We start from the raw sequence: 72089 nt of genomic DNA on the forward strand, positions 1-72089 counted from the left end.
ATATGATTTTAGAATTCTCATTTGAGAATTGATGAATTGATTTAGATTCTGATTGAAAGATGATGATTTCTTAATTCTGGTTGAAAGTAGATAAGTTGAATAAAGTCATGAGGAGGATGAATGGAGAGAATCCCAGTGGTGATGTTAGTAACCTGGAAGACGATTAATGCTTTCAGTAGATCACTATGAGATTAGTGGATCGTGCTTGACAAATTGTTTGCAGTTGACCTTTGACCTAGTGGACCCAATTGAGGAATGACAAATTGAGAACCTATATAACTAAAATTTCCGTGTGGGAAATGTTCAGATGGAATTACTGGTTTGATGAACCATTATTATGTTAAGGATATGAATGGACTATTTTCTGATAATGAGTTTTATATGTTCTTCTTATAGAAGGGATCTTTATCCCAGGATTCTGTGAAGATTGACCAAACTTTAAGGAACCCCAAAATTAGTTAGATCTAAAGTTGGATTCAAATTATAAAGTGGTCTTTTCACTAGAGTATCTTGGTTAAGATGAAAAAAGGGACTTAACAAGAGTTTTCGTATTGATAGGATCATGGATCGAGGTTGTCGTTGTGGTAAGAATATTAATCCCCAACTCGATGCGACCCAGATGTTCGCAAAGCTCTTCATAGATCTCAGCCTAGATCTTTCAAAGTGAAGGGGAGCACTTGGGAGAAACAGTAGAGAAGTGGATCAAAGCTATGGAGGAGTACTTCGATGTCACAGGGTACAACGAAAAGAGTAAGGTGGCTCTTGCCAGGCTGAAGATCATAGAAATAACCAGAGTAGCATGGAGAAACCACTGTGAGACAAACCGTTTGGATCGAAACACCCAAACATGGAATGATCTCAAAGCTTACCTAAGGAAGAGATTCTGTCCTCTTGGATTCCTGGAAACTAAGATGAATGAATTCCTCGAGCTAACCCAGGGAAGCTGAACCACAGAGGAATACCACTAGGCATTTGCTCTCCTCCTCAAATACTGGCCACCACTGGGAACAGTTGATGGCTAGGTTCATTCGGGGAATGAACGAACCCTTGGATACCCTCGTTAAGAATGCCAAGCCAATTTCTAAAGCAGTGCGGATGGCAAAGGATTTCGCCAAGGCCTTTGCTGTCAAGGTCCCGTCGAAGCTAACACCATCATCTTTCAAAAGATTCCTAGCTTCGGAAGGTGGTTCCAACTTTCCACCTCGGGTAAACTCGGGATACGGGAGGTTCTAGAATGGAAATGCTTTAACTGCCAAGGATACGGTCATCGTAGTATGGATTGCCCAACTCCTTTTTTGGATCAAGGTTTTCGAGACAAGGAAATCAGGGACCAAGATTCCAGATTCCATCTCCTTCCTTCCAGAGTAATTAAGGTCCTTCCCGTCAAAATCAGGGAAACCCCAGAGGAAGATTCCCTAACCAACCCTCAGCTTCAATCCAAAGTAATGCAAGACCTCAGTCTCAGAATAGGGAAAGTCAAAGGTAGATATTCCCAAATCGGCCATCTACTTCCAAGGCAGTAATGCAAGACCTCAGTCTCAGAATAGGAAAAGTCAAAGGTAGATATTCCCAAATCGGCCATCTACTTCTAAGGCAATAACGCTGAAAGTAATAGAAGAAGAAAGAGAACCAAGAGATTATCCTCCAGCTGTGAGATGAGGACATCTCGCGTTTTTAAAGTGGGGTAGGATGTAAGATTCCTCCCTCCAGCTTTGGAGATGTAAAGGTGTAAGAACCTCCCCTTTAGTTTCTGTAATCATCCCCTATTTTTGAATACAAGAAAATATTGTTTTCCCTTGTTTTTGGCCTAGAGAGAGATAATACAAAACTGAGATATTTTTGGATACAAAGTTCTTCTAATATCTAAGATGAATTCTCCTGAAACATAAGTTCAAAAAGAATTTTCCAATGTGCATTAGAAATTAATTGAATATGTGTACATGAGACCTTAGCCTAAGGGTCCACATTTTCAAAAAAATTTGATTAAGGTCCAAATAAGGTTCCAAAGTGCCAATAGAATTAATCCAAGTGTTGGGATGACAAAAATACAAAGAATAAAAGAAAATCTCCCAAAAATGAGTAAATTCTCACATAAGATGAAGAGTTGGCCAAGTACTGGGTTTATTAGTTAAAAATTAAGGTTTATTAGTAAAAAAATCAAATTTTGACACCTCAGTAAGGAGGGAAAGGACTCATGAAGGAGGCACCTTTTTTTCATCATTACCTTGTATTTTTAATTCAAAAAAATGAGATATTTTTATCTCTTCTCTTGCAAAATTGGATCAAAAAGGGAGCCAAACTAGTCCAAAACTTATCCAAATTGGGTCAAACTGAAGCTGGAAGACTCTAGAACCCAGTTGGACTTGGTTAGTGGCCTCCCTCACCTTAAATAGACCCTCATTCCTTTGTATGTTCATCTTTTAGTAATTACATGCTAGTATTATCTTCATTTTAGTGTACTTCTATTATCCCTCTATTTTGCCTCTACTTTTGGAAGCTTCACAATTCTCCATCCTGTCTTGGAGATTACTCTCCCCAACTTGGTGGCCAAGTATTGCTTTGTGGGCTTCACTTCTTTCTTTAAAGAATCAAGCCAAAATCAAAGGTAAGCCTTAATCCAATTGTTTTCTATCTTTTCTCAATGGTTATCTCCTTTCCAACCCCTCTAAGGCTTGGGAAGCTTTCAATTAAATGGTTTTTTCTTGAAATCAAGCTTTCTAATGATTCATAATGTTTAAATGGTTTAGTACTAATCTTTATGCTTGATTATAGTATTTTTATTAGTAAATCTCTTTTTGGAAAATTAATCATAGATCATTGTTAGAAGGATGGTTCTTAATGATAAACTCATTATCTTAAACAAAACTCTAGGCTTGACAAGCTAGAGAAAAAGATAAGGTATTTTTATAATTTTAATCTAGTTAAAAATGATGATTAATTTCTTTGATCTTGTTTATGATTAAGAAAAATCATATTAATTCATTTTAAGTTGAAAGAGGGTTATGCTAACATTTTTAGAAATGAGGAATGGATATTTAAGAATAATCAAGAGATTTAATCATAATTATGCTTATAATTATGTTATGTATACATAAATAAATTTTAGTCTAAAAGAGGAGTTTTTATCATATTTCAATTATGAATATTCATTTAAAGTTAGAGAATTGAACATTCTCAGAAGTTGCAAAGCTATAGCAAAAGTTTCTAGAAAAAAGATAAATCTTATTTTTAGGTATAAATTCAATAAAGCAAAAAGAGAAATTTCCATCATATTCTAGGCATAGATATTTTTATGAAGAGAGAGAGAAGCTCCAATCTCTCCAAAATGTAGAGGATTTTTAGGGGATAATAGAAAATATACTTATTTTAATGTAATACTGGCATGGTCCAGTTCACAGATGAGACTACAAAAGAATGAGGGTCTATTTATAGGTGAGGGAGGCCCACTAACTAAGTCCAACTAAGTTCTAGAAATTTCCAGCTTCAGTTTGATATTTGGACAAGATTTGGACAAGTTTGGCTCCCTTTTTTATTTGGTTTGATCAAGGAGAGAGGAGAGATAAAAATATCTCAATATTTTGGAATTTAAAACTCATTCACATGTGTGAAATAGGTGCCTCCTTGAAGTCTCCCCCCCTCCTTACCAAGGTGTCAAAAATGTATCATTATACCAAAATATCTCTTTTTTTTAGTAATATCTCATAATTTTTAACTAATATACCTTGTACTCAGTCAACTCTTCATCTTATGTGAGCATTTACTCAATTTTGTGTATTTTCTTCTATTCATTGGATTTATCTCATCCCAACACTTGGATTAATCTTATTGGCCATAGGAACCTTAATTGGACCAAAATCTAAAAATTTTAGAAAATCTTGACCCTTAGGCTAAGGTCTTTTAAATAATTTTTAATTGATTCCTAATGCACCTTGGAAATTTTATTTTGATTTTTTGTTTTAGGAAAATATATTTTTGATATTTGTAGAATTTTTATATCAAAAAATATCTCAATATTGAATTACCACTCTCTAGAATTTTTCTTCTCTCTAGACAAAAACAAAGAAAATAATATTTTCTTGTATTCAAAAACAGGGAATGATTACAGTGTATTGAGGTAAATGCTTATTTATTATTCAGCCTGCTGAGGAGGAATCTTACAAAGATTATGTATAAGGAGGGTGGAATAAGGAGAGAGAGGGAGGGAGAGGGATCGAGGGTGAGAAAAGGAGAGAGAGGGAGCGTGGAAGATTGAAAGGGAGGGAAGAGGATGGGAGAAGGAGAGAGAGGGTAGCGTGAGACAAGGAGAGAGAGGGAGAGAAAAGGGTGGGAGAAGGAGAGAAGGGAGGGTGGGAGAGAAAAAGGGAGGGTGGGAGAGATGAGAGATAGGGAGGGTGGGAGAGAGAAAGAAAGGGAGAGAGGAGAGAGAGGAAGGGTGGGAGAGAGAAAGGGAGAGATGGAGAGGAGAGGGAGGGAGGAGGGTGGGAGAGTGAAAGGGAGGGAAGAGGATGGGAGAAGGAGAGAGAGAGAGAGAGTAGTGTGGGACAAGGAGAGAGAGAGGGAAGAGGGTGGGAGAAGGAGACAAGGGAGGGTGGAAGAGCAAAAGGGAGGGTGGGAGAGATGAGAGAGAGGGAGGTGGGAGAGAGAAAGGGAGGGAAGAGGATGGGAGAAGGAGAGAGAGGGTAGTGTGGGACAAGGTGAGAGAGGGAGAGAAAAGGGTGGGAGAAGGAGAGAAGGGAGGGTGGGAGAGATAAAGGAAGCGAGAGAGAAGAGAGAGGAAGAGTGGGAGAGATGGAGAGGAGAGGGAGGGAGGGTGGGAGAGATGAGAGAGAGGGAGGGTGGGAGAGATAAAGGAAGCGAGAGAGAAGAGAGAGGAAGGGTGGGAGAGAGAAAGGGAGAGATGGAGAGGAGAGGGAGGGAGGTAGGGTGGGAGAGTGAAAGGGAGGGAAGAGGATGGGAGAAGGAGAGAGAGGGTAGTGTGGGACAAGGAGAGAGAGAGAGAGAGAGAGAGAGAGAGAGGGAAGAGGGTGGGAGAAGGACAGAAGGGAGGGTGGAAGAGCAAAAGGGAGGGTGGGAGAGATGAGAGAGAGGGAGGGTGGGAGAAGGAGAGAGAGGGAGGGTGGGAGAGAGAAAGGGAGGGAAGAGGATGGGAGAAGGAGAGAGAGGTTAGAGTGGGACAAGGAGAGAAAGGGAGGGAAAAGGGTGGGAGAAGGAGAGAAATGAGGGTGGGAAAGCAAAATGGAGGGTGGGAGAAGGAGAGAGAGAGAGAAGGGGGGTGGGAGAAGGAGAGAGGGAGGGTGGGAGAGAGAAAGGAAGAGAGAGAGGGAGGGTGGCAGAGCTGAGAGAGGAGGGTGGGAGAAGGAGAAGAGGGGGGTGGGAGAAGGAGAAGAGGTAGGGTGGGAGAGAGGGAGAGGAGAGAGAGGTGAAAAGATGCAGGGGAGAAGAGAGCTTGAGCTCTTGCAAGCACACACACACTCACAAAACCCTAAAAGAGAGCACACAAGGTGAGAGGCTGAAAATCTTCTTCTTCTTCACACAACACTCAACACACCATATACAAAGATAAGAGTACACACAATATGAAAGGTACTCAACCAAATACATAGTAGGGTTCTCTATAGTGTGAACCCAACTAAATGAGCTGGCGCTATAACTATGCCAGTCTCTAGAATGGCTGTCACATAGCCTATCATCACAATATGAAAGGTACTCAACCAAATACATAGTAGGGTTCTCTATAGTGTGAACCCAACTAAATGAGCTGGCACTATAACTATGCCAGTCTCTAGAATGGCTGTCACATAGCCTATCATCACAATATGAAAGGTACTCAACCAAATACATAGTAGGGTTCTCTATAGTGTGAACCCAACTAAATGAACTGACACTATAACTATGCCAGTCTCTAGAATGGCTATCACATAGCCTATCATCCCACTGGCCATGTTGAGATATCGAGCTCATCTAGTGAGGCGGTGGACACTGGCCTAGGGGATAGGCCCCACACAGTGGCATGGTTGGTGAGATCATGGGTGATATGCGGCCAGTGGGATGATAGGCTGTGTGACAGCCATTCTAGAGAATGGCATAGTTATAGCACCAGCTCATTTAGTTGGGTTCACACTATAGAGAACCCTAGTATGTATTTAGTTACCTTTCATATGGTGTGTACTCTTATCTTTGTATATGGTGTGTTGAGTGTTGTGTGAAGAAGAAGAAGATTTTCAGCCTCTCACCTTGTGTGTTCTCTCCGATAATGAAAGTTTGTTTGTTATGCAGCATGTTGTTAATGCCATGTTTGAAAATGTTGAAGCAGCACATAAAGATGATGTATGGTACGTTGATTCAAGTGCTTCGAACCACATGACAAGTCATGGGGAGTGGTTCAAGGAGATGAAAAACCTTGAAAGACCAGGTTTTGTGGAAACAAGAGATGACACTGCTCATCCAATTGCCCATGTTGGAGATGTGCCATTGTCTATGCAGAATGGCAAAGTGAAGTACCTTGCAGATGTACTTCATGTTCCGAACATAACAAAGAATCTGGTTTCAGTTGGCCAGATGATTGAGTAGGGTTTGTAAGTTTGTTTTAATCCTGATGGTTGTTACGTTGAAGACTTTAAAGACAAGTGTAGGTTGGTTGCAAAAGGCAACAGAGTGGGTAGAATGTTTACATTGAATGTAAACATGCTTGAAGGGAGTGCAGTGATGTTTGCAAATGGTTCAGGAATTGTTACAGACACAGACATTTGGCATAAAAGAATTGGACATGTGAATATGCAGAGAAAGAAGTCTATGCAGACTAAAGGAATTGTGACAGGGCTGCCAAAGTTTAAAGTTGAAGGTATGCAAAAAATATATGAAGCATGCCAATTTGAAAAGCAAACAAAGCATGTATTTCCACGTAGCAGATATGTGAGCAGAAATGCACTAGATGTTGTGCATTTAGATGTATGGGGTCCTACGAAAACCATGTCTATGGGAGGGTGCAAGTATTATGTGACATTTATTGATGACCACATAAGGAAAGTGTGGGTATACTTCATGAAGGAGAAGAGTGAGGTGTTCACTTATTTTCAGAATTTCAGAGTTATGGTTGAAAAGCAAACACGGAAATATGTAAAGTGCCTAAGGTCAGATGGAGGGGGAGAGTACTTCTCCAATGAGTTCTCTGAATTTTTAAAGAAGAATAGTATTCGGAGACAGTTTACATGCAGATACGCTCCGCAGCAAAATGGAGTTGCTGAGTGAAAAAACAGGCACATTGCTAAGATTACGCAAGCATTGATGGAAGAGAAGAATATGCCGCATAGCTATTGGGCTGAGGCTGTTTCTACAGTAGTTTACATCATGAACAGGACTCCAACTGCAGCCATACATGATGTAACTCCAAAGGAGAGGTTTACTGGTAGAAAACCTGATTTGTCTCATCTGAAAGTCTTTGGATGCATTGCATATGTGCATGTGCCAGATGAGCTGAGAACTAAGCTAGATCCAAAAGCTGAAAAATGTGTGTTTATTGGGTATTCCCTTGAGCAAAAGGGATACAAATGTTATAACCCTACTACATGTGAGTTGAGGGTAAGCAGGGATGTTGTTTTTGATGAGATGAGCAGCTGGTATGCTGCTGAAAAAGAAGCTGTTGGGGCTGATGTGAGTGGAAATGTGGTTGCCTAGAATACAAGTCAACAATCACACTCTTTGAGTAGTGGACCAAGAGAGTCCTCATCTAGTGGTTTAGTTGATAGACCATGGAGTGGCAGGTTGCGTCGTAATACCAGTCCTGCAAATATGATTAGTACATCACATAAAGGTAAAGAGAAAGTGGTTGAGCCCCTTAGTATGCCTGACATTTCTGCAGGGCATTCTCATGTTGATGGAGAGTCTAGTGGCTCAGAGATGAGCCTTGATGAGGAGCTTGGGATACCAGCTATGAAAACACCTGGTGTAAAGAAGGCTATAGAAGCCATGAATGCAAAGCTACGAAGATATGGGAGAGTGAAGAATCTTGTGCAGAGGTTTACCTATGATGGTTATGTGGCACATCACTATGCAAACATGGCAAAATTTGTGCAGGTTGTAGAGCCCACATGCATTGATGAGGCTGTTGTTGGAAATGTGTGTTGGGAGAAAGCTATGGATGAGGAGATGGATGCAATATATGGAAATGAGATTTGGGATTTAGTGCAATTGCCTGAAGGCAAGAAAGCCATTGGATGCAAGTGGGTGTACAAAGTAAAACATAGCAGTGATGATGAAGGCATAAGCAGGTACAAGGCTAGATTGGTAGCCAAAGGATATGCGCAGACATATGGCATTGATTATGAGGAAACTTTCAGCCCAGTTGCCAAGATGGCAATAGTGAGAGTTGTGATAGCAGTGGGGCTGTGTCAAAGCAATGGTCTTTACATCAGATGGATGTAAAGAATGCATTCTTAAATGGGGATTTGCAGGAAGAGGTGTATATGTTGCAGCCATCTGGTTATGAGGATGTGAGTCACCCCGAGCATGTTTGCAGGTTGAAGAAAGCCTTGTATGGCTTAAAACAAGCACCAAGAGCATGGTCTGACAAGATTTCTGAATATCTTGTCACTATTGGCTTTCATGTAGCCAATGCAGATTTCTCGTTGTATGTGAGACATGGTGATAGAGGGGTTGTGCTTGTTGTCATCTATGTAGATGACTTGATCATTATGAGGGACCATGATGCAGAGATCTTTGATGTAAAGATCTTGCTTAGACAGAAGTTTGAGATGAAGGATCTGGGGGAGCTCAGATATTTCTTGGGCATTGAGGTGATTAGGTCACCACATGGTATTGGATTACTGCAGAGACAATATGGCTTGGACATGTTGTCCAAGTATGGTATGATAGGCTGTAAGCCTATCTCAGTGCCACTGGATCAGAATGGCAAGTTGAGTGCAGATTCAGGAGAGATTTTGGAAGATCCTACTATGTATAGGCGCATAGTAGGAAGCTTCATCTACATGATAATCACCAGGCTAGATTTGAGCTATGCTATTGGGTTGGTGAGTCAGTTTATGTAGGTTCATCGGAAGCCACATTTGGATGCATTGAGATGCATACTGAGGTATGTGAGGTCTACTTTGCATTGTGGACTATTTTATGAAACTGGGACAGAGATATGTGTACATGGGTACACAGATGCTGATTGGGCTGGTAGCATCTCAAATAGAAGATCTACTAGTGGCTTCATGTTTTCTTTGGGGAGTGCTGCTATGACTTGGGGCACCAAGAAGCAGCCTACGGTTGCTCTATACAGAGGGCGAGTATAGAGGTGCTGCTATGGCAGCATGTGAGGTAGCTTGGTTAAGAAAGCTACTTGCATATTTGGGTCTATCAGTGGATAGACAAGTTGTCATTTTCTGTGACAACATTAGCAGTATAGAGTTGGCTAGGAACCCAACTTTTCATGCTTGCACGAAGCATATAGAGGTCCACCAGAGAGAAGGTCTTGGCAGGAGACGTTAACCTTGTTTATGTCAGCACACAGGATCAAGTAGCTGACATCTTCACCAAAGCATTGGGTACAAAGAAGCTTGGCAGATTCAGGGCTTCGCTTAGTGTACCTAAGATGGAGTTGAGCTCGAGGGGGAGTGTTGAGATATCGAGCTCATCTAGTGAGGCGGTGGACACTGATGACCCACCTAGGGGATAGACCCCACACTTACACCACTGGCATGGTTGGTGAGATCATGGGTGATATGCGGCCAGTGGGATGACAAGCTGTGTGATAGCCATTCTAGAGACTGGCATAGTTATCGTGCCAGCTCATTTAGTTGGGTTCACACTATAGAGAACCCTAGTATGTATTTGGTTGAGTACCTTTCATATGGTGTGTACTCTTATCTTTGTATATAGTGTGTTGAGTGTTGTATGAAGAAGAAGAAGATTTTCAGCCCCTCACCTTGTGTGTTCTCTCTTTTAGGGTTTTGTGAGTGTGTGTGTGCTTGCAATGAGCTCAAGCTCTCTTCTCCCCTGCATCTTTTCAGGCCGCATATCACCCATGATCTCACCAACCATGCCAGTGGTGTAAGTATGGGGCCTATCCCCTAGGCGGGTCATCAGTGTCCACCACCTCACTAGATGAGCTCAATATCTCAACACTCCCCCTCGAGCTCAACTCCATCTCATGTACACCAAAAGCGAAGCCCTGAATCTGTGAAGCTTCTCTGTACCCAATGCTTTGGTGAAGATGTCAGCGACCTGATCCTGTGTGGTGCTGACATAAACAAGGTCAATGTCTCCTGCCAAAACCTTCTCTCTGACAAAATGATAGTGGACCTCTATATGCTTTGTGCAAGCATGAAAAACTGGGTTCCTGGCCAACTGTATACTGCTAATGTTGTCACAGAAAATGACAACTTGTCTATCCACCACTAATAGACCCAAATCTGCAAGTAGCTTTCTCAACCAAGCTACCTCACATGCTGCCATAGCAGCACCTCTATACTCGGCCTCTGTACTGGATAGAGCAACCGTAGGCTTCTTCTTGCTGCTCCAAGTCATAGCAACACTCCCCAAAGAAAGCATGAAGCAACTAGTAGATCTTCTATCTGAGATACTACCAGCCCAATCAGCATCTGTGTACCCATGTACACATATCTCTGCCCCAGTTTCATAAAATAGTCCACAATGCAAAGTAGACCTCACATACCTCAGTATGCATCTCAATGCATCCAAATGCGGCTTCCGGAGGAACCTGCATAAACTAACTCACCAACCCAACAGAGTATAGCTCAAATCTGGCCTAGTGATCGTCATGTAGATCAAGCTTCCTTCTATGCGCCTATACATAGTAGGATCCTCCAAAATCTCTCCTGAACCTGCACTCAACTTGCCATTGTGATCCAATGACACTGAGATAGGCTTACAGCCTGTCATACCATACTTGGACATGTCCAAGCCATACTGTCTCTGCAATAATCCAATACTATGTGGTGACCTAATAACCTCAATGCCCAAGAAATATCTGAGCTCCCCCAGACCCTTCTGACTCAAGAGGTCTCAACCGAGATGATGCACGCTTGGTCATGTTCCTGACCACACTGGTGGAAGAAAGTGCCAACCGGTGGTACAGTCAATTTCCCATCAATCACTGCCCGGATTGGGCCACCCTCAGGCTATAGTTCTTGGCTACCTTTCGGCTAGGGAACTACTTCAACCTCATCAGTCAAGAGCTCAACCAACTCTCCATGAAGGCGGGGAGCTAAAGTTTTGGTCGCTCGGCTATCCCAAGATCCTGGAAACTACATGCTACAACAGTGGGTGCTTCGAGCACTCCCTACTAAAATGGCGATGAAGATGAGCGAGATGTTTCCACCCCAAGGCACCCAAGATAGAGCTACACAACTGGAGAATGCTTGCCTCATGGCAGAGCGTAGTACCTCTTGGCCCCCAATTATCCCCGGCATGTCTTCGGCTCCTCCAATCATTCCTCTAGCCCCGACAGTAGCTTCTACATCTGCTTCCATGGACAAGCTAGCCAAGCTCAAGAAGGAGCTTGAAGATTTCAAAAGGTCACAACAAGAGGACGCGGCTGTGGCAGCACTCCGTAAGGAGATTGAGCAGCTCAAGGTCAAAGATCCCAAGACGAGTCCATGGTGCCCAGTATGTAGCTCGCAAGGCCATCTTCCAAATGATTATCCCTCCAAGAAATATTGCTCATTTTGCTCAAAGGCGGGCCATGAGGACAAGGAGTGTTACTACCTAAGGGACTTTGCCTTATGCAACAACAACTTAAGCAAGGTGCCTCCCCGCTTAATCCCTTTGCCGAAGACTACATGGTGACCCCTACCAGTAGTGCTTCAACTTCTTCCCAGGCTCCTAACCACCAACCAAACCCAACACCCTTCTTGGACCCTCAATCAGCCCCCCAATCCCAAGCTTATATTAACCCTGCCCCCGCTAGTCCCTCCTACTTAGCTACCCCACATACCCTTTCCCCCCCCATGGCTACTTTTGTACAAACCCCTCCACCGCCCCAGACCACTTCATCTCAATAGGGAGCTCAAGTAGCCACAGTAGCATACACCAATACACCCCTCATCCCCGAGCAACCCTAACATACAATCCCCTACCTATGCAAATTCCATATGAAGCAAGCACTCTCCCAACCTATCAGCAGTACCTCCCACCAGTGCCTGTCCCACAAACACCTCAAGTCTATCAAAACCCACCTTCGATGGTCTATGCAGCAGCCCCTCCAGTACCTCCGGTCGTTAACATGTATGGGGCTCGGCCTAACCAAAGGTATCCCAATTGCCGTCCTCCCAACAACCCCACCCGCCCTCTTATATGCTACCGTTGTGGGGGGAGAGGCCACATGCAAGCTCAATGCACTGTAAGGAGGGCTCGCCCCCATGCAAGCTCAATGCACTGTACCAGAGGGCTCGCCCCCATGCCTCTATTGCCTGGAGAGCCGAGACCACTACACCCGGGATTGTCCTAGAACCCCATTGGTTAACATGGTGGAAGATGTGGTGCTATCTCCCAAGGTTGACACTCCAATAGTGGCAATGGTGCCACCTCCCACTGCTGGCACTCCAATAGTGGCGGTCGTCACCTAAGGATCCCCAAAGACACCAACTCCTCTCCCTGATGGTGCAATCTACCCATCCATTGTGGACCAAGCTTATAAGGAGGCCGTGGAGGAATTCATTCAAACACCACCCATGGAGAAGCAAGCAGCACCTAACTTGGCCATTCCCCCAACCACCACACCTTCAAAGGCAGATGAGGAGTCTACCCAACCCAAGGTTATTAATTTAAGTTGGGAGAAAAAGTTGGCAGGAGTAAAGGTGGGAATTACCCTTCCTCAGTTATGTGGTTTGAGCCAGGAAATAGGAGAGCAACTGCTAGGCTTGGTCCAGCATTGGATGGATCCGAAGGTAACTAGGGGTGAAGCCACATCTAGTAGTAGTGGGCGACGGCCCAGGAGGCAGCAAGCAAGGGTATGCCTCACTGTCCCAAGAGTGGCCGATCACCGAAGCCCAAGGATGACAGCCTCCGTGGGAGGAACTCAAATTACAAGAGCCATTGTGGATGGTGGTTCTGGTGTTAACATCATGCGCGAAGCTACTAGGAAAGTCTTGGGTCTTTGAATTACTGAGCCACCTCCCTTCACCATCCGAGTGGTAGACTAGAGAGAAGTGATGCCCGTGGGACTAATCAGGCAAGTTCCGATCAGTTCTGAAGGATTAGTATGTGAAATGACTTTTGTGGTGTTAGACCTCCCACCAGCTCGAGGGCCTACAGTTTACTCATTGGAAGGCCTTGGTTGAGGGCAGCTCAAGTGATCCATAATTGGGGTCGAGACAACTTGCATATCCCTAACCCAGAGGGGACAATGACCTTGCCCTTAGAAAAAGGCCCCAATGAGAGTGCTTAGGATACTGCCCTACATGACATGATTCCTATTCGGGAGGAAGGACCCAATGACGAGGAAGAACAAGAGGAATGGCAAGGCTTACCAGTGGATGAGGCCTGCTGGGATCCATTCGGTTCAGAGGGAGAGGTGGTAGAAGCTCTATGGAATTGGTTAAATTCCTATGAGGGGTTCCAGTGCAACATGGTGGACATAGGTGAGTTGGACCCCGACCCTATTCAAGAGCTATCCCAAGAAGAAGAGCTCTCAAAAGAAGCAGGAGTACGGGATTGGACAGAATCTTTGCTCACTCTGGCCTCCTCCTCTGCAGCAATAATGTCTCAACAAGTGTCTCAACAAGAAGAGATAGAGGTCATAGGTCTAGGGGAACCTAAGTTTTCTCGACAACCTCGCAAGAAGCTCTCTCAAGAGGAGTCATCAGAAGCACCTATAACCCCCACAAGGAGAGGCGGGCAAAGCACCTCAAGGCTTGGAAAGAAGCCTTGCCACCCAGTAGAGCAAAGATACCCGCTGGCTGGACGGAGGAACGCATTGGTGATTTCCCTCTAGACAACACCCCAGCCTATGACCCCGTAGCTCTCCATCAAGTAGCACTCGGCACCGCTCCTCTTCCACTAACCACTTACCACGAGGAGGTGAGAGAGCTGAACTTGGGCACAACAGAGAGGGCACGGCCCATCTTGGTGGTGGTAGCTTGGGTCTGGGAGGACCCTTCCACTCTGCAGAGAATCACCAAATTTTTCAAAGAGCACCAAATGTGTTTGCATGGACATCTCCCAAGGATAGACCCAACCATTTGCACTCACAGAATTCCACTCAAAGAAGGTAGTCGGCCAGTCAGGAAGGGCATTTACTGCATGAACCCAAAATATTCTGAGGTAGTGAAGAAAGAGCTCGACAAGATGGAAGAGGCAGGTATCATTGAGCACTCTGAGTGTTGTCACCTATAGTGGTGATTCCAAAAAAGAAGACCAACAAGATCAGAATATGTGTCGACTTAAGACCCCTCAATCAATGCAAAGATGGGTTTCCTTTGCCTTTCATAGAGCGGGTTCTAGAAGATGTGGTGGGCCATGTGCTTTATTCTTTCATGGATGGGTTCAACGGCTACAACTAGGTAGTAATTGACGAGAAAGATCAGCTCAAGACAGCATTTGTCACACAGTGGGGAACATATGCCTACAAGATGATACCCTTTGGTCTTTCAATGCCCCAGCCTCATTCTAGAGGACTGCCACCAAGATTTTCCAGGATTATTTGAATGTTTTTTTACGCATATTTTTGGATGACTTCTCTAACTTCAGTGGGAAAAAAGGCATGCTTAGGGTGGTGGTTCTAGAGGAACACCTACCTCAACTCACTTTGGTGTTCTTGAAGTGCAAGGTATCCGGTCTCCGCCTTAACCCCTTCGAGTGCCACTTCCTTGTGGGTTATGGTGCCCTTCTGGGTCACATCATCTTGGCCGATGGTCTTTCCCCTGATCCAGACAAGATCATCGTTATTCGAGGTTAGGCCCGCCATCCAATCCTAAAGGTGTGCAGGAGTTGCTCCGACATACAAGCTACCAACGTTGGTTTGTCCGCATGTATGCAGATATTTGTTTTCCACTCAACCGTTTTCTCCACTTGGATGTTCCCTTCCATTGGGGCCTAGATCAAGAGAGAGCCTTCACTTTTCTCAAGTACATGCTGGTGCATGCTCCCGTCCTCATCACTCCGAATTGGGAGTTGATCTTCCATGTGCACACGGATGCCAGTGCAATAGCAGTAGGAGCAGTACTAGCGCAGCACAGCCAGATGTGATTTAAAGATGGATAGGCCTATTCACTATGCAAGCAAGCAGCTCAATTGAGCCGAGAGAAACTACTCCACCACAGAGCGGGAGGGTTTGGCCTCATTTCAAAAATTTAGGCATCACTTTGTGGTGATCACTGACCATCAAGCACTGAAGTATTTGTTGAATAAAGCCCAGGTCGCCGACAGGATCTGGAGATGGCTCCTTCTCTTTCAAGAATTTGACTTTGAGATTTTGGTCCGTGACCCAGGGAAGGACCATGTCATGGCTGATCATCTGTCCAGAATCCCGAGTGGGGAGCCAGCCTCCAATGAGGGGATTTGTGATGATCTCCCGGACAGCATGTTGTTTGTTGTGGATGCCACCCCTACTTGGTATGAGGACATAGTGATGCTGCTGAGTACATCGAGGTTTCCCCAGAATGTTGATGCCAAGGCAAAAAGGAGGCTTTTACTTAAGAGTAGGCCTTATTTGCTCATTGCCGGACAATTATTGTACAAGAGGGGCAAGGATGAAGTGTTGAGGAGATGTGTCAACCCTCATGAGGTTCCCCTCATCATGGAAGATGCGCATTCTGGACCAGGTGGTGGTCACTCGTTTGGCCTTGTCACTGCCCGAAAGATCATGCAGTCTGGTCTATGGTGGCCCTCCCTATTCTTTGACTGCAAAAAGTGGGTGCAACAATGCGACATATGTCAAAGATCTGGACCCAAACCAGATAGTAGGCACTACTTGCCTCTCTATGCTACACCACCCTGGGAGCCTTTCGAGAAGTGGGGCATTGATTTTGTGGGCCCCATCACCCCAAAGTCTCACCCCACGGGCTGTGTGAGTACATTTTGGTGGCCACCACTGACTATGCGACCAAATGGGCTGAGGCCAAAGCCACTCGAGACAACACCGCTCTTATAGTGGCCAAGTTCCTGTATATGAGAGCATCTTCACCAAGTTTGGGTGTCCCATAGAAATTATCAGTGTAGGGGGAAACATTTTGTGAATGAAGTCATAGATACCCTGCTGGCATGTTACCAAATCTTCCATCGGAGGTCCTGTGCATACTACCCCAGAGCTAACGAGCAAGTAGAGAGCACCAACAAGGTCTTGTGCAAATCCTTGTTTGCAAATCCTTGTTACGGGTAGCCAAGGAGCACTCTCACCAATGGGACCAAGCCCTTTTGGGGGTATTGTGGGCCTATCGCACATCCTACAAGGCAACCACCTTACACACTCCTTTCCAACTTGCTTTTGGGCTTGAGGCAGTGTTCCCCTTTGAATTTAATGCAGGCTCATCCAGAGTGGGGTAGCATAGGGTTGCCACCTATCACCCTGCATACTTCGCTCGGCAGGAGCAGGTCAAAATCTTGGAAGAGGCCCGTCAACTCGCTCGGATGGCCACAGAGGTGGGGCAACTTTGACGTAAAGCATGGCATGATCGACACTTAAGACTTCCTCAATTCTCCAAAGGTGACTTGGCTTTGGTTTACAACTCTAAATATCTAAAAAAGGCTAGGAAGTTGGTGTATGCTTGGCAGGGTCCTTTCCGAGTGTGGTGGAGATCTTGCCCATGGGTGTGGTACAGATAGAAACTCTCCAGGGTGCCACTCTTCCATTGGTGAATGGATCTAGGGTCAAGAAGTATTGGCTTCCTCGAGGGTGACAAGCGAGCTAGTGGGCATAAGAAGGCAAGGGATTATACATATTTTTTCTACATTTTTTGTATCATTTTTTTTTCTCCTTCTTTTTTAGAGGGTTAGAGGGTAGTGTTCTCTCTCTCTTCTCCTTCGCCCCCTCTGCACCATCAAAAAAAAAAACTACCCGCGCCGTCACCACACCAACCCCCTCTCTCCCCACCGACACCCTCTCTCCCCTCTCTCCCCACTGACACCCTCTCCCACTCTATCTCTCCCCACCGACCACCTGTCCCCTTCACCAACCAAGCCCTCACCAGTCTCACCCCCTCTCTCCCTCACCTCACCGACCACCTAGCCCCTCTTTCACTCTCTCTCTCTCGGCTCCATCTCACCCGACCCACCTCCCTCGTGCCCAACCCGCCGACCCCCCCTTTCCTCACCCCACCTAGCCCCTCTTTCTCTCTCTCTCTCTCTCTCGGCTCCATCTCACCCGACCCACCTCCCCCGTGCCCAACCCGCCGACCCCCCCTTTCCTCACCCCGGCGACCTTCACCACCTTCCCTCCCCTTTGTTGGTCACTCATTTGTGCTCCCCCTCTCGTCGACCCTTTCAAATATATATATATATATATATATATATATATAACAATCTCCCCATCTCACCCATCGACCATCCCCCTCTCTCTTTCTCTCCCTCTCGCTCACCCCACCGACACTCCCTCCACACCGACCAACCTCATCTCCCTCTCCCTTCGCACCCACCGACCATCCCCCTCTCTCTTTCTCTCCTTCTCTCTCACCCCACCAACACTCCCTCAACCCACCGACCATCCCCTCTCGGTCTCCCCTCTCGCTCACCCCACTGACCACCATCCCTCTCCTCTCCCTCTTCCCTCTGGCGACCCCACCACCCTCTCTTCCTCACCGTCACCTGACCGACCAACCGCATCTCCCTCTCCCTTCACTCCCCACACTGACCAACCTCACTCCCCACCTTCTCGTCTCGTTCTCTCCCTCACTCTCACCCCACCGACCACCATCCCTCTCCTCTCCCCCTTCTCTCTGGGGCGACCCCACCACCCTTCTCTTCCTCACCGTCACCCTACTGTCCCCAACGCCCCCCTTCTTCGCTCACCCGGCCCCACCCTCTCGCCCGACCCCCCTCGTCTTCCCCTTCCTCTGTTGTGTACTCACCACCGACCCTCCTCTCCTCTCTCCCTTCCTTCTGCTGACCCTCCTCTCCTCTCTCCCTTCCTTCTGCTGACCCCACTCTCCTCTCCTCTCTCCCTTCCTTCTGCTGACCCCACTCTCCTCTCCTCTCTTCCCCACTTTCCCACCGCCCCCCTTCTTCGCTCACCCGGCCCCACCCTCTCGCCCTTCCTTCTGCTGACCCCACTCTCCTCTCTTCCCCACTTTCCCACCGCCCCCCTTCTTCGCTCACCCGGCCCCACCCTCTCGCCCGACCCCCCTCGTCTTCCCCTTCCTCTGTTGTGTACTCACCACCGACCCTCCTCTCCTCTCTCCCTTCCTTCTGCTGACCCTCCTCTCCTCTCTCCCTTCCTTCTGCTGACCCCACTCTCCTCTCTTCCCCACTTTCCCACCGCCCCCCAGCCCCCTCAACCTTGTGCGCAACACCCGTCACCCCCCCCACTTTCTTCACTGACACCCCCACCTCCTCTTCCTCACGAACCCCCTCTCACCGACCAGTTTCCCCCCTTCGCTTACCCATTGTGTGTCTAAGCCTTCCCCCTCTCTCACCTCACGACCAGCCACCCCCTCGCCTGCTCTTGGGTGCGTAGCAGCCCCCCCTTCGCTTTCCCCCCTCTCTCACCTCACCACCACCAACCCCCCCTTCGTTTTCCCTTGTGCGCCCTTCTCTCCCCTCACGAGACCAGCCCCCCTCGTCTCGCTGGCCCACATTGTGCACCCAGGCCTTCCCCTTCTTTCACCTCACGACCGCCAGCCCCCCGTCGGGTATGCTTGTGCGCCCCTCTCCCACCTCACCACCAGCCCCCTCGCTTGCCCATTGTGCACCCATGCCTTCCCCTTCTCTCACCTCACAACCACCAGCCCCCTCGCTTGCCCATTGTGTGCCCAAGCCTTCCCATTCTCTCACTTCACGACCGCCAGCCCCCCTAGCCTTCTCTTGTGTGCACCCTCCACCGGCATTCAGAAGCAACACACACAGCTCAGCTCCCGGCTCTCAAGTACAAACCACACCTAGCCTAGAGTTCCTTTCCCACTATTCACCATCATTTCTTTCCACCAGCCAATTTCTCAAGGCCAAATAGGTAAGGGGCACCTAAACTTCAACCAGTCTGTCTATCCCCTCCCCTTCTTCTTAGTGTTTATACCAACCTTAAAAACAAACCACAAAAAAAAAAACCCCGCCTTCCCAACTCTTTTCTCTCTCACCCTCTTGGTTATTTTTTTAAATTTTTTCTTTTATTTTATTCTTATTATTAATTGTTTTTCTCTCATATTCATTGATCCTCTCTCTTCTTTTTCTATCACCAAGAAACCACCACTCTCTCTCTCTTTCCTAGCCCACCCTTCTCCCATGCTCTCATTTGCCTCCCGCACCCCACCCTTGCAGCAAAGTTAGTGTCTCCGCCCTAGCCTTTGTCATGGAGGAGCACCTAGCAAGCTCTGCACCCAGGGTTTGACTTCATCCTCGGGAGTGTCCCTCTTCTCCGGCCCGCCACCATCGCTCTTCTACGGCCCACCTCTCCGACAGTCTCTTCTTCTCGGATCCCCCTCGTGCCCGCCTCTCTCGTGGCTGTCATCGACATCCATCCCATGACCACCCTCGTCATCTCGTCATCATCATCGACATCCATCCCACGACCACCCTCGTCATCTCGTCATCGTCATCGACATCCATCCCACGACCACCCTCATCATCGACACCTTGCCCAGACACCTTGCCCACCATCGACATCCATCCCATGGCCACACGTCATCGCCATCCACTCCACCCCCACCCTCGTCATCCAATCGACACCTTGCCCATCATCGACATCCACTCCACCCCCACCCTCGTCATCCATCGACACCTTGCCCATCATCAACATCCCCCCACTACCACCTTCATCATCAATGGCTCTATCATCAACTACTCCTTTGTCACTCTCACACCCTATTCTCCCTCCACGCATCATCGTCCCCCTCCCGTCACTCCCCATCGGCACCCTCTCTAATAACTGCCACCTCTCGCCTTTGCATTATGCTGCCTCACATGGCCAATCTGAGGTACTTTTATTGCTATTGGAGAAGGGTGTGTCGTTGAATGCAATGAATCGTCATAGACAAATGCCTTTCATGCTTGCTTACAAAAATGGAAGGGTATTTTGAGTGGCTTGTGGCGGCCTAGGGAGCTATATCCTTATGTTTGATGCTCCCAATGGGAGGACATGCCTCGATTATGCAGTAAAGAGTGGCCACTTTGATGATGTTATCTAGGTGCCGATAGCAGCACAAACATGTAGAGCTACACCTCTACACTTGGTAGCCCAGTCCAACCATTCTAGAGCATTTTGCAGCAATAGAGGATCATCTAAATGTGTTAAAGAGCTCTTGGCATGGGGTGCAGCTAGGTTGTAGAGAAACTCTGAAGGGCACGTGCCTTCTTCATCGCTCTGCAATACCATAACACAACAGGTGCATGTGCAGCTCTTCTCAACCACCCTTGGACTGCAAAGCCCTTGGTATGGGCATCTCCGCGGCGGCAGTTTATGAGCAGTCTTGACACTGAAGCAAAAGTTATGTGGGAGGCTGCCTTGGCACATGCTACTGATGCTTGGGAGAAGTGAATATTTTTCTGTTAATAATGAGGGTACTAGCCATGGCCAGATTTCATTCTGTATCTTGTATGCCTGGACTTCGTGCCGAAAGTTTTGCCCAGACGAAGTGGCCAGTGATGATAATTATTTAGATTGGTTTTTGTGCTTTTGTTGAGGTAACCTTCTGTCGGATGCTTTGCCCAAGGGATGACAGTGGTAATACACTTAGTGATATCTTGCTGGATAAAGTGCCCATGAGCTCTCAGAAATAGCTTTCTTTATGAAGTGCCCAGGAGCTCCCTGTTCAATCATTTTTTTCTACAGCTCGGTGGATGAAGTTGCCCAAGAGCCTAGTTGATTCATTTTTTATTTATTTTGTATCTCTCCAGAAGGTTTGCCTTCCTGGAAGGATCATTGTATGAGGTATGCCTGGCAGTCTGCTTGCCGAATGTTTTTCCCAGAGGCTCACCTATGTTTTCTTGGCATTCACCGGGACAGTGAATTGAGTACTAGTGGGCGACTTGTGGTGGACGGGAAGCCAGTTCCTCCACACTCCACCAACCGCTCTGACCGCCGTTCACTCTACCGCCAGTGCCCTCCGATGACTTTGATGCCATCACTGCCGGTGTGCTCTGACCACCCCAACTGCCGGTGCCCTCCGACTGCTCCGACCACTCTGACCCCCGCCGGTGCCCTCTTTGATGGCTCCGACCGCAGGTGCCCTCCGATGACTCCAATCGCCGTCACTGCCGGTGCCCTCCGCGATGACTCCAATCGCCATCACTGCCGGTGCTCTCGGATCGCCAGTGCTCTACGACCCCTCTGATCGTTGGTCCCCTTCGACATCTCATACGTGCATGGCCAACTCCAATGGCACTCATGGAGGCAACACCCCTCTCCCTTTCCCAAGGCAGGGAGAGATCCTCTTCGAGGTCCTCTTGAGCGCACCACCCTGTTGAGATATCGAGCTCGTCTAGTGAGGCGGTGGCCACTGATGACCCGCCTGGGGGATAGGCCCCACATTTACACCACTGGCATGGTTGGTGAGATCATGGGAGATATGCGGCCAGTGGGATGACAGGCTGTGTGACAGCCATTCTAGAGACGGCATAGTTATAGCGCCAGCTCATTTAGTCGGGTTCACACTATAGAGAACCCATGTATGTATTGGTTGAGTACCTTTCATATTGTGTGTACTCTTATTCTTGTATATGGTGTGTTGAGTGTTGAGTAGAGAGCCTCTCACCTTGTGTGTTCTCTATTAGGGTTTTGTGAGTGTGTGTGTGTGCTTGCAAGAGCTCAAGCTCTCTTCCCCCCTGCATCTTTTCATGGTATCAGAGCCTGGTTCATGCTAAGGGCTAAGCTGCAAGCAAGAGAACCACAGGAAGCGGTACGAGGGTAAGAGCTTCAACTACTCTTCCCTATTGTGTTGGTGACTACACCCTTGTCGGGAGCTCTACGTGAGGCACCGGCAAACGGTCTCTGATTGAGGAGCTTTCTTCGCGGGAGTAAAGCTATAGGGCAACTTTACAGTCCTATTGGACTACAATTTTCGGGCCGAAAACGCGTTTCGGGCGCGTCTGGACCTCCGTTTTTCAGAAAGCAGGCGATTTCGAGCACTGCGACGGGTAAGTCATCGATTCTCTGCAGAACTCTGTTTTAAGAACTGCAGAAAGACAGATTGACTGTGTAGACACTGTGGGTGCTGCAAAGAGGTCTACAGTTGCCATTGGGTGTATGTATGCACATTGAAGTCACTGTTGGTGACATTTGAGAGTACTACAGTACCGCTGTGCAGAAAATACTACATTTGAGAGTACTACAGTACCGCTGTGCAGAAAATACAGCAGTTTGTGCAGAAAAACCAGAGTGCAGTTTCTGGTAAAATTGTGTGTTTGGCAAGATGTCAAATGATGGGATAACTCAGATTGTGGCTGAGAAGCTTGACAAGAATAACTTCCATGCTTGGAGGTCCAGGTTGATGAATTTCCTGATGGGAAAAGGCTATTGGGACTACATAGAAGGTGAGCATGAAGAGGCACCGGAGATACCGGATATAAATCCGATTGCTGCAGATGTGAAAGAGTTTAAAGACTGGAACTAAGGAGCCAGGAAGGTTATGTACTGGCTATCCATTAGTATACAGGACACCATGATTGGACACATTCAGGATGCCAAGTCCCCCAAGGAGGCGTGGGACACCTTGGTAAAGCTTTATGAAACAAATACCAAGGCACGCAAGATACAGTTGAAGAATGAACTTCATACTGTGGAGAAAAAGCGCATGTCTGTGAATGACTATGCGCTGAAGATAAAGGGTATTGTGGAATCCCTTGCATCTATTGGTGTGTCAGTAGATGATGATGACAAGGTGGAAGTCTGTCTACGTGGTCTCGGGCCACAATACAAGGCGTTTAAGACGTCTATTCAGACTCGGGAAAACATTCCCAACTTTACAGATTTGGTGTCTATGCTGATTATCGAAGAAAAGAACTTGGGTGAAGACCAACAGTCTTCACAAAGCAAAAATAGTTCAGAGCAACAGGCCTTCTATACGAGTTCAGGAAGAGGACAAGGTAGAGGAGGCCGTGGACGCGGTCAAGGAGGTGGCCGAACAGGTAATCAGAATTATGGCCAGCAGCACAGCAGCAACAACAACAGTCCCAGAATCAACAACAACAACAACACGTAGGTGGAAGAGGCAAATTCAGAGGCAGGTGGAGTCAAAGAGGCTGTGGAAATTGGCAAAGGCAATATAATGATGCACGTGAATGCTATTATTGTGGTAAGCCTGGACATGTGCAGTCAGAATATTATAAGAAGCAGGCTGACATGCAAAATGGGAAAGTGCAGCAAAACAACTATGCATCCTCAAGCAAAAATAATGAGGATAATGAAAGGTTGTTTGTTATGCAGCATGTTGTGAATGCCATGTCTGAAAATGTTGATGCAGCACAAAAAGATAATGTATGGTATGTGGATTCAGGCGCTTCGAACCACATGACGAGTCATGGGGAGTGGTTCAAGGAGATAAAAAACCCGAAAAGACCAGGTTTTGTGGAAACAGGGGATGACACTGCTCATCCAATTGCCCACGTTGGAGATGTGCCATTGTCTATGCAGGATGACAAAGTAAAGTACCTTGCAGATGTACTTCATGTACCGAACATAACAAAGAATCTGGTTTCAGTTGGCCAGATGATTGAGCAGGGGTTGCAGGTTCGATTTAACCCCGATGGTTGTTATGTCGAAGACTTCAAAGACAAGTGCAGGTTGGTTGCAAAAGGCAACAGAGTGGGCAGAATGTTTACGTTGAATGTAGACATGCCTGAAATGAGTGCTGCGATGTTTGCAAATGGTTCAGGAATAGTTACAGACACAGACATTTGGCATAAAAGAATTGGACATGTAAATGTGCAGAGATTAAAGTCTATGCAGACAAAAGGAATTGTGACAGGGCTGCCAAAATTTAAAGTGGAAGGTATGCAGAAAATATGTGAAGCATGTCAATTTGGGAAGCAAACAAAGCATGTGTTTCCACGTAATAGATATGTGAGCAGAAATGCACTAGATGTTGTGCATTCAGATGTATGGGGTCCTACGAAGACCATATCTATGGGAGGCTGCAGGTACTATGTGAGCAGAAATGCACTAGATGTTGTGCATTCAGATGTATGGGGTCCTACGAAGACCATATCTATGGGAGGCTGCAGGTACTATGTGACTTTCATTGATGACCACACAAGGAAAGTGTGGGTATATTTCATGAAGGAAAAGAGAGGTGTTCACTCACTTTCAGAATTTCAGAGTTTTGGTTGAAAAGCAAACAGGGAAATATGTAAAGTGCCTAAGGTCAGATGGAGGGGGAGAGTACTTCTCCAATGAGTTCTCTGAATTTTTGAAGAAGAATGGTATTCGGAGACAGTTTACATGCAGATACACTCCGCAGCAAAATGGAGTTGCTGAGCGGAAAAACAGGCACATTGCTGAGATTGCGCGAGCATTAATGGAAGAGAAGAATATGCCGCATTGCTATTGGGCTGAGGCTGTTTCTATAGCAGTATACATCATGAACAGGACTCCAACTGCAGCCATACATGATGTAACTCCAGAGGAGAGGTTTACTGGCAGAAAACCAGATTTGTCTCATCTGAAAGTTTTTGGATGCATTGCATATGTGCATGTGCCAGATGAGCTGAGAACTATGCTGGATCCGAAAGCTGAAAAATGTGTGTTTATTGGATATTCCCTTGAGCAAAAGGGATACAGGTGTTATAACCCTGCTCTACACGTGAGTTGAGGGTAAGCAGGGATGTTGTCTTTGATGAGATGAGCAGCTGGTATGCTCCGAAAAAAGAAGCTGTTGGGGCTGATGTAAGTGGAAGTGTGGTTGCACAGAATGCAGGTCAGCAATCACAGTCTTTGAGTGGACCAGGAGAGTCCTCATGTAGTGGGTCTGTTGATAGACCATGGAGTGGCAGGCTGCGTCATAAAACCAGTCCTGCAAATGTGATTACTACATCACGTAAAGGAAAAGAGAAAGTGGTTGAGCCCCTTGGTATGCCTGACATTTCTGCAGGGCATTCTCATGTTGATGGAGAGTCTAGTGGCTCAGATATGAGCCTTGATGAGGAGCTTGGGATCCCAGCTATGAGAACACCTGGTGTAAAGAAGGCTATGGAAGCCATGAATGAAAAGCTGCGAAGATCTGGGAGAGTGAAGAACCCTGTGCAGAGGTTTACTTATGCTGGTTATGTGGCACATCACTATGCATATATGGCAAAGGTTGTGCAGGTTGTTGAGCCCACATGCATTGATGAGGCTGTTGGAAATGTGTGTTGGGAGAAAGCTATGGATGAGGAGATGGATGCACTATATGGAAATGAGACTTGGGATTTAGTGCAATTGCCTGAAGGCAAGAAAGCCATTGGATGCAAGTGGGTGTACAAAGTTAAACATAACAGTGATGGAAGCATAAACAGGTACAAGGCTAGATTGGTAGCCAAAGGATATGCGCAGACATATGGGATTGATTATGAGGAAACTTTCAGCCCAGTTGCCAAGATGGCAAGGTGAGAGTTGTGATAGCAGTGGCTGCGTCAAAGCAATGGTCTTTACATCAGATGGATGTAAAGAATGCATTCTTGCATGGGGATTTACAAGAAGAGGTGTATATGTTGCAGCCACCTGGTTATGAGGATGTGGGTCACCCCGAGCATGTTTGCAGGTTGAAGAAAGCCTTGTATGGCTTAAAGCAAGCACCAAGAGCATGGTCTGACAAGATTTCTGAATATCTTGTCACTATTGGCTTTCATGTAGCCAATGCAGATTTCTCGCTGTATGTGAGACATGGTGATAGAGGAGTTGTGCTTGTTGTCATCTATGTAGATGACTTGATCATTACGGGGGACCATGATGCAGAGATCTTTGATGTAAAGATCTTTCTTAGACAGAAGTTTGAGATGAAGGATCTGGGGGAGCTCAGATATTTCTTGGGCATTGAGGTGATTAGGTCACCACATGGTATTGGATTACTGCAGAGACAGTATGGCTTGGACATGTTGTCCAAGTATGGTATGACAGGCTGTAAGCCTATTTCTGTGCCATTAGATCAGAATGGCAAGTTGAGTGCAGATTCAAGAAAGATCTTGGAGGATCCTACTATGTACAGACGCATAGTAGGAAGTTTGATCTACATGACAATCACCAGACCAGATTTGAGCTATGTTGTTGGGTTGGTGAGTCAGTTTATGCAGGTTCCACGGAAATCGCATTTGGATGCAGTGAGACGTATACTGAGGTATGTGAAGTCTACTTTGCATTGTGGACTATTCTATGAGACTGGGACAGAGATATGTGTACATGGGTACACAAATGCTGATTGGGCTGGTAGTATCTCAGACAGAAGATCTACCAGTGGATTCATGTTTTCTTTGGGGAGTGCTGCTGTGACTTGGAGCAGCAAGAAGCAGCCTACGGTTGCTCTATCGAGTACGGAGGCCGAGTACAGAGGAGCTGCTATGGCAGCATGTGAGGTAGCTTGGTTAAGAAAGCTACTTGCAGATTTGGGTCTATCAGTGGATAGACAAGTTGTCATTTTCTGTGACAACATTAGCAGTATACAGTTGGCCAAGAACCCAGTCTTTCATGCTTGTATGAAGCACATAGAGGTTCACTACCACTTCGTAAGAGAGAAGGTCTTGGCAGGAGACCTTGATCTTGTTTATGTCAGCACAGAGGATCAGGTAGCTGACATCTTCACAAAAGCATTGGGTACAGAGAAGCTCCGCAGATTCAGGGCTTCACTTGGTGTACATGAGATGGAGTTGAGCTCGAGGGGGAGTGTTGAGATATCGAGCTCGTCTAGTGAGGCGGTGGCCAACCACTGATGACCCGCCTGGGGGATAGGCCCCACATTTACACCACTGGCATGGTTGGTGAGATCATGGGAGATATGCGGCCAGTGGGATGACAGGCTGTGTGACAGCCATTCTAGAGACTGGCATAGTTATAGCGCCAGCTCATTTAGTCGGGTTCACACTATAGAGAACCCGTGTATGTATTGGTTGAGTACCTTTCATATTGTGTGTACTCTTATTCTTGTATATGGTGTGTTGAGTGTTGAGTAGAGAAGAAGAAGATTTTCAGCCTCTCACCTTGTGTGTTCTCTATTAGGGTTTTGTGAGTGTGTGTGTGTGCTTGCAAGAGCTCAAGCTCTCTTCCCCCCTGCATCTTTTCACACCCGAGGAGGAGGACACCCAAGGAGGAGTTAAGGGAAGCACTCTCTCAGTAGCATAAAATAGTCGGGGACATACTCTCACAGAAGAGGACACTCTCTGGGGTATCACTGGGAGTTCTAGCACAGTCCTTCTATCAGAGCGAAGTCTCCCTTGTATTACTCCTTTTTGGTATTGTGATGGTAGTGTTGTGCTCTGTTTGGGATTTTATCTATCTCTTTGTGTGAGCGAGGTGAGTGAGGGTGAGTGGTGTGTGTGGTGTGAGTGAGAGACTTGTAGAGGTACTACGGTGCTAGGTGGTGTCGGAGAGCACGACAGATAGTGTAGAGCCTAGGTCTTGCATGTCTAGCCAGTGAGGTCGACTCATCCTTGGCGGGTATACTTCCTTGAGAGGATCCACGCTCCCTTCTCCCCCAACCATAGTGTTTGTGGCGGTTGTCTTCGAGTTCCCTAGCAAGGACCGGCGGAGTCATCCACAACAACCTTACTCCAGGAACTTCTTATGTGGCCTTATCATTGGGCCGATAGAGGAAAATTTTATTATCAAGATTAGCTTGGATTTTCTTCCTTTCTATTCTTTGAATCTACATTTAGTGCACAAGACTCTTTGATTTTGTTCGTTGGAGGAAATGTTGCTAATCTCATCTCAATTAATCATGCATTTGCTTGGGCTAACCCTAGTATTTAAACTAGAGATAGTACTATGATTGTGTGGTTCTATTAAATATTCTATTGAATCATTTGAATAGTGTCAAATTTGTCTATGCAAGTTGTTTTGGTTGTTATTCATACACAACTTTGTTTAATAAATGTTTTTAAGGTTGATGGAAGATGTGGAAGAAAATAAGAGATACGTAGGCAGTTTTATGCCTTACGTAGGTAGCCGCATACTGTCATCGTTCAATCATCATGGTGCTTTCTTCCACCTTCCTATTCGGCAATCTTGCGGTGACAAGAGTGTGCAATGCTTGCCCTTCAAGCTCATGCTCTAGACAAGGATGATGGTTGCCATGGACATCAAAGATCATGACTCAACTTGCGATGCCTAGTTCTACCAAAGCTGTGTAAGGTGTTCACTCCAATCAGACAAGCGACTAACTTGTGGGGTTTGTCCCCCGCAGCTTGTCCACTGCCTACAAAGTAGCCAATATTTGGAAGGGTGGTACCCCCTTGTGGTACTCGAGTGTGTGTGTGTGGTTAGTATGGTGTGTATGAAGCTAGGTGAAATTCGAGTGTGTGACTAGGAATGGAATAAGACCTGTAAAAAAACAATAAAAAATTTGAGATTTAGCTAGATATAATATCTGATAAATAATTTGGTACATGTGAAAATAAAATTGAATGATATTGTGAGAGCACATTAGGAGATGTTAGAACAGATTTCGGTTGTTAAAATTTTTATAGTGATGACCTTGGGGATCGTGTTGGTGACTTGAAGGACAATGTTGGATGCTTTTTTGTTGGACAAAGTTTCTTTTTTGATGCGGCTTTGCCTATCACAAATATATACACTCTAGCAAAGCACGAGCACATGCAAACATAGATTCTTTTATGAATCAAAACTGCAAAAAGAGGGTGTTACATCTTTTTTCATTTAACCTTAGAGGTGAGGGTTAGGGCTTAGGTCCAATGATGAAATGTTAACAATAAAGTATACATGTGTGACAGGGAACACTCAATCTCAACTTACATTTTGATAAAGAATGTAACCTACTGTGGTGATTAACAATCCCATACTATTAGAGTTACTATGTAGGAGAACAAAGTTACATTTTTTTCTTTTAGGCAACATGCTGAAATAAACTTTAAGTTGGATCTTCTTACAAGCCCCTTTTGGATTAGAGCATTGGTAATTAAACCACGAGTGTCGTAGTGCAGTGGATAGGACTCTCAAATTTTCCAACCACCATAGGCGGGTGTCACTACACTCGTGAGTTGCTATAAAAACATAAGGGTAGGGGTAGGACCTGCCTAGGGTGTGTGCATATCAAATCTCCTTTGCCAAAAAGCGAACTGCTAATTTCAACATGGCACATAGGTATTTGATCACCTATCCTTACAAAGGAAATAGAAACATCTTGGGCACTAAAGATATTTTTAATGGTCGAAATCCCAATTGTTGTTGGCACATGTCCAAACAAGTATGTATATGGAGGGTAGGTATTAAGGTGGTATACACACGTTGAGAGCATATTTCCAAAGTATATTATTCCCCAAAGGTGTGTGGAGTGCCAGGTGAAGATAAGGTTATACCAACCACGATGAAAAATTAACCGATAAGGATTGTGGTGCAACGGTGGATAGCGCGTGAAGCCCTAGCCAATCGCGTGCAACTCGGGACATGCTGGACAAGTCTAGGGAGAACACGTGTGAAAAGGACCACGTCGGATGCGGGAAGCCTTCCGTTATTCGCATCGACTGTGCCATGTTTTAATGCAAATCAGAGACAGCAGCATCGAAGCTGGTCGTACTGCCATAGCCAAGAGCTTCTCTGCGTCTTGTGCAGAGTTGAAGATCTTGCAGTAGCAGCCGAGACAGCAGAGTCTCTTGTATTTGGCTCGTCTGCTTGCATGGCTTCGATAGGAGCTTCTCCCATGGTCTCCCCGGCCACTGAAGAGTGTAAGCTGAGCCCCCGCGCTTGTCCGTTCTTCAAGGCCTGTAATCTGCTCAATGCAGGCACTCTGCCCGTCACCAGCAAGCGTCGCGATCGCATCAGCTTTAGAGCTACCTCGGATGGCCCTCAATTGCCCCCTAGTCACAAGGGAAAGCTCTCCAGCTTTGCAGCCTTGGAGCAGCTAAAGAATGCTGCCGCAAACAGTAAGCGCCCCGCCTCCCCCGCCCCCCCAACCCACACACACACTCAAACACGGACACTCCCTCCGTTACTTTACCTTCCCCCCCTGTTTTTCTCATTTTTGGCATTGAAATTGCAGGGTACACCAAGGAAAGGAGCAGCATTCTTGTTTTAGGGCTCAGTGTCCACAATGCTCCTGTCGAAATGCGTGAGAAGCTGGCCATCCCCGAGGCAGAGTGGCCACGCGCCATTGCTGAATTGTGTGAGCTTCCTCATATTGAAGAGGCTGGAGTACTTAGCACTTGCAACCGGATGGAAATTTATGTGGTTGCACTTTCTTGGCACAGGGGTGCAAGGGAGGTCACCGAATGGATGACTAAGGTATGCCTTTCCTTTTCCTTATAGAGGGTGCCGCTCCCGTTGGTGCTTGCCTCTTTTGTCGTGCTCATACCATCACATACACATAATCACACATGGCTCATGCACAGCATGCTCATTGTTGGTGTGACAAGCTCCCTCCCTTCTTATTTGCTGTATTATTTGACACCCCATCATGTATGTTCACATTAGTTGTCTTCCACCTGTAGTCATGGTCCATTGGTTTTTGATTTCATCCATGTATGACACGATGTTGCAGACCAGCGGGATCCCCATGGGAGAGCTTAGAGAGCATCTGTTCATACTGCGGGACCAGGATGCAACACAGCATTTGTTCAGAGTCTCCTCGGGTCTCGACTCTCTTGTGCTTGGAGAGGGTCAGATTCTGGCACAGGTCAAACAAGTTTATAAAGTTGGACAAACAGCAGTTGGTTTTGGGAGAAATCTCACTGGGCTCATGAAGCAAGCCATCACTGCAGGAAAGCGGGTGCGTAGTGAAACCAGCATAGCAGCAGGGGCTGTGTCAGTCAGCTCTGCAGCTGTCGAATTAGCAGTGATGAAGCTGAATGAGTCAGGCTTCTCTCAGGTCCGAGTATTGATCATCGGGGCTGGGAAGATGTCCAAGTTGTTGGTGAAGCATTTACTGTCCAAGGGTTGTAATAGAATGGTGGTTGTTAACAGGACAGAGCAAAGGGTAATTGATTTGCAGGCAGAGTTCCCTGAGGCAGAGTTGGTCTTTCAGCCCCTTCCAGAAATGTTCAAATGCACTGGAGAAGCAGACGTTGTCTTTACCAGCACAGCCTCTGAAGCTCCATTGTTCTACAGAGAGACGGTGGAAAATCTACCTCTTGCAGCAGGTGGTGTGGGTGGTATCAGGCTCTTTATTGACATCTCTGTCCCTAGGAATGTAGCTGCTTGTGTTGGAGAGGTGCCCTCTGCCAGGTTATACAATGTGGATGACTTGAAGGAAGTTGTGGCTGCCAACAAAGAAGAGCGGCGGAGGAAGGCTATGGAAGCTCAGGTTATAATTGAAGAAGAATTGAGAAGCTTTGAGGCTTGGAGAGATTCCTTGGAGACGGTTCCAACCATTAAGAAGTTGAGAGCTTATGCTGAAAACGTCCGTATGGGTGAGCTAGAGAAATGCCTAGGCAAAATGGGAGATGATTTGCCCAAGAAGAACAAAAAGCTTGTAGAGGATCTGAGTAGGGGCATTGTGAACAAGCTTCTACATGGACCCATGACACATCTTAGGTGTGATGGCACTGACAGCAGAACTGTAAGTGAGACCCTTGAGAACATGCAAGCATTAGAAAGAATGTTTAGTCTAAAGTCAGACATCCCTTCTTTAGAGCAGCAGTTCAGGGCCAAGGCTGAACAGATGCAGCAGTAATCTTTACCTACATAGACTGCTCTCTCTGGAGTCGTGATTTCCTCCCTTTTGCTCTTGAGGGGCTTTGTGTCCACCGCGGAAGCTGTAGCTGAGACTTTCTTTCTCCTTGCAAATCACTCTTCTTTTCTCAGGACATTTCCTCAGGAGGTGGGAACATTCGGTTTCCTTGTGTTGTATCCCTATTTACCAAATAAAGCAGCTATGAATTACTCCCAAGAAATTCAGTCTTTCCTAAGGGTCCCTTATTTATTTGCAATGTATCATACAAATTTATTTAGAGTGTCTTCAGTATTTGATTAAATGTGCTGTGTTTTTTTTTCCATTCTTCATGATGATGCCTTCAGCAGGCACACTACATGTAGTTGAGAAGTCAAAAGTGACAAAGTCACCCTCTGGTAGAATGGGCACTGTCAAGAATTGTCTCAATATGAGCTTGTGCTTAATCAAAGCTCTGCACGTTAAGGTAGTCTCTGATGAGGCAGGTTGGCATTGCAGGTGTGTTCATTGCGTCCAACTGTAAATAACAAGAAAAATGGAGTACAGAGCAAGACATGCTTTCGTTTGAAAGCATTATCATCTAAAGTTAGGGAAGACTTACATTTCTGGGTAGTGCAGTGTGTGTGCTAGTTTGGTTCTTGCTCTATGCCAAACCATCTCCTATGATGTATGTGAATTCCACGAAGAGAGAGCCTCTCTTCAATGGGTCAATGACGTCAATTGGAATGAAGTAAGGTAATGGTTACTGGGTTATCTCAGTGGAGTGTGAATGAGTATATATTTGAACAGAAAGGCGCTCATGTATTCTAGTACACACCATTAGAGGGTAAAGGAAGCAAACAAGTTATGAGAGAATCATGCATCTTGTCAGAGGTATATCACTGTGTGGGCTGCAAGCCATTGCTACATCAACTGAACAATTGTTGGCCCATTGCAACATACCTTAACACATTTGCCAGGCCTAGTGCACCTAAAAATAAAAGAGTTGTCCAGACCCTTAAATGTGATTAATGAAAAATAGCCATAAACTTGCTTGTGATTCAAATTACCAGAACTGAGCGGGTGTGATGTCTGATGTGTAAACCCCCTTACCTTTGAAATGCACCTGCCATCATCTCATGCCCAAGAAGAACAAAGAGCTTATAGAGGATCTTCACAGGACCATTGTGAACAGGCTTCCAAATGGATCCATGACACAGCTTAGTTAGATATGACTCGGGTGTTCTATGCATTCCAACTTCCAAGAATTAGTTCCTGGGCTATTGGTTGTACACAAACATCAATATTGACATGTGACATGCTTGCTAACAATGGAAGACTACATTGATGATTTACGCTAAACAAAGACATGCATTAATGCTAATCAAGAGGGTAGAGAAGATCATAGACCTATGCTATTGTACATTCTGCAATGAATATAGAAACACTACTGGAGTGACAACCAGGAGAACTGTTGTATCACTCCTCCTCCTCAGAGGATTTGGGGAGACTCTTCGAAATCTCCTTGGGAACTCACAAGCTGAGTTCCTCCTCGAAAAGGGATTCGGAGAGATCCTCGTCCTTGAAACCTGCCGGGCTCATCTCATCTTTCTCCGAACGAGGTTTGCAGAGATCCACCTGCTTGGGAATGTACTTTTGACTATTGCAACATTAGCACTGAGGCAAGACTTACTAATACAGCATGCAACATGCAAGACTCACTTAAAGAACCCTAATGGACATGCGACATGCATGCTAGCAGTGGATGATTAATCGATGAAGACTTAATCGATTATTATTGCTAAACAAAAATACGGATTAATGCTAATCAAGATGATAAACACACAATAGAGAAGATCATAGACCTAAACCATTGTATACAACACAATGAATATATAATGCAATGATGTTCACAGATATGAGACAGATCTCTGCTCCTAGATAATCAATGCATAACTACTAATGCACTTACAAATGGTCTAATGCACTTACAAATGGTTTACCGGATGCTCTCCATGTGAAAACACACATGAGAACTACTATCTCTTGATGTTCAGTACGACATGCACCTGAGAACAATGCCTTGAATGCCAATGAGAGATGCAACTTTTAATATAGTGATATGATGGCAATTGGTCTCTATGTTGTGCATCCAATCTTAGGTCATAAAAACATGAATAAAAATACCATAAAACATCTTAACACATGTATGTATGTATGTATGTACATAATGTGTGTGAGTGTGAGCGAGTGTGAAAAAATAAATATATTTTACAGGTTATATAACAAGGAGCCATGAAGCATTTGAAAAAATGTGTCAAGTGGGTTTTTAAAAAGCCAGTTTCTCCTCAAATCGATTTGCTTTTCATTTATTGACTCTATGAAGAGGGTCCCACACTAAGAGTTATAACATTGAATTAGTGTGGTCATTACTTTCCAGCTTTGCTTCAATGTATGTTTGATCATATTTTTTTAAAAGCTCACAAAAGCTAATTTTACAAAGCAACATCGTATGCAACATATTGCAAAGTTTTTGAAAGATCACAGAAAGTCATGTGGTGTTGGCAGGCTTTTAATGACTCTTCTCACGACTAGGTTGATGTGGCTCAATCAATTTTTAGAGCATGGCTCACAATAGGAGAGAGCATGTTGACTAGTGACGCACAAGAGAAAGCTCGGTGATGAAGCTTGGTGGAGTAGGTTGGAGGAGCGCTGTTGAGAAGGTGTAAAGGGGAATAGAAATCAGTCGTGGAGGGTGGGGCCTGCTGGCAGCAATGAAGCTCAGAGAACGAAGATTAGAAATGAGTCAAGCAAAGGGCTACTGGGCAATGGTGGGGGAGGAGTCGAGCTGCCACATCAAGGTATTGAGGAAGACAATGTAGGAAATTGTTGTCAAGGTGGCCTTGAAGTGTATGATGTAAGGTGGCGACCAAGCCAAAGGGTGGAGGCACACGAAAGAGTGGCGTGGAGCTCACGGGTGGAGAGTGAAGGTGAGACCCTACTCCTGGTTGCAAGCACACAGAGCAGAGTCATTTTGAGCTGCAGTGGTGGGCAGAGTGAGTTTGTGGAGATGGAACTGAGGGGTCAGATGGCAATCCCTGAAAACGTAATCTGTTCTCTTTTAATCTCCTCTCTACATTGAAATTTGTATCTTTCTCCACACACGTGCACAGGTGCAGTGTGTGTGTATATAGATACATACAAATGCATGCAAACTTCAGAGGCATTAGTAAGAATCCGGTCACACGTAATCCGGTTTTGGGAAGGATATGGCCATCAGAAGCGACTCCTACCAATCTGGGATGCAAGACTTGTGGGCTCCTCGCCGGACCGTAACGCAAGTTGGAGTGCTCAGGCTCAATGATGCATTATCTTCCTAGTTCAAGGAGTAGAGGCATGGTGCGAGGAGATAATTCTGAATACATGTAAGATTATTTTTATTTGCTAGTTGGATGATACTCCAGAGTTTTTAGTATGATTCTCAGAATGTCTGTTTTTCAATACTTTTGATATAGAAAGATTTTAAGTGCAATGTTAGCTTTCAAAAGACTTGTATGTCGTGGAGCATGTGCGTGAAATGTTTTTCATTGCTTTAGTTGGGTGTGTGAGTAATGCATTAGGAATATCAATTATGGTTGTGTGAGTTCACGCCAGCTCCATAGGCCCAGTGGTAGGACGGCAGGCTAGACGTAGGGGATTGGATGGGGTCTAGGATGTGCCCATGGATCTAGTCAAAGTAGAAATTGAATACACCACTAGAAAGCGGGTGGCAGGGTGGACTCGAATAAACGGGTGCTTTCCAAACGAAACCCAAATTCTGTTTGAAAAAGCTTATAAAAATGGAAAATATTTGAGAAATTAGACTCTAGGAGACGATGGAGTTAGTCCAAGGTATAGAGGCTGTTTGCTTTATGATCGAGGAGTAAGGCGTTGGAGAGTGTTGTACGCATTGTGCGAAGCCACCAACTGTCTCTTACTTGTGAGAATCATGAAGGGATCCCGCAGGAGGATTCATACACATTTTCTAGTGTAAGGTCTTTTGTCACACGGGCACATGTATACAGAACCAATTCACTACCAAAACAACATACATACATCAACCATTCCTGGCATATACATGATTACCATCATTGTGAAACATTACATGAGCATATACATCCTGCAAATATAAACCAACTTGCACATGACACAGCACTAGGGGCTGAAGTTGGGCCAGCACACCCCCCCCCCCCCGAGGTATCTTTATTACCAACAAAAGTATTTATATGTACAAGATACGGGTGCCCGGAGCGTACACACTCATCAGCCGACACCAGATTCATCCAACTGTGGAAACATAGGTAAACACATTACCTGCAACTCCTCGGTCACCAACCAAGGTCGAGCGGTCACCAACCACTCCTGTTGCAACACCCTCGGTCACCAACCGCTCCTGTAGAAAATGCCCTCGGTCACCAACCAAGGTAAGAGTGATCACCAACCACTCCTGTACTTTGATAGAGCGGTCACCAACCCTCTAACAAAGTGCTGTCCTAAACCTGCAAAACAGTAACCAGCCATGATTTTGGCTCATTGGCCACCCACAGGTTCCACCAGATCACATCCCCAAGCCTAGTACTTGTCTAGGGACATGTTTGCTCAAGTTTCGTCTCGCGAGAAACCTCCTGCAAACCTGTAAAAACAGCCAATAATGACCCTTACAACAGTCGGCCAGCTCCTATAGAGACTCTGTTCACTCCGTCCAAGCCCTATTTTCAGCAGAGAAACCCAAAATCAGTCCCAACAGCCATGCGCAAGCTCTTGGAGCCAAGTCAAATCAGCCTGCAGCCCTGTATATGCAGTCGGCCTGCCCTGTAGAGAGAGAAATAGCAGCCAGCCAACCCTGGGAATCTTGCTCTTGGCATGTACTCCACCTGTAGCTCATGCAAATGAGTAAACTTGCTGTTTTTCATGTCCAAACAGCTCCTAACAGCCAACGTTTTTCAGATGAGTGCTCTACAAGTCAGGGCTTGCCCACTTTGGCCCTCCCACACCCATAATAGCAACTTGTGGAGCTATTTGGGAGTGCCCGGGTGCCCATCTCTCATAATTGGCCTTGGTTCATTAAAAATAGTCCAGCCTGATGTGAACTCACTTATAAAATTATAAGTGTGTCCGCCCACACTTGTAAGTGAATGTGAACCCTGCACCCAATAAACCTTAGTAACATGAAATAACGAATAAATTGGGTTAAGTGTGCACACTTACCACCAGCAAAACACATAAGGAAACCATATGAGTCCCAAATAGGTGTGCACACGCGTATCCACGGGTTGTCCAGGCGTCCTCGGTGCCCATGGACATTCACACGCAAAATACCAAGCAATGTCCAGGCATAAAAAACAAGTCATCCATGCATGTGCAACTCACATACATATGCTGGTGCACAAACATAGTGGATGAAATCTCCCAACTTACATCTTGTACATCCAACTAGCCCGTTCATCACAGGCACCGTCCACAGAGGACCAAAAAGTACTCACCAGGGTAACCACCCTTCCATGAGTCCAGAGTCACTCACCACGGTTACCACCCTTCCATGAGTTCATAAATAATGCCAGGAACTCACACCAGGATACCAATCCTTCCATGGAGCCCTTCCACATGTATTCAATCATGACATCATTCCAGACGTCTGCCAAAGAAGTGGTGACATTCCCCCCCGGCTTCTAATCAGTTGCCCGGAGCAGCTGAAAAGCTTCCAAGTAGGCCGCAAGAAGATCTGGATAATCTTTAAAATATGGCTCATCCATCCACTTCGCATCAAGTGCTGGATAGTTCCTGAACTTCACAAGGTACTTACAGACAAGCCTGCCTTTAGCAGCTTTCCGCTCCTTGTGAAAAAAATCTGCTCAGGCTGCAATACCTCTTCCAGCTCATCAACCTCGGGTTGATCTTCCATAACTGGCTCCACCGGCTCAGGACCAACATATCTCTTCAAGAGACTGACATGGAAAGCATTATGAATCCGCCAATGATCTAGCAACACCAACCTGTAAGCTACCTCATTGATCTTTTCCAAGAACTGAAATGGTCCATAATACCTGCAAGATAGCTTTGGATAGTTACCATCTTTCCCAGTCTACTTGCGAAGGCGAGCCTTTTGTTTTTTGTTTTTTTCAGAAAGAGACTTCTATTAAGTATGAGAAAAACATACAACAACCACAGCTATAAGCCGGAAAAGAATAGAATCACCCCAATATGTAAGGTGATTTCAACCACTGAGAGGAGCATCATGATGCCATGTAAGATCTCTGGTGCTAGAGTGTTGGTGTTGGACTCACACACTCACACACACAAACCTGCACATTAGGGTTAGGTGCAGGATAGAGAAGCTCACACAGAAATGAGAGAGAGAGAGAGAGAGAGAGCTGGTAGCCACAAAATGCAAGTCAACCCTTGCATGTGTGCCACATCCATATAATATACAAGTACAAAATATTATATGTAGAGTGTCCTTTCACACTTGATATCCAAGGGGAAAAACCACATGGGAAAAAGTGCCCTTGGTTAAGCCCTGTTCACACATAGCACTACCATAAGTGAGCATATGCCTAAAAATCCCCCCTGTAGTGGAAGTGTGAACCTGTACAAGGTAACAGATCACTCTCTGTATGAGAGTAAGCCCAAAGCTTTGCAGAAAGCTTCAAACTTTTCTCGAGGTAAAGCCTTTGTGAATAGATCTGCAACATTATCCTGTGTAGGGCAGTAAGATAAACTGATCTCCCCTGCATGTAACCTCTCTCTGACATAGTGATAATGAATCTCAATGTGCTTGGTACGTGCATGAAATACTGGATTTCGTACCACGGCCATAGCACTCTGGCTATCAGTGAGAATGGTGGTGGGTGTCTGCTGACACTCACGAAGATCAGCCAATAATCTCCTCAACCATACACAATCTACTGTAGTTGTGAAGACTGCCCTGTACTCAGCCTCACAAGTAGATGTGGCAACAGTGGGTTGCTTTTTACTCAACCAAGATATGCATGAACTGCCAAGAAAAAAAAAATTCCCACTAGTGGATTGCCTGGTATCATAATCACCAGCCCAATCTGAATCACTGTATGCATAAAGCTGCAAGCTTCCCCCCCTGGGATAGAACAAACCAAGATCTAGGGTACCCTGAAGATAACGAAAAAATGCGTTTGACTGCTTACCAATGCTTTGTGCCTGGGCTATGCATGAATTTGCTCAACAAAGACACCCCAAAAGATATGTCTGGCCTCGTGTTACACAAGTAAATGAGACATCCCACTGCCTGGCTGTAAATGCCGGCCTCAAAAGGCTCTCCAATATCATGCATAGTAAGTCGTACACCTGGTTCTACCGGAGTAGAAATGGGCTTACATTCATCCATGTGAAACCTTTTTAGCAAACTTTTTATGTACTTAGTTTGCTGCATAACAATGCCATCATCTGTATGCATAAACTGTATGCCGAAATAGTAGTGTAAAGGCCCCAAATCTGACATATCAAATTCAGCTTTCAAATCACTTTGAAATCTGAAATTTGTGCTTTGCTAGTACCTGTAATGAGCATGTCATCTACATACAAGATGACTATGAGAATATCGGCATCGGTTTTCTTCACATACAATGTGCTTTCAGCTGGACTATTCACATAACCTTGGCTGGTTAGATGAGCATGTATTTTATCATACCAAGCTCTTGGAGCTTGCTTTAACCCATACAATGCTTTGTGTAACCTGCATACTTTATGTTCCTCACCAGGAACTACAAAACCAATGGACTGATTTACATATACTTAATAATAGTGTTAGATGGAGATAGAAAGTGTGGACTTCATTGTGTTACTTTGTGCTCTAAATGTTCAATTACTAGTTCCTAGCCAGTCAAGTCTAACACAACCACACCCTGAAAAGAAAGGAGAGAGACAAGAATTTCAAAAAGGACTTTTGATGGCATAGTTTCAATTTTCTACTTAGTTTTACATCCCCTTCATAATTTTGGTGTCCCTTAACTACTTATTTAATGCCTTCTATGGAATTACAACATCATTGCCGACATTTTGCCTTGGCCATTTAGTCCCTAACATTAGGTATAGTCATGATAACACCTTAACACTTTTCTTTAGTGTGATGCTCTCCCTAGCTTGCTAGTCTCAGTTTGGTTTACCTTAAAATGCCATTGCTTCCACTTATGCTAGATCTTCTGCTTGTATGGTAAGGACTTTATGCTAGATATTCCATACATGTACATGCAATGCTTCTTAGCTAGGGAAGAAACATTGTCAAGATTTTGATGTGGAATAGATTTTAGGGTTATTTCTCCTCTACAATTCACTCATGCTAATCTCTATGTGAAAATGGGAACATTTGCTATAAGAGGGCCTTGGAACTTAGTTTCATTAATAAATAGTTAGAGATAAAAGATTTAGGTACACTTCCTCAAGGAAAAATAGTTAAGATAAAAGATTTAGGTACACTTCCTCAAGGGAAAATAGCTAAAGATAAAAGATTTATGTACACTTCCTCAAGGGAAAATAGCTAAAGATAAAAGATTTATGTACACTTCCTCAAGGGAAAATAGCTAAAGATAAAAGATTTATGTACACTTCCTCAAGGAAACATTCAGTCAAATTGAGAATCCTCAAAGACTTCTAAAATTTGACAAGCTCTCCTCTTTTAATTTTGGCATGTAGCTTCTTCTCCATGGCTTGTCATGTGCATAATAATAAATAAGCTATCCTCTTTTGATTTTTCCATGTAATGTCTTCTCCATGTCTTGTTTCCCCACAAAGACTTGTCCATCACTTATTCTCAACAAACCTTGACTTAAACCATTGGGGGTCCCTAATGCTAATCAAGAGACAAGTCAAATGAATATGATATGGACATCTCACTTTACATTCTTTTTAATGACATGGTCTACTTTTGTGAATGCATGCCACTCTAAATGGGCTAGAAAATTCCCTATGTGCATAGGAAAGATAGTCAATTTTTTGTACTTGTCTTTGGGCTACTTCAATAATAATCATCAAATTTGTGTTTAATCTACACAACTAACAATTTATCTCAGGATTTATTCTATAGGTTATCAAAGTGATTTCTTTAGCAGTTTGAGATGATAAATATAGTTATTGCCATTCTAATCTTATGGATGGGGGGTGAATTAAAAAGTATTTTATAATTTCACATCAAATGAACACATGTATGGGAAAAATGCATTTTTATATGTGCTTCAAAAATAAAGCATGGAGCATAGATCACCTTGTTCTAATATTTTGCAATAATGATGTTTTTTAATAGCTTATGGACGATGACATGTGTGAAGAATATGAATTGTGTTATCTATTCATTATAGTAAGTTCTCTTCTTGAATTTAGGAACTAGTTGCTCTTCTTATATTTAGGATCTAGTTTCTATTCTTACATTTAGGAACTATTCTTATCTTTTAGGAACTAGTCACACTTATCTTTTATTAGTAGATAGATGCTAATTAAAGCTCCATATCTCTTTTAATTTGTTGAAAATATGGATCTTCTTAAGTTTAAAAGCCCTAATATTGGGATGAAATAGTTGTAAGGTTGTAAAGTTCCTTGCTTTTTTTTTAAAATCTTGTTAATGGTATTAACTCTCTCTCTCTCTCTCTCTCTCTCTCTCTCTCTCTCTCTCTCTCTCTCTCTCTCTTCCCCTTGGCCATTTTTGATGCCTTTAACCTAAGCAGCTGAATAATCAAGGAGTCTTCTTGTTGTGTGGGTTGGTGGACCTCTTATTAGGTGGATGGAGCTATAATAGATAATGGTGATAATGTTTCTTGCTCTCTTAAATAGGTCATACATGTGTTGACTATATACTGGGTAACTGCCACCTTATCTTTTTTTGGTTTGACTATTTATTGGGTTACTGCCACCTTACCTTGTTGAAAATATGGATCTTCTTAAGTTTAAAAGCCCTAATATTGGGATGAAATAGTTGTAAGGTTGTAAAGTTCCTCACTTTTTTTCCATCCTGCTTATGGTATTGTCTCTGTCTCTCTCTCTCTCTCTCTCTCTCTCTCTCTCTCTCTCTCTCTCTCTCTCTCTCTCTCTCTCTCTCTCTCTCTATTCCCCTCCTCTTCCCCTCGATCTCCCTCTTCCCTTTGGCCATTTTTATGCCTTTAACCGAAGCAACTTAATATTGATGCCTTTAACCTAAGCAGCTTAATAATCAAGGAATTATACATCTTCTTGTTGTGTGGGTTGGTGGACCTCTTATTAGGTGGATGGATCTACAATAGATAATGGTGATAATGTTTCTTTCTCTCTTCTTAAATAAGTCATGCATGTGTTGAGTATTTATTGGGTTACTACCACCTTATCTTTTTAGGTTTTAGTAGATGGGTTAGTGATGGGGTGTTAATACTCAAACTTCTTGTCAAACCATTACCACAGTTACCAAGAAGTGATCTTACAACATTTGGGGGGTTGATTAATAAGTAAAATTATATTTAACATCCTATTAAATTATAATTTTCTATGATCAAGCCCCTTTGGCATACCCTTGGTTTTTGGAAATGTTTTGATACTTTGGGTGATAAGTTTTGTCTTTTAGCATTACATGCAAGCTATAAGATTTTGGCCTAAAGTTTTGATTTCTTGGAGTTGTAATCCTTGCCATGATTCTACTAGGACTCCTTTGAACCAAATCCTATCCAATCATTTAACCCTTCTTGCTTCAAGTGTCCTCTTGGGAAAAAATGGATTTCAATGTAATTTTTCCCAAACTCGTTGGTTGCTAAGTGGACTCCATTGTCCACATCTATTATTGTGCTACATTTCTATTTCATTCTTTGGGGGCTTAACTTATTACATTAAGATGAGTGATTTTTCCAATGGCATGGCATTATCCACTATACTTGGATGAAGTGTTTGTGGAATGTATGAAAACTTGGCTAGCTATATTCTAAGATTTTTCTTGATTGAAGAAACATATGATTTTTTCTTGATTAAAGGAACATATGAAGACTATGAATAATTTTTTCTTACTCTTGTAATGGCTAGTGTGACGATGACTTGATGTACAACAAACATCAACCAATAGAAATAAAAGTGCAAAAACAAAGACAAAGAACTCACAACATAATGCTGGATCCAATCTACCCCCTTAGTGGCTCCCCTCCCCATCTTGAGTATTTATATCCTAAAAATAGACCCTTGGAGCCAATACCAACTTACTTCATCTAAATTTGGATCTGATAAACCTTACTACCTTGTGTACTACCTTTTACAATAAATAAATTGATGCCAGTTACTATGAGCTAGGAACTATCGAAAGGGCCAACAAGAGTAGATCCCTCAAACCATCAAGCCAAAGGAAAGCTCTCAAAATTTCATGTAAGTTAGAAATCCTATTTTTTCTTATTCTTTTAATGGTTTTCTAATTTTTTTTGTTATCTTTAAAATGATAATCTGATGCTATGCCTTGCTGGAAAGGCTTTCCCCTTCTCTCATTCTTAAATTCATCCCTTCTTTATCACGAGATATTAGACCTTTAAGTTGTGAAGATGCATGTTTTCGGGCTAACTTCAGGGCGCCCAACTGTCAAAAGTGGTACCCCTTATCTCTTGCAACCACCCGGAACATCTTTTAAGAACATGTATGGCAAGGATACATGTGTCATGTGGGGCTCTATTCTTAGTGCACATTCTAGTGCATGAGTATGTCTTATGATGTTCATGTCAACCTTGACTCGAGGAGCTCAAACATATGCAAGAAAGTTTTAACATTAATAAGAAAAGCATGAAGAGTGCTCACAATTGAATCCAATATTATGCTAATATGAGAACTCTTAGGGTCTTATAGGAGGGTATGGACAGTATGTCCTTAGATACTCTGTGTGACACCATGATCGGCACTCGCACACCATGCTCAGACCACCATCCATGCAACACCTCAATCGCGATACCATCCATGCAACACCTCAATCGCGATACCCTCGCATTGATGCTCAACACCTATTACTCACAAGAATCACAATCACATTGGTTAGAACAATTAATCGGATTCCTCAACAATTTATCCTAACATGATTATGCTTGTAGGCACACATAACACCAATTATACATTAGCTTGATATCTAACATGGTAAATCACTTGTAATACCAATTACTCTAACATGGCCCCAAATGCATATACCAATAACACTAGCTCATCACTATTAATGTGGTATTAGGTCCATGATACCAACTACCATCATGATACAATGGTATCTTAGGCATCTATGATCAACCATAGAGTGGAATATCTAGCATCCTTGTTGCTTGGGTTAGCAACTGACCTCATTTACGTGTTTGCTTATATGAGGTGATGAGTTCTAGTCAAGTGTAGAAAAATCACTTAGGCATGCACCAAGCATCATTTCTAAAGTGAATGTACAATTGAATGTTTGGATGAAGAGCTTTTAAATAGTACTAATTCTAAATGGTAAATATCTAAATGGCCTTGGTGAAATGAAGTGATGAGAACTATGGTCAAGTGTCGACATGGTCCACATGAATATCATGATTGCTACTGTCAAATTCCTTAAAAGGACAAAAACAAAGTTCAATATTCTAAAAGTTTCTTTCAATGTGAAATGATAATAAGCAACCATTAGGAAAAATATGGACTCAAAAAGGGGCCGTGTAAGAGAGCCCATGTGGTGGGGACGTGTAAGCAAAAGGCGAATACTTTTGAATATAATATTTGCTTGTGGAGCCTTGGATCCCTCTGAAAGGCCCAATTTTTTATTCAGATGCCTGACATGTGGTGTATTAGTTTATTCTAAAGGCTGACATGGTGTAATAATTTATTCCAATGGTGGGAATCCTAGTTCTTTTGAGCGGGAAGCTCTTTGGGTTTATCTCTTTTCCACCCTTTCTTTCCATTTCTGAGCTGAAATAGCTTGCCTGTTTCTCATTTCCCCTTCCATTTCAATGAGTGTCTCTCCGCCTCCACCTTTGAATCTGTTGCACATTCAATGAAACATTGATTTAGCACACGTCGAGCTTTGATGAGATCTTTGGGCGGCATTTTTGAAAGAAGATGGAAGGGGTCTTGATCTTCAAGCTCTGGCCTCTAGGCGAGAGACCATTCGTGCGCTCCGGCAGATGAACATGGGATCTCTCGCCGTCCTCGGACCACGATTCAATTTGGGAATACAAGTTTGAGGTGTAGAATGCTTATTCCCCATGCTGGACGAAGAAGTCCAGATTTTGAATGATCCTCACAAGGAGATGAACGACAAAATCTTGCGGTGTGTTTTGAGGTATGTGATAAAGCTCACCTTCTCCAACCCCTTTTTTTGTAACTTACACTTTGTAACTTACACGATTCATGACAACGCGAGAAAGATAGTGTTTAATTTTACGTAAGGTTCAACTCGCATTGTGATGAATCCAGAGATTTTTGGGCCTGTTCTTCAAGCAATGGTATTCTGATGCTGATTCCAATTGTTGTGCAGATTTTGCCTCGCACGCCCCTGAAGGCGCCGGTGCCACCCAGCACGGCGATCTCATTGGTGGCCTGATTGATGAGGCCCTGGAGGCTGATGGTGCGGTTGAGGGAGTCGTCGTCGTAGGAGAGTACCTCCACCTCCACCTCGTGGCTGGTGGACGTGTACTCAAGGCTTGAATAAGATCCTCACCTTCGTGAAGGTAGGCGAGGTCGTGTTTGTCGCGTTGGTTTTTGCCACCAGTCGCGGCGGCATCAACGGCAGAGGGCAATATGAGCGCGCTGATGAGAAGAAGAAAGAAGGCGGTGCACCAGCTAGAACTCATCGAAAGCACGTGGGACCTGATTGATGAGGCCCTGCAGAGTGATGGTGCCGTTGAGGGAGCCGTCGTCGTAGGAGAGTACCTCCACCTCCACCTCGTGGCTGGTGGAGGTGTAGCTGGCCTAGATGGTATAGCCCCGGATGACGCCCAGCTATGTGGAGGAAGGGTCGGCGCCCTCCGTTACGTTGAGGGCGAACGCCTCAGTCTCACCGAAGCTGTAGGTGGCATTGGTGTCAAGGGCGTGGATGAGGTAGCCAGTGTCATCCCCGCCAACCTCCACCTGGACGTAGTACTCCAACGAGGCCTCATCGGCGGATGAGTTCGAGTTGGTGACATCTGCCCCTGGTTCCAGGATGCTCAAGTGGAACTCGTTGGAGTTGAGGCTGCTAAGACTAGCGCTGAAGTTGTTGGCCAACGCACTGTCATTGTAAGGAGGAAGGGACACCGCCTGAGTCTTCTTTTTTGCATACTTCGAAGAGTGAGTATTTTTTTTGGAAGATGGCATATCCATGACATGTGATGTTTTATTCCGCCCGCCACATATCGAAATAAACTAAGATATCCCTACTCATGCAGTTCCCACTGGAGCCTGGTACTCGTTGTTGACGTGCAAACAGCAAGGGTGTACCTCACAAATTCAGTGGCGGGCGTCCACGCCAACGTCGAGCTGTAAGTACAACAAAAGTAATCTCAGACTTAGTTTGTGGATCTATGTAACGAATTCGTTAGTTTGATGTTACATTCCCGTAACGCCGCTACGGGAATTACCACAAGAGGGGACGGCCTCTGGCTCACCTCTGGCTCACCACCCACAGCCATAGAGGAAGAATGAGGATTGCCCCTCATCCCCCAGGCTATATAGTGTGTGGCCTGCCGTCCACACTAGCCTGGCCGCCCATGACTCCGCATGGGCATCCTCTCCCACTGAACCCCGGACATGGCCATCCGGTCTGCCGCCGTCGGTCACAGGCATTACAGCCTACGTGACATTACCCCCCCCTTAAGAAGAGTTTTCGTCCTCGAAAACAAACTGGGGAAACCTTTTGGAAATTGCACTACGGCGTTCCCAGGTAGCTACCTCCTCATCCCTATCTATCCATTTAACAAGTACCTCCTGACTTTATGTCGGGTTTGTCTGTCACGATACTATAGAATCTTTTCAGATTCATGTGGTATCTTTGGTGGCTCTATCAAGTCCACCAAAATCTCTGGAGAAACTGCGTTCTCTAACCCGTGAACTGATTTCTTCAGTTTACTAACATGGAAGACAGGATGAACTTGAGAACTCTCCGGTAACTCAAGTTTGTAGGCTACGTCCCCAATCTTCTTAAGGACCTTGAAAGGACCGCAATATCTAGGAGAAAGTTTATCACACTTTCTTGTTTTCATGGTTGCTGACTGCGCAGGAACCTTTAAAAATACAAAGTCACCTTGTGCAAAGGTCACTTGTGTGCGTCCTTTATCGTTAGCGCGATCCTGTGCACTACGGATGCTCTCACGTGCGGCTCCGAGCATATCATTCATATCTTCAAGGAAATCCTTGACAGATTGAATCTTCTCCTTTTCTAGGCCTACAACCATCGGAGATCTCGGCTGGAATCCATACATTAACATGAATGGTGTAAATCCAGTCGCGCTGAGTGCTTGGAGCTATTATAGGCAAACTCCAATAAGGGCAAGTACTCTTCCCAATTAGATTGCTTCTTACTAACATAAGAACGCAACATATCCTCTTGAATTTGGTTAAGTCTTTCTATTTGACCATCAGACTCCGGATGATCTGCCGTACTCATACTCAGAGTAGTATCCAACTTTTTGAAGATTTCCCTCCAAAAATGACTGTTGAACTTTCTATCTCTATCCGAAACTATATCTGCGGGCAGGCCATATAGCTTATAGAGATGTTCAATAAAGAGTTTTGCCAACTCTGGCATTTTTACAGTTTTCTTCGTGGCGATAAACTTTGCCATTTTAGTTAACCTATCCACTACCACCCACACCGAGTCATTCCTTCGACTCGTCTTGGGTAAACCGGTAATGAAATCCATGGAAATGCTTTCCCATTTCCCTTGAGGAATCTCCAGTGGATGGAGTAGTCCTCCAACTTAAGACGTTCATGTTTATTGACCTGGCACTTACTGCATTTCAGCACATAAGTCTGGAATTAAGACTTCTCCTTGGAAAGCTCTACGTCCATAGGAGAAATAAACTAGAGCCAATCTAATCATGCATCACAAGGATTAGTTCCAAAGTTGAGAGATACTTCTCTCAGAGTAACATCTTTGCACAAGCATATGCTCTAGAATCTTGTTGAGTTTCTAACTACCATCAATCTACGGATGGTTAAACTCCACTCTAACCCAGAGTAAATGTAACTTTCGAAAATTTCCCTTCAAATATAACAATCAAACTTCCTATCTCTTATGCCATACTATATATACGGGCAAACCATATAGTATGTGGAGATGTTTGATAAGGATTCTTGCACCACTACGGGTGTCTGGAGTTACATCCAATCACTTACAACTCTTTGTTGCTATTACCAGACACATCTTTTCAAGTATTGTCTGGACTCACACAACTATTCCAGTTTATGTGATATTTGAGGATATTTCTCCTTTCCCTTAAGAAAGGTTTTTGTCCTCAAAAACTCTACTCTCAAGCGGACTACGCGCTAGTGTCATAGGTCCAAGAACAAATCTAGACCGTGTTAAATATATTTTTATTCTTGAGTCCTTCCAAGAAACTTTTAAACATCTTGCACCAAAGATGTGGTATAGTGTCTATGCACATATGGTGGTACTATTGATAAACTGCTTTGCAACAGATCAGTGGTTTCACACTTGTAACAAAGTGCTTCATTGTTGCATATTACTACCCTTCATAAGCGGTTACACACTTATGAATCATTTGGGTGGGTTGTACCATTTATCAAGAAAAATTCCAAATTACTAATAACCACATTATCAATCCACAGATAATGACTGAGCTTGCTGCGAAGCCATAGGTTGCTAGATAATTGATGGTAATTACACAAGCCCAATGTCTCATTACATCATACATTCAATATAAATGCAAACATCACAGTCTGGAATATAAATTAATCTCCTACATATCTACTACGATGTCCTAACCATGGAATATAAATTGATATCTTACATATCTATGATGTGATAATCATGGAATATGAATTGCCATTACAAATACAATGCATGATCAAGCCAATATACGATATTAATTAAATATGAAAATTGTCACGCCATAGAAACACAATGTGACACAATGATCATTCGACACTCACACATCATGCTCTGACCACCATCCATACGACACCTTAATTGCTACCCTCACACTGCTTAACACCTATACTCTTAGGTGTCAACAATCACATTGGTTAGAAAAATTAATTGGACTCCTTAATAATTAATTCCAACATGATTGCACTCATAGACAAAAACACATAACACCAATAATACACTAGCTTGATATTTAACATGATAAATCACTCTTAACACTAATAACACTCGCAATGGCTCCAAATGCATATACCAATAACACTAGCCCATCAATATTAATGTGGTATCACTCGGGATACCAACTACCATCATGATACAATGGTATCTAAAGTGTCCCCGATCAACCATAGAGTGGAATCTATAATAGTTAGGTTAAGGGTTTTTTCCTTTTCTTCTAATTGATGGTTCATACTATCACTTCAGTTTGGTTATAGTGTTTAGCACTTTGGTTTCTTAATTTCTTTTCTTTATCCAATTTCATTATCTTATGAGTAATGCTCTATAATCTACTTAATATAATATTAAATTCTCTTTTATTATTTAGAGAAAACTCACCAAAAGCCTCTCACTATTTGATGTCTTAAGGTAAAATGTAAAATATATGTCTTTTTGTACCTTACATGACTATTTTCTAAATACCATTCAATTGGAGGATCAAGTGGATTATGATGATCTAAACACATACACTAAATCTTCCTCCTCTACAACAAGGTCCAGTAGCTAAAAATAAGTTCATTGAGAGAAAGAGAAACCACAAGATGTAGTGCCTAAAGTAGTCAAGGAGTTGGTCACCATATGATGCAAGAGAAAATGAAGCTAAGTGATGCCAACCCTTCTAAACTTTAGACACATAGTGATTTTTTTTAGTGTACCATTTTCAATGGAAATCATACGGCTAATGAGTATCCCTGCTTGGGCATTAGGAGGTTCTACTATCAAATTTGTGAAAAAGTGGGGGGCCATGCTACCTAAAACTATTAGTATGGAAAAGTTATCCAAAACTATTGGTAGTACAGAGCAAAAGGGAGCTCATAGCTTCATTTGAAGGGCCACAATGCCCCTAAGTACATTTCCAAGAGTCCTTTGCCAAGGTCTGGTGAATCTTATATGAGTGTTAGCAAATCCATGACAAAGAGACCTAATTCCATCTCCCATATTCCCTTAGCAACAACAACGAAACATTGCTCGAGTGGCAAATTCCAAGGAATGTCTACAAAGGAAAGGAGAAAGAGGCTAACAACTTGTATTACTTGTGGAAGATGAAAAAGGTGGAGATGCCCCAACGTATATAGTAGCCTATTATAGGAAACCAATGGAATGATTTGGATGTGCCTTGTTGTATATGAACTCCCAAACAAGGTCAAACATGGCCATTTTCACCATTTTTCCCCTCTTTTGTTGTTGCACCAGTATAGGAAACAAGGGATTCGGGTGCCATCATGTTGTAGATGAATTCCCAAATAAGGACAAAGAGGGCCATTTTCCCCTCTTATGTTGTTGCACCATCTATTCATGCAAGGCCAAGTTCTTCTACCTCATTGAACTTATTAGGTCCGACTCTGACCACCAAGGCGGTGCCAAGGCTCTCAAAAATTAAAGAGTCCGAAAAAAAGGTAAAGTTGAAGAGGGATAACTATGATAATGTGATCATAAGACTCACATATCATTTTGTAAGATTGAATATAGTCAAAGACGTATAATGGGCATGTTGAGCATGATCCTTTTCTTAGGTATTAAAAAAAATATTGGTTTAAAATGTATGTTTATAGAAATACTAATTCTCATATTAGGATCATCACAATTATGTAAACCTATTAACATATAATAGGTGATCCTTTTCTTACACCTAAAACAACCCAAAAAAGGTTAAAGTGTATGTTTATAGGAATGTGCGTTCAAGGGGTATTTTAAAAACCCCTTACCTGTGAATTTTTCATGAATAAAATGACCCCTTTTTCTTTATAAACTTACAGGTTTTTTTAAAAATTGATTTAAAAAACCCCTTCTGTAAATGTATTTATGTGAACTTACCTTAAAACTTTGGATTAAAAAACCCCTTCATTTGAACTCAGGTGGTATACTAAATATTTTTAGGTGAACCCCCCGAGGTAACACAATTGTGTAAACATATCAACATATAATAGGTGTCGAAATTCTTCAATCTATCACATACTCATGGCAATACTTTCTAGCTTTATACATTTTGGGAGATGCCATGAATGTATCTCCCACACACATTATGTACTTTATGGTCTCATTGGCCCACACTCAAGAATTTAATAGGTGACATAATTCTTAAGTCTATCACACATTCATGGTCTCATTGGCCTATACTCAAGAAGTTAATAGGTGACATAATTCGTAAGTCTATCACACATTCATGGAATTACATTACTTTCTTTTTACATTTTTTGGAAGATGCCTCAAACGCATCAGCTATGCTTTAAACACACATTCATGGAATTACATAATTCGTAAGTCTATCACACATTCATGGAATTACATTACTTTGTTTTTACATTTTTTGGAAGATGCCTCAAACGCATCAGCTATGCTTTAAACACACATTCTGTACCATATTACCACCACAGCTATGCTCTAAACACATTCTCTAAGTCTGTATTATATGCTCTCATTTGCCTATCCCCCACTCAAGAAGTTAATGCACCTCTATCTCTCTCTCTCTCTCTCTCTCTCTCTCTCTCTCTCTCTCTCACACACACACACACATATACACGCATGTTGCATGCTCATGTGTGTGTGTCTGTGCATGCATGTACACACATGTAGGCACACATATGTGCTCAAGCATGCACACACATACACACACATACACACACACACACACACACATGTCTACTTACATATGTTTCTTATAGCCTTCTAAGGGGCCACTCAAAAAATATACACGTATCAAACATATTCTTAATTATACTAATCTTTCTTTGAAATTTGTTGAGCTCAGTTGTATATAATCTTCAAAGAAGGTTCCCTTTTATTTCATCTATTCATAATCCATGCTAAGATGCCAATTTTAGCATAATATAAGATGTAAAGGTAATAACACAAGGCATGGGGGGCTCATTAAAAAAAAGATATGACTTGAGTTCCATAAGAGACCTATTTCAAATGAGGCCATTTACATATTTACATTTATAGTAGGTGTCCTATTTATTAGTTGTTAGTGTATTTGAAAGAACATAGGTGTCCTATTTATTTACAAAAGGCATCCTATTAATTTAGAGTAGGTGTCCTATTTATTAATTGCCAATGTATTTGAGGGAACCTATATATATAAGAAATATGTATATTCCAAAAAACTATGGATACATACGTATTTTTTAATACACTGCATACATGTGTGATATGAAGGGGGTTTTCTTAAGAGTGAGGCCCTAGGGAGATAAGGCTTTCTAGTCATGAAGTGGGTCATTCTCATAAGATATTTTTAAGAATCTTGTTTTGATAGGGCTACTTAAACGCTTAATCTTTACATTCTTACACATCAAGTCTTTACATTCTTACACACCAAGCCCTTACAAATAGACCTACTTTAAAGGCTTAATCTTTACATTCTCACACATCAAGCCCTTTTGGAATGGGTTTGCAAGTGAAACTAGAGGCCGTGTCTTGTCAAGTTTGAGAGGTAAGACATTCCACTAGCGCCTAATTAGGAATATGATGCGCTCGGTTCAAGCATATTGCATTTCAATGCTAGGACAGGCACAAGGCACTACGTTAACACTATCATGGTCCAATTTGGAGCATTTGAAATATGCATAGAGTTGGATATGATATGCGAGTAGAATGGTCACTTCAACGTGGAAAGAGGCATCCATCCCAAGCACCCACCATCGAATTATCCTACATGCATTGACAAGGATCACAGTGTGGCTTGATGGATGCCGGGTAAGCTTTGGAGCAAAGGCATGGACGAACTCTTATTTGTACTTGCGGATCACGAGCTAACGCATTCGATAAAGTATTGCGTTAGGGATGGAGTTATAGCTCGTGGGTTGATTGCAAGGAGTAGTTCTAATTGGCAGTGTGGAGGGAGGCAAAGGATCCAGGCCATCTACTACTCTCTGATCTAAGGGTTTCTGTGGGTGGGTCGGTGGGTGGGTGGGTGGGTGGTGGTTTAGGTGTGCTTTTACATGTCTCCCAGGGCATCGGTCACGTTGTGAAGCTCGGCAATCACAGACAAGAAGGGGATGAGGTCGAGTAGCTCATGGTCGTCTTTGTTGTCAAAGAAGGAAACGATGGGCACGGCGTTCTTTGGTTGCAAGAGGTAACAATGGGGGCTGTTATCCACAATTATCACCTTTCTAAGGTCCCGGCCAAGTGTTGACAGGTCCTTGACAAGCCCGCCCATGTAGAGTTTACAAGAGTCTCTATAGAGCCGGTACTTTATGGTGTTCTCTGCATCCAAGATGTCCAACACTGCATCTGCATACTGCTTCAACCCGGCGGTGAAAACCACAAGCTCATACACTCCGGCCATGGCCTTCAAGAACTCCGCAACACCGGGCCTCTTCAAGACATACACAGTGTGCAGCCCTAATTTGTTGTTCTGCTCCATCTCCACTTGTATCACAAAGTCGTAGTCCAAAATGGGCTTGAAAGACGAGTGAACTAGGGTTTCGTCCAAGTCCAACACTAATGTTTTCTTGCCTTGGTCTTCCGGTAGCATGGGCGGCAACAACGCCTTCCATTTGACTAGGGTTCTGCCTAGATTATCACTGTTGCTTACGAGGTTGTATCGCTGTCTCTTTCGACAGGCCGTTTTGATTATGATCTGAGGACGTAGCAAAACCTCGGATTCATTATAACGGTTTTGCGGCGCCTCGATTGATTTACCCATTTGTTCGGTTAGCCACTGGACCAAGTCTCTCCATGCACCAAGGACGTACTTAATTAGCGTATTAATCACGTTCTCTGCAATTTTCTGCGCCACGTTAATCGGCCGATTGATACCTAATCAGGCCGGCTATCCGAAAACGGTTTGCGGCGGCTGATCACAGCATTCTTGAGAGAATTATCGGTAAGGATAATAATAAGCCACATATAATGGATATGCAGACCAATGAAGGATTGTCTTCTTCTTCCGTTCGTTAGACACACTTGACGCGCTAATTGATCACTGCATTTGTGATTCTCGACTTGGCGGGATGTTGCTCGAATGCTTTGTCGCTTGTCCTTCGCGACGCAACTCTGTCATTTCTCCCATTCCAACGTCCAATTTATTCCGTGGAAGTGTAAAGTCGTGGCCGTTTGTAGAGTCGTCGCTACTAGATTATCCAATCTGATCATTACTCGTCCCTTTCATTGGGCGTCCTACATTTCCTCAAAAATGTCAGCTCTAAAGCCCCACCAAGTTTTTTTTTTAATGCAAAGAAATTTAAATTAAGTATCAAAAAAGATATAGCACCCTAAGGTGAACACTGGAGCTTATGGACTTTCCTAAGTAGTAGATCCACAGTAGCTTTAATCTTCCCTCTCTCCCTAGTCCTTGCTAATACAAGACCTTCTACCACTAGATTCCTTGCTCTCTCTATGGAGCTATAGTCACAGCTGGATCTCCTGTGAAGTATAGCATTCCTAGATTCCCATATCCTGCTTAGTATCAAGCCTCTTAGTGTTTGCCACACTTGATATATGGCAGGGTTCATCCTGCCCTTGCACCCAATGACTGCTTGCTTCCAATTGACCTTGTCAAGCACTCCACAGTCACTGAGGATTCTGCTGACTGCTACCCACACAGGGTACACCTCCTTGCACTCCCAAAAGGCATGCCTCATAGATTCCTTATGGGTTTTGCACCTGGGACAGTAGGGGTTCCCCTAGCTCCACTTGCTGGTTATGCCCCTAACTGGTAGTTTCCTATTCAATATTCTCCACAGGAGGAGGTCCAATCTACCTGAGCCTGTAGAGCCCCATGTCTGCCTGGCTCTCTGCCTGCAATAATCCACTGTCAGAGTGCAGTTTTCCTTCTTCCAGGCAACAGCTATTCTCATAGCCCATTTCTGTCTAGACACCTTGGGTCTTATGCTTGGGAGGGACCAATACTTGAAGCTAACCCTTGTGGTCACCATTGGGGAGGTGGGCCATTCCCTAGCCCCACCAAGTTGCACCCTTGCCTCTCAAAAAGAGAGAGAGGTGCAAGGTTCATATCAACCCTTTGTGGCGTGTACTTCAGCGCCCTCTCTCGCATCTTTAAAAAGGAAAACAAATAGACCCCAAAGAGACCCCAAACAAGAAAAAGACAAGCAGGTGACTAGCACTTTGTTGCCACATCAAGTTTTTGCTTGTATGCATATGTGTATACATATGTATGGGCCTATGCAAGTGTGTGTATGCATCTATGGGCTATATGTGTGTGCGCAAGCGTGTGTGAGTGTATATGTCAAGATTTTTTTCCAAATTCGAAGGTTCCTTTTCATCCTGTTAATAAACATAAAGTTAATTTCCGGTGTTGAAAGTGCCGAATGCACTAAGCTTTTTGGTAAAACCCAGGCTAGATCCTCACTTATGTCCATCCACCTCCTACTGCCTCTTCTCTAGTGTCCCAGAAGCTCTCTCACATGGTCATCGCTTACATTATTATAATCATTAGAGTAAATTGATTTGCTTCTACTGCCTCTTCTCTTGAGTCTTTGATTGAGGCTTCCTCTTTGACGTCTTTTCCCTTTGGCAGCCAACCGTAAAATACTCCACCCATCTCAAATTGCGGTTTAATACCACCTAAATCGTTGGGGAGTCATGGTGGTGTGGCTTCATGTTGCTTTGTGCCTCTCCTTCTCCTCACATTGCTGCTTAATGTAGCAGTGCAAGTGTGCGACCACACCCTCTAGCATCGTCTAATGATTCTCTCTAACCTTGTTAAATTTCAAAACGGCTTATCATAGGCGACCCCTGTGCCTTGCTTCGTGGAAAGATGGTGGCGGCCCAGATTATGAATGGGCAGGCGTCGCTTGTTATGCCTCTCTCTTTTCGCCCGATGCAAAAAATGAAGCAATCCAATAGCCGGACACTATAATCCAACAACCCTGTAATCCAACAGCTGATGCAGTAAATGAAGCATAATGAATCCAACAACCAATGCAAAAACTGAAGCGTCGATTGCTTTGCACAGCCCATTTCTCCATTTCAACTTGTTCGTCAATAATATGTAATAGATGGAGTTCGCAGGAATTCAAACTCGAGCTTAATAAGGAACCATTTGCAAATAGTTCTATGTGAAGGCCAAGCTAGTCAAGCGGGCTATCTTTTTGGTCATACCTTACATAGGACATTGTGAGCAATGGGGAAAATTGTTTACTCCAAGGTGTTGGGGTCAATCATCAAAAAGCGACCCAAGGTAAAGGTTTATTTTGTAAATTTTTATCTTGATTTTTTTATCTAATGTAGATATATTTTGATTATTATTTATTATTTGTGCAAGTAGTTATTGTTTATAATAAAAAGTCAATCACGCAATGCTTTTTTTGGGAAATTTTGGATTTGGTATAGTTATGTTTTGATTAGCTTATATTGTTTGTGTAAGTATAGTTATTGATTACAATAAAAACACTGCATATTTGATGCCTATGTGTAACTTGTTTTTTTGAGATAAGCCTACATGGCGATTTTGAATTTGGGAGGCATTTACTTAGGTGCCCAAGAATTTACAAAGCTCGACGTTTTGGTCATTGGCATAGTCTTTGAAGCTCAAAAAACGTCTATATCTGTTAGCATCATCTATAGCACATTAAGAAAGTCCAGTGACCTTTCAAAAACCCTTTTCACTAGAAAATGGGAGTGGACCTATTTTATGTGGGCACCCAACTATGTATAGATTTTGTTAGGGAGAAATACCCAAATGACTATTGGTTTTTGAAACTATGGCTTCATTATTACATTATGTGGATTAACATATGCTCTTCAAGACAATATAGATTATGTAAGCAGCACTACAAACTATTGTAAACTTTATGAGAAGCTGGCCATGCCCAAGCTTTCCCACTGAGGAATCCGTGGAGGACAGTCCAAGAATGGAGGAGCAAGTTGATGAGAGGATATATCCTCTCCCACAAGATTAAGTGACCTTTTGGATTATGCCAACAAAGGGTTATTTGGATTTTAGTCTAAAAAAGATAAGGGAGGGTTGGGACACTCAGCTACTTAGCGTAACATTGTAGAGGCCAATCCTAACAAATCAAAAGGACTCGATAGAGAAAATATATATCAAAGATAACATCTACAAGTTATTAAATCAAGTTCCTTGCAGACATATAAGAAATGTTATCAAGAAGGAACTAACAACACGAAGGGGGAGTATAGGTAGTCGTACCCCTATTAATCCAAACCTTGGGCCTACACTTTAATTTATGTCTCACTACTATGGAAGGGGAAGAGGAAGAGGGAGAGTTAGAAGCCCTCAATAAGATAAATTCCAAGGCTAAACCCATGTGGCCCTCAATGACCGTCCTCATAAAACTAGCTACTCTTATCTGTTAAGAATGTCCTAAGAAATAGGTAGGGGTTTTGCTAGGGAGTTAGGGATATCACAACTACCAAGAACAACATAGATGAAGCTGTTTTAACTTTACTAGAGTTATGCAAAAGTTTATGAGTTAGGGATATCACAACTACCAAGAACAACATAGATGAAGCTGTTTTAACATTACTAGAGTTATGCAAAAGTTTATGAGTAATGGAGATCCTATCCAACATCATCTGTAAATTTAGGTCCTTCTAGAGTAATAGATCTCACTCTACAAGGCTTAACAAGAATCGAGACCATAGAGGGGGTCGAAATGGAAACATCAATGGTGAAGCAAGCTCAAGAATTAAATTGGGCCTCTAGCTCATGATATGTTAGCTTAGATTCATCAAAAGAAAGAAGAGAAACAACCAAAAAAAGATGTCGAAATGCAAGCCATAGCTTGAGAAAGCTAAGTCTAAAACATATGAAGAGAATTTAACCTTGGATGTGAACATGGCTACACCAAATTGGCTGTCATATTGCCTATAAACCATTGGCGACACATAGCTCACAATCTCACCAACCTAGTAGTTACTTAGGTGGGTTTATAGGTTGTCACATAGCCTATAAACCATCGGTGAAACATCGCTCATAATCTCACCAACCCAGTAGTTACCCAAGTGGGTCATCAATGTCTGTAGAGCTAATTAACCTTGATATCTCAACATAAACACACTCTTAGATGCTTGTATGGCTACCCTTTCCTCATCCACTACATCATTCATAATTACCTCATCAATATACTGGTCTTTGGGCTAAAATTTTGAGCTAATTTTCAGCCAGTATATGGGTTGATTTTTAATAACTTATTGAGCATTGTTTTGCATATATGGTTGTCCAACATTGTACAAAGGGAGGAGTGTATTAAAGATGATTTGTGAGCACACATTTTGCTATTTTTTATATAAAAACATGGGCTGAATGAAGTTCTCAACAAAGATAACCTCTATGCTCACCAAAATCCACCTTGTGGATAGATGACAGAGTCTATATCCTATGCTTTCTGATCTGTATACCGTAAAAATTCATTTTACTACCTTATTATCCAACTTATTGTATTGTTGCACAAGAACAAGATCATAAGAAAGATAACCAAATACATATAACTGAGCCTTAGAGGGCTTCTTTCCATTCCAAGCTTCATAAGGGGCAACCTGCAAGGCCTTTGTGAGGCATTTGTTTAGCACATCAGAGGTAAACATAACTACCTCCAGCCATTGAAACACAAAGAAAATCCTAGCCTTTAACCATCAAACATGCCATCTTCATGAGAGATATATCCTTCCTCTCAATCAACTATTTTTTTGAGGTTTGTAAGGCACCATCCATTGATGTTGTTTTATGTCTCTTTGAGCCATATATGCATGAAACTCCTTTGACATATACCCCCTCCCTTGAATATGCATGAAGGGGTGCCAACTTTACATATAGGCACATTTTTATCCATAGAAATAAAGTTTCTAAAGCATGTAAAAACCTCTTACTTTTTCTTTATTGGATAACCCACATGTACCCAGAGTGGTCATCAAAATAAAAGTCACAAAGTAGAAATAACCCTCAATCAATGTTGTTCTCATAGGAGTTGTTCTCATAGGACCGCATACATCACTATGTATAGGCTATAATTTTTGGATATCTGGCATAATATCCATCTTTAGGGAATGATGCATGCTCTTGATCTTGCCTAAAATGCACCCCTCACATACATGTTTGATAGGGGTCTTAATTTATAGTAACTCTTACACAATCTCTTGCCTTTTAAGCATTAGGGGAAATTCGGGCTCCACATGGGACCTTTAAGAGCCCATTAAAATAATATAAGGCTAGCCAATGAGAGTGCTTGGATTCTAGATCCATGTAACATGGATCTTTTTTGTCAAAGTGGTCCACAAAATTTCGAGCTCAAAAAAGAGGAATAAAATATATTGGCATAAAACTCAAAAATAGAAGAATGTCAGGCCTGAATACCACCTACCCAAAACATATGTCAAAAGGAATATTAGGAAAAGAGACAAGAATGATTGAAAGCTAGTCTAATTGAAGTCTTACTCCATAATTGGAACTTAGTTCTTTTTGTTTCCTACCTCTCTTACAGTGTCACTTATTTTCGCCATATCTGCTTCATGTCTTCTTCTTCTTCTCTTAGTCTCTTTTGTATTCCATCTTAATAATCTCATTAAGCTATGTTTTCTAATCATGATTTCTATTTCGTTTGTTATGTTTGTTAATCTTCCTGACCATGATGTCATTTGTGAAAACTTACTAGGTTATTTATCAACTCGACTACAAAGGAAAACAGAGTGCAAGGTTCACAACATTTCTTTAAAGTTTTTATTTTCGTTATTTAGATTGTTGAGCTTAACAAAATGGTAATAATGTTCTCTTTTCCCTTTGTAGACGAGCTCTAGGAGAAAACACATCTATGTGGCAAGTTGAAAGTGTGGAGCTTTTCAACAGGAAGGATGTTAATGGCAACTGGATCCCTCAGCGGTTTAGGAAGTCTGACTGGATCACGATGAGACCCAGCACTCAAAGAGCATTCAAGGTAAAACGAAAAGACATTGGTGATCCTAACAAGCCTTCGAAGGGTAGGATCGTGGAGTTCTACAAGCGACCAAATGGTGCAATCGAGGTCCTTGTGTAGCATGTTTATATGCACATGGTCATAATGTTACACCACCATGATGAAAGTACAAGATCTAAGACAAATAGTAAGATTCAATAAGTAGTATTTGTTTTCTATGTGTCCAATATCTAATTTTTTGTGCTCTATAGCTAAGCATTAAAATTTTCTTGCAGCTTTATATCAATCGAATGCAGAGGAGTGGCAAAATCTAGAGTGCATCAGTGGAAGAATTAATGTCTTTCATATAGAGATAGACACATTGCTATATGATAACCCACCTAGCCATTTAGCAGCACAAAGGGTCTTCTATTATAATTACATGTATGTTTTGGCTAATACAAATGATAATGTTGGTAAACTGGAGTCTATCCCACTACCACCATTGTCTTGCCAAGAATGGGTTTATTCCTACACAGACATCATTGCAGCATACAAGAATAAGATAAGAACAGATATGCATGCAACAATGAAACCATCAATAGGTTCTAAGGACGTCCATTTGAGTTGGCTTATACCATTTAGAGCCTTTGCACAGATGTTTGCATCATGTGAGGGTGTCAAGAAAAAAAAGTTAACATATCAAGTGAGGTCCCTTGATAATGATGGGATGAACCAATTTTTGGGGGATGGATGGGATGTAAAGAGGACCTCTGTAAAAGATGCCATTGAATGTAAAGTAATAATACCAAATGTTACATTCAAGTGAAATCAAAACATAAAGTTTATTGTTTTGCAGCAAAATTCTGTTAGGGTGACATTCGTTACTTTTAAGCATTGATTGTTTTTATTATGACCATGTATTTCAATGGGAGGCAAACATTATGCATGCGATTTCATTTTACAAAAGATGGTGACTATGGAGAGGCATCTGGCAAATATTGGTTCAAGAAATGCATGATGGAACTCACTCTTCAATCATCGATGTTGTAATCCAATTACAAGGTCAAGACCTGTTAGTGGTGGTCAATCTAGAAAGCCATTGGTCATTGGCCTTTCTTAGACAAAAGATCCAATGTGTAGTGATACACAAAGGGATTTCTATTTTAAGTTAGATGGTAGGAAAATCGGAAGCATGAGTGAAGCTTCCAAAACCTACTCTGTTTGTATTAAACCACATATCCTAGAGGTTGTGGAAACCTTGAGATTGTAACCTTTCCATCAATAATAAAATTTCAAGAATTATCTTGTCTATATATTGTTATATAAATGTTACTTTTTTCTTCTTTTTGTAGCTATTATTTACATATATTAATTTAAATTCTACATATAAGCCCGTTTGTTGCATATATAGACCTTGTATAGTGCAAGTCAGTACAACGCGCCGTATAAGGCTTCTCCTTGCCAATGTCCAATGTAAATTGTATTGTACTAACATGCAATATAGAAGTTCTTTTTTGCTTGAATATGGAACCTTGTGTAGTGTAAGTCAGTACAACGTGATATAATATAGACCTTGTATAGTGCAAGTCAATACAACGCGATATAATATAGACCTTGTATAGTGCAAGTCAGTACAACGCGATATAATATAGACCTTGTATAGTGTAAGTCAATACAACGCGATATAAGGCTTCTCCTTGCCAACGTCCAATGTAAATTGTGTTGTACTAACATGCAATATAGAAGTTCTTTTTTGCTTGAACATGGAACCCTATTCCATATCTCTATCTCATAGTCATGTTTGCTGAAATTTTAACAACGCAAACTTAGTATAGCTTGAATTCAAAACCGTGGAGAACAAAAAGAACATTTAATGTAAATACATTACTGTAAAGCAAGTTCTCTTAGAGATCATCATTGTAAATGGAGATACAAAAATGCCTTGTTAAAATTCGGCATGACACAATTTCGTACATGTCAAAAGCAGTTAATACAAAGAATTTACACATTGTCAAGAGCAGTTAATACAAAGAATTTACACATTGTCAAGAGCAGTTAATACAAAGAATTTACACATTGTCATTATGAATTTACACATTACATCAAAGGTGAATGGGCTAACGTAGAATATTATCGTTACGTAGGGGAAGCTTGCTCTTGCTGTGGTGGGAGGGAGTGCTCTTCTTGTTGGAGAGAATCAGTAGCTTGCTCTCCCACACAGAGGGGATGGCAAATCTCCAAGGTGGATACACTCCGTGTCGGTTGGCGTTTGTGGATATTGTCGCACGGCGGCGGCGGCATTGGTCTTGGCCATTGTGGAGGAGGCAAAACTGCATATGGAATTTTAGGCTCTCGTTGCCCAATATTGTGAATTAGAGTTTCAACTGTTGTGGCCCTATATATAGTCATATATCCAAATTTGTATAATCTGAGTCATAGATTCTACACATACGAAAAATTACATATGTGCTATCAGTGAATGAATGTACAAAGAAAATGAGGTATCATTAGAAGAAGAAGTGCATGCTTACATTTTCTAACGGTAGTGCCAACATTGCATGTTGCAACAACATGGCGTTGTATACAAGCACACTCTCTAACCACAGCTATAGCCATCATGTTGCTATGGGGCTCTGCATCTAATAATCTTCGTTGAATCAAAAATATCCTCTTGGGTAAGGGCCTCAATACTAGCTATTAACTTTCTAATAGATCTGCACAACATTTTTCAATTGTTAATAATCTCTCTCTCTCTCTCTCTCTCTCTCTCTCTCTCTCTCTCTCTCTCTCTCTCTCTCTCTCTCTCTCAATAATGTAAAAAATGATCACATGGACTTAATGCCCCACATTGCCACCATGAAATCCTATAGTTGAATTGACAAGATAGCATTGCTTTACCTCAGTATCTATAATAATCAAACTCCAATGTCCACTACAAAAGGCAATAAATATTATAAGACGATAAATCTAATATCTATGTCAGAATACCAAAAGTACAATTTAGGTCACATGACACTTACGCTTCATGGTAGGCCGTTAGAAAGATCTAGGAATGGTCCAAATCTACGTGCCTAAACCATGGACATATATCCATGTAGGAAACATCCTCTGAAACCAGAAGTGGGGATATAAGAGAATCTAGAATATATACCCTGCACTAAGCTTCCCGTGATAGATTTGATAAAACCAAACTGCACAGATAACTAACATCATATTACTTCAAGAAAGAAGAAACATAACAAACCTTAGCGTGTAACTCTATTGTTGACATCCTTGTGCATTCTACATAACACATCAATCTCCTCCACCTCGATAGGAAAGTATTGAGGAGTGTCTCGCACCGGCAACCTCACAACGAAGGAGGGGGAAAAATACATCAAAGCCTGGACATTAGAACTATGTAATTCTTGAAATTTAGCTTATGTCCTTGTCCTTTAAATTCTCTCCGTATCAGCCTCCCTATTTCTGGCTTCGTTGTTGGCCTTTTGTGTTGAGATATCGAGCTCATCTAGTGAGGTTGTGGACACTGATGCCCCGCCTAGGAGATAGGCCCCACACTTACACCACTGGCATGGTTGGTGAGATCATGGGTGATATGCGGCCAGTGGGATGACAGGCTATGTGACAGCCATTCTAGAGGCTGGCATAGTTATAGCGCCATCTCATTTAGTTGGGTTCACACTATAGAGAACCCTAGTATGTATTTGGTTAAGTACCTTTTCATATTGTGTGTACTCTTATCTTTGTATATGGTGTGTTGAGTGTTGTGTGAAGAAGAAGAAGATTTTTAGCTCTCACCTTGTGTGTTCTCTTTTAGGGTTTTGTGAGCGTGTGTAAGCTCAAGCTCTCTTCTCCCCTGCATCTTTTCATGGTATCAGAGCCTGGTTCATGCTAAGGGCTAAGCTGCAAGCAAGAGAAGCATAGGAAGCGGTACGAGGGTAAGAGCTTCATCTACTCTTTCCTATTTGTGTTAGCGACTACACCCTTGTCGGGAGCTCTACGGGAGGCACCGGCGATCTCTGATTGAGGAGCTTTCTTCGCAAGAGTAAAGCTAAAGGGAAACTATACTGTCCTATCAGACCTCATTTTTTGGGCCGCCAAAAACGCGTTTCGGGTGCATTAGGACCTCCGTTTTTCGAAAAGCAGGCGATTTCGAGCACTGCTCGGCAATTGTATACAGAACTCTGTTTTAAGAACTATAGGAAGATAGATTGGTTGTGCAGACATTGTGTGTGCTGCAAGGAGGTCAAACAGTTGCCATTGGGTGTATGTATGCACATTGAGGTTGCTGGTTGTGACATTTGAGTGTAGTACAGTACTACTGCAGAAAATACAGCAGTTTGTGGAGGACAAACCACCAGAGTGCTGTTTTTGGTAAATTTGTGTGTCTGGCAAGATGTCAAATGATGGCATAAACCAGATTGTTGTTAAGAAGCTTGATAAGAACAACTTCCATGCTTGGAGGTTTAGGTTGACAAATTTTCTAATAGGAAAGGGTTACTAGGACTACATAGAAGGTGAGCATGAAGAGGCACTGGAGATACCAGAGATCAATCTGACTGCTGTGCAGATGTGAAAGACTTCAAGGATTGGAACCAAGGAGCCAAAAAAGTTATGTATTGGCTCTCTATCAGTATACAAGACACCATGATTGGGCACATACAGGATGCCAAGTCCCCCAAGGAGATATGGGACACCTTGGTAAAACTCTATGAAACGAATACCAAGGCACGAAAGATTTAAAGAATGAACTTCATACTGTGGAGAAAAAGAGTATGTCTATAAATGATTATGCATTGAAGATCAAGGGTATTGTGGAATCCCTTGCATCTATTGGTGTTTCAGTAGATGATGATGATAAGGTGGAAGTCTGTCTACGTGGTCTCGGGCCACAATAAAAGGCGTTCAAGATGTCTATCAGACTCGGGAAAACATTCCCAATTTCACAGATTTGGTGTCTATGTTGATTATAGAAGAGAAGAGCTTGGGTGAAGACCAATAGTCTTCACAAAACAAAAACAGTTCGGAGCAACAGGCCTTCTACACAAGTTCAGGAAGAGGATGAGGTAGAGGAGGCCGTGGATGCAGCCAAGGAGGCGGCCAAACAGGTAATCAAAATTATGGCCAGCAGCAGCAGCAACAACAGTCCTAGAATTCACCAACAACAACAACACGCAGGTGGAAGAGACCAATTCAGAGGCAGGGGGAGTCAAAGAGGTTCATAAGAAGCAGGATGACATGCAAAATGAAAAATTGCAGTAAAACAACTATGCATCCTCGAGCAGAAACAATGAGGATAATGAAAGGTTGTTTGTTATGCAACATGTCATTAATGCCATGTCTGAAAATGTTGAAGCAACACATAAAGATGATGTATGGTACGTTGATTCAGGTGCTTCGAACCACATGACAAGTCAACGGGAGTGGTTCAAGGAGATGAAAAACCTTGATGAAAGACCAGGTTTTGTGGAAACAGGGGATGACACTACTCATCCAGTAGCCCATGTTGGAGATGTGCCATTGTCTATGCAGGATGGCAAAGTGAAGTACCTTGCACATGTACTTCATGTTCCAAACATAACAAAGAATGTGGTTTCAGATGATTGAGCAGGGTTTGCAAGTTCGGTTTAACCCTTCGGTTTAACCCTGATGGTTGTTATGTTGAAGACTTTAAAGACAAGTGCAGGTTGGTTGCAAAAGGCAATAGAGTGGGCAGAATGTTTACATTGAATGTAAACATGCTTGAAGTGAGTGCTGCGATGTTTGCAAATGGTTCAGGAATTGTTGCAAACATAGAAATTTGGCATAAAAGAATTGGACATTTGAATGTGCAGAGAATGAAGTCTATGCAAACTAAAGGAATTGTGACTAACATGTAAAGTTAAGGAATTGTGACCAACATGTAACAGATATGTGAGCAGGAATGCACTAGATGTTGTGCATTCAGATGTATGGGGTCCTACGAAGACCATATCTATGGGAGGCTGCAGGTATTATGTGACTTTCATTGATGACCACACAAGGAAAGTGTGGGTATATTTCATGAAGGAGAAGAGTGAGGTGTTCACTCACTTTCAGAATTTTAGAGTTTTGGTTGAAAAGCAAACATGGAAATATGTAAAGTGCCTAAGGTCAGATGGAGGGGGAGAGTACTTCTCCAATGAGTTCTCTGAATTTTTGAAGAAGAATGGTATTCGGAGACAGTTTACATGCCGATACACTCCGCAGCAAAATGGAGTTGCTGAACGGAAAAACAGGCACATTGCTGAGATTGCGCGAGCATTGATGGAAGAGAAGAATATGCCGCATTGCTATTGGACTGAGGTTGTTTCTACAGCAATTTACATCATGAACAGGACTCCAACTGCAGCCATATATGATGTAACTCCAGAGGAGAGGTTTATTGTGGGGCAGAAAACCTAATTTGTCTCTGAAAGTCTTTGGATGCATTGCATATGTGCATATGCCAGATGAGCTGAGAACTAAGCTGGATCCAAAAGCTGAAAAATGTGTGTTTATTAGACATTCCCTTGAGCAAGAGGGATACAAGTGTTATAACCCTACTACACATGAGTTGAGGGTAAGCAGGGATGTTGTTTTTGATGAGATGATCAGTTGGTATGCTGCTGAAAAAGAAGCTATTGGGGCTGATGTGAGTAGAAATGTGGTTGCACAGAATGCAAGTCAGCAATCACAGTCTTTCTGAGTGGACCAGGAGAGTCCTCATCTAGTGGGGTCAATTTTGATAGACCATGGAGTGGCAGGCTGCATCATAATACCAATCCTGCAAATGTGATTAGTACATCACATAAATACAAAGAGAAAGTGGTTGAGTCCCTTGGTATGCCTAACATTTCTACAGGGCATTCTCATGTTGATGGGGAGAGCCTAGTGGCTCAGAGATGAGCCTTGATGAGGATCTTGGGATACTAGCTATGAGAACACCTAGTGTAAAGAAGGCTATGGAAGCCATGAATGCAAAGCTGTGAAGATCTCGGAGAGTGAAGAATCCTGTGCAAAGGTTTACCTATGATGGTTATGTGGCACATCATTATGCATACATGGCAAAAGTTGTAAAGGTTGTAGAGCCCACATGCATTGATGAGGCTGTTGGAAGAAAGCTATGGATGAGGAGATGGATGCACTATATGGAAATGAGACTTGGGATTTAGTGCAATTTCCTGAAGGCAAGAAAGCCATGGATGCAAGTGGGTGTACAAAGTAAAACATAACAGTGATGGAAGCATAAGCAGGTACAAGGCTAGATTGGTATAGCCAAACGATATGCGCAGACATATGGCATTGATTATGAGGAAACTTTCAGCCCAGTTGCCAAGATGGCAACAGTGAGAGTTCTGATAGCCGTGGCTACATCAAAGCAATGGTCTTTACATCAGATGGATGTAAAGAATGCATTCTTGCATGGGGATTTGCAGGAAGAGTTGTATATGTTGCAGCCACCTGGTTATGAGGATGTGAGTCACCCCGAGCATGTTTGCAGGTTGAAGAAAGCCTTGTATGGATTAAAACAAGCACCAAGAGCATGGTCTGACAAGATTTCTGAATAACTATTGGCTCAATGCAGATTTCTCGATGTATGTGAGACACAGTGATAGAGAGGTTGTGCTTGTTGTCATCTATGTAGATGACCTGATCATTACGGGGGACCATGATGTAGAGATCTTTGATGTAAAGATCTTGCTTAGACAGAAGTTTGAGATGAAGGATCTGGGGGAGCTCAAATATTTCTTGGGCAGTGAGGTGATTAGGTCACCACATGATATTAGATTACTGCAGAGACAATATGACAGGTTGTAAGCCTATCTCAGTGCCATTAGATTAGAAGGGCAAGTTGAGTGCAGATTCAGGAGAGATTTTGGAGGATCCTACTATGTATAGGCGCATAGTAGGAAGCTTAATCTACATGACGATCACCATGCCAGATTTGAGCTATGCTATTGGGTTGGTGAGTCAGTTCCTCGGAAGCCTCATTTGGATGCATTGAGATGCATACTGAGGTATGTGAGGTCTACTTTGCATTGTGGACTATTTTATGAAACTGGGACAGAGATATGTGTACATGGGTACACAGATACTGATTGGGGTGGTAGTATCTCAGATAGAAGATCTACTAGTGGCTTCATGTTTTCTTTGGGGAGTGCTACTGTGACTTGGAGCAACAAGAAGTAGCCTACGACGGTTGCTCTATCCAGTACTACAAAGGCTGAGTACAGAGGTGCTGCTATGGTAGCATGTGAGGTAGCTTGGTTGAGAAAGCTACTTGCAGATTTGGGCCTATCATCAGTGGTGGATAAACAAGTTGTCATTTTTTGTGACAACATTAGCAGTATACAGTTGGCCAGGAACCCAGTTTTTCATGCTCGCACGAAGCATATAGAGGTCCACTACCATTTTGTCAGAGAGAAGGTTTTGGCAGGAGACGTTGACCTTGTTTATGTCAGCACACAGGATCAGGTCGCTGACATCTTCACCAAAGCATTGGGTACAGAGAAGCTCCGCAGATTCAGGACTTCGCTTGGTGTATATGAGATGGAGTTGAGCTTGAGGGGGAGTGTTGAGATATCGAGCTCATCTCGTGAGGTGGTGGACGCTGATGACCCGCCTGGGGGGATAGGCCCCACACTTACACCACTGACATGGTTAGTGAGATCATGGGTGATATGCGGCCAGTGGGATGACAGCAGGCTGTGTGAAAGCCATTCTAGAGACTGGCATAGTTATAGCGCTAACTCATTTAGTTGGGTTCACACTATAGAGAACCCTGGTATGTATTTGGTTGAGTACGTTTTCATATTGTGTGTACTCTTATCTTTGTATATGGTGTGTTGAGTATTGTGCGAAGAAGAAGAAGATTTTCAGCTCTCACCTTGTGTGTTATCTTTTAGGGTTTTGTGAGTGTGTGTGTGTGCTTGCAAGAGCTCAAGCTCTCTTCTCCCCTGCATCTTTTCATTTTGTACATTGTGATATGTGTCATGTGAATTATTGCCCTTGTTCTCTTCAGTGAGACAATAGTACGTCTTTGCCTCAAGGGGGGATCTCCAGGATATCTTTCATCCTTGTGTCAATACTCTAGCGTCTTATCATATCTGAACCTAAGAAGCCATAGCGAGTGCATGTCCTTTGACATTATTGTTACTCTGTGTGCATGGGCAACTAGAACGTAGCTATCTTGGAAATGCTCAATGAGCCAATCCTCTCGGTAGCCTCATGCAAGCAACCCAACATCGAGCCCTGTCAACATAGCTATCCTGGAAATGCTCAATGAGGCAATCCTCGGTAGCCTCATGCAAGCAACCCAATGTCGAGCCCTATCAACGCACATCATAGAGGTTCCTTTCACAAATGGATATGACAAGGTGTTGGAATGGTGCATTGCATGTGCCTCTGCACCTTTTGCAGTTCATGTAAGATGGAGCTATACTGCTCGTACTACCTTCGAGTCCTCATTGAGCGAAGACTGGAAATATTCTTCCCCGGTCCAACTTTCTGAGATTTCTTCCCTATTTTAGGATCCTTAGATGAGGAGTCTCTCACTGTCTTCTTTATCTGTGCCATCTATAAAAAAAAATTTAGACGGATGGCTCAAACAACTAACCAGGAAAATTTTGGATAAATATCACTACAACGCGATATGAAGACAATGAACACACTCGAATGCAAACATCGCATTGTACTGCATTTACAATAGAAGAACCTATAACATGCCAAAAAGGCTTAAATGAAAAGCACGAAAAATGTTTTGGATTAAATTCACTATGGCACGATGGGAAGAGTTCCAACACATTGCCCCCCCTCCCCCTCCCCCCCCCATATCGCGTTGTTTTGAATTCGTGTCAAACGAAAACTCAAACATATAAAATCGGCTCAAAGGACCAAGAAGGATAAGTTTTGAATAAAACTCACTACAACGTGATAAGGGGACTTCCAACACGCTGAATCCCCCCTTGTACTGCATTCACAATCAAAGAAACTCTAACATGCAAAATCACCTCAGAGGACCAATAAGGACAAATTTTTATAAAACTCACTATAACACGATAAGAGGACTTCCAACACACTGAATCCCCCATATCGCATTGTACTACATGTTGAGATATCGAGCTCGTCTAGTGAGGCGGTGGACACTGATGACCCACCTGGGGGATAGGCCCCACACTTACACCACTGGCATGGTTGGTGAGATCTTGGGTGATATGCAGCCAGTGGGATGACAGGCTATGTGACAGCCATTCTAGAGACTAGCATAGTTATAGTGCCTGCTCATTTAGTCGGGTTCACACTATAGAGAACCCGTGTATGTATTGGTTGAGTACCTTTCATATTATGTGTACTCTTATCTTGTATATGGCATGTTGAGTGTTGAGTAGAGAAGAAGAAGATTTTTAGCCTCTCACCTTGTGTGTTCTCTATTAGGGTTTTGTGAGTGTGTGTGTGCTTGCAAGAGCTCAAGCTCTCTTCCCCCCTGCATCTTTTCATGGTATCAGAGCCTGGTTCGTGCTAAGGGCTGAGCTGCAAGTAAGAGAACCACAGGAAGCGGTACGAGGGTAAGAGCTGCAACTACTCTTCCCTATTTGTGTTGGTGACTACACCCTTGTCGGGAGCTCTATGGGAGGCACCGACAACGATCTCTGATTGAGGAGCTTTCTTCGCGGGAGTAAAGCTATAGGGAAACTATTCTGTCCTATCAGACCAAAATTTTCTGCATCGAAAACGCATTTCGGGCGCGTCTGGACCTCCGTTTTCAAAAAGCAGGCGGTTTCGAGCACTGCGGGTAAGTCATCGATTCTCTGCAGAACTCTGTTTTAAGAACTGCAGGAAGACAGATTGACTGTGCAGACACTGTGGGTGCTGCAAAGAGGTCAACAGTTGCCATTGGATGTATGTATGCACGTTGAAGTCACTGGTTGTGACATTTGACAGTACTACAGTATCGCTATGCAAAAAATATAGCAGTTTGTGCAGGATAAACCAGAGTGCTGTTTCTGGTAAAATTGTGTGTCTGGCAAGATGTCAAATGATGGCATAACATAGATTGTGGCTGAGAAGCTTGATAAGAATAACTTCCATGCTTGGAGGTTCAGGTTGACGAATTTCCTAATGGGAAAGGGCTATTAGGACTATATAGAAGGTGAGCATGAAGAGGCACCGGAGATACCGGATATCAATCCGACTGCTGCAGATGTGAAAGAGTTTAAAGACTGGAACCAAGGAGCCAGAAAGGTTATGTATTGGCTCTCCATTAGTATACAGGACACGCCATGATTGGACACATTCAGGATGCCAAGTCCCCCAAGGAGGCGTGGGACACCTTGGTAAAACTGTATGAAACAAATACCAAGGCATGCAAGATACAGTTGAAGAACGAACTTCATACTGTGGAGAAAAAGAGCATGTTTGTGAATGACTATGCGTTGAAGATAAAGGGTATTGTGGAATCCCTTGCATCTATTGGTGTGTCAGTAGATGATGATGATAAGGTGGAGGTCTGTCTACGTGGTCTTGGGCCACAATATAAGGCATTCAAGACGTCTATTCAGACTCGGGAAAACATTCCCAACTTTACAGATTTGGTGTCTATGCTGATTATAGAAGAGAAGAGCTTGGGTGAAGACCAATAGTCTTCACAAAACAAAAACAGTTCAGAGCAACAGGCCTTCTACACAAGTTCAGGAAGAGGACGAGGTAGAGCTGATTATAGAAGAGCTTGGGTGAAGACCAACAGTCTTCAGAAAACAAAAACAGTTTAGAGCAACAGGCCTTCTACACAAGTTCAGGAAGAGGACGAGGTAGTGTCTATGCTGATTATAGAAGAGCTTGGGTGAAGACCAACAGTCTTCACAAAACAAAAACAGTTCAGAGCAACAAGCCTTCTACACAAGTTCAGGAAGAGGACGAGGTAGAGGAGGCCGTGGACGCGGTCAAGGAGGTGGCCAAACAGGTAATCAAAATTATGGCCAACAAGCAACAACAACAGTCTCAGAATACACAACAACAACAACAACAACACGCAGGTGGAAGAGGCAAATTCAGAGGCACGGGGAGTCAAAGAGGTCGTGGAAA

General features: G+C 43.2%; 2 protein-coding genes across 2 annotated transcripts; one reads left to right on the plus strand and one right to left on the minus strand.

The window, feature by feature from the left end:
• Window positions 1-29702: 29702 nt before the first annotated feature.
• On the plus strand, window positions 29703-32201 carry LOC147620297 (glutamyl-tRNA reductase 2-like). Its single transcript, XM_086772493.1, has 3 exons — window positions 29703-30165; window positions 30282-30523; window positions 30780-32201. Exons 1-3 carry the CDS (start codon window positions 29919-29921, stop codon window positions 31908-31910), a joined length of 1620 nt encoding a protein of 539 aa, XP_086628619.1. The 5' UTR covers window positions 29703-29918; the 3' UTR covers window positions 31911-32201.
• Window positions 32202-53095: 20894 nt separating this feature from the next.
• LOC147620298 (uncharacterized) lies at window positions 53096-54175 on the minus strand. Its single transcript, XM_086772738.1, has one exon. The coding sequence runs from the start codon at window positions 53837-53839 to the stop codon at window positions 53129-53131; it is 711 nt and encodes a 236-aa protein (XP_086628864.1). The 5' UTR covers window positions 53840-54175; the 3' UTR covers window positions 53096-53128.
• Window positions 54176-72089: the final 17914 nt, after the last annotated feature.

The sequence above is a fragment of the Cibotium barometz genome, chromosome 32, assembly GCF_041138505.1.
Source record: "Cibotium barometz isolate CiBa-2024 chromosome 32, ASM4113850v1, whole genome shotgun sequence".
In the NCBI taxonomy this organism is placed as follows: Eukaryota; Viridiplantae; Streptophyta; class Polypodiopsida; order Cyatheales; family Cibotiaceae; genus Cibotium; species Cibotium barometz.

Coding starts and splice junctions, on each gene's coding strand:
- LOC147620297 (XM_086772493.1), top strand. CDS start 29,919: ATGGCTTCGATAGGAGCTTCTCCCATGGTCTCCCCGGCCACTGAAGAG. Junction 30,166..30,281: donor AAAGAATGCTGCCGCAAACA/GTAAGCGCCCCG, acceptor TTGAAATTGCAG/GGTACACCAAGGAAAGGAGC. Junction 30,524..30,779: donor TCACCGAATGGATGACTAAG/GTATGCCTTTCC, acceptor ACGATGTTGCAG/ACCAGCGGGATCCCCATGGG.
- LOC147620298 (XM_086772738.1), bottom strand. CDS start 53,839: ATGGGTAAATCAATCGAGGCGCCGCAAAACCGTTATAATGAATCCGAG.